Raw genomic sequence first — 71,570 nt, 5'->3', positions numbered from 1 at the left:
GCAGCCACTGGGGAAAACAGCACGGAGGTGCCTCAAGAATTAAAAATAGAACTACCCTGCGATCCATTAATCGCACCACTGGGTATTTACCCAAAAAACACTAACTCAAAGGGATACGTGCACCCCGATGTGTATGGCAGCATTATCTACAATAGCCAAACGATGGAAAGAGCCAAGTATCCGTCAACAGATGAATGGATAAAGAAAAGCGGTAGGTATAATATACGCAACGGAACATTATTCGGCCATGAAAAAGCATGAAATCTTGCCGTTTGGAGCTAGAGAGTATGAGGCCAAACGAAATAAGTCAGTCGAAGCAAAACAAATACTATATGATTTCTCTCATATGTGGAATTTAAGAAACAAAACAAATGAGCTAAGTTAAAAAAAAAAATTTTAAAAAGGAGGCAAACCAAGAAACAGACTCTTAACTTTACAGAGCAACCTGATGTTACCAGAGGGGAAGTGGGGGGGGGGGGGGAATGGATTAAATTGGTGATGGGGATTAAGGCGGGCACGTATGACGATGAAAGTAATTAATTAATCGATTAATTAATTTTAAAAAAGAATACATAATAAGACGGAAAACTGGTCAATCCGGAGTGTCGGGTGTGGACCCAAATCTGAGCGTGCAGCATGCAGAGGACGTGGCTGGGGTTCGCTGAGACTCAGTTGTCCTTCCGGCACCCCCACAGGACAACCACACGTCCCCATGCCCTGAGTGGCCCCGAGACCTGCTTTGGCCAAGAAATGAGAATAGAGGTGGGGAGAGACCCTTCCAGGAGGGAGCATGTAAGGGTGAGAGCTCAGTGCTCCTACTTGTTTTTCCCCATCACCGTGACCGAGAAGAACATGGGGACATTCTGACACCCTAGGACAGTGGCGCCCCGTCAGCCTGGTCCCCGGGTGTTTGTGGTGAGCAGAATCCTCTCCGCTGACCACAGTTGGACGTGTGACAGGAGCGAGAATTGACCTTTATCGTTTTAGGAGAGGGAGGAAGTCACCCACCAGACACCAGCTCATCCTGACAGCCTGTGTTGTAAGCCCTCAAATTTCATGTGTTACCTTGACAGCCCTGAACCTCACAGGACCTCAAAGGCCTGGTGGAGAGTTCCCCTGCTTCTGCCAGATATGCCTCCCAACCCAGCTACCAACCCAACCCAAGGGACAAGGTGCCTTGTCCAGCTGGACCTCGGCCGAGGGGCTCCAGCCACCCTCCAGTGAGGAATTGTCCCCCACAAGCCAATTACACCCTCCCTCGAGAATCAGAGGCATCACCCTCTTGTTACTGCAAAGCCTGCCTCCACAGGCCCTGCTGGTCCCCTGGCTCGGAGTGCAGGCCTCCTGTGGCCCTGACTGGCAGGAGACAGGCTCCGCCCCCAGGCTGTGAGCAAGTGTGACCAATACAACAGTCAGTCGCGTCTGGCCGGTGACAGGTGTTGTTTCATTCTGTCTAGGACCGGAGACCGGTCCCTCGTCAGTGACATGAACGGTAAGTGATCATAACGCAGTCCCACCAGTGGGAACTCAATTAGAAAAATACGCACTTGTCTATAACTCGAAAATGAATAAAGAAAGGCATTAGCTACTATCTTTGCTGGCGAGAGGTCAGCGCTTTATATACATTTTGCATTTTCCCAGTGTTTTACAGTAAGTATTCATTACTTGTATTAAAAGAAAACTCATTGTCATTAAGGAGAGCAGGGCCACCGAGGCCAGGCTGCGGGCGCCTCTCCCTCACCCCTGGCTCCTGCGCCCCGAGCCTCGGTCCTGCCCAGTTAGCCCTTCATCATGGATCATTTCGTTCTCTAATCGTCCGCCCTGCATAATTTAGCACGGCGTCCACTGTCTCGTCCCCAGACGTTTCATCTCGTGTCCCTTGGCCTGGCTTTCTCATCTCTCGGTGCGGCGGTGGCAGGAAGGGAGCCCGTTAGGGGCCGCTCGGCGCCGCACTCCCTCGGGGCCCGGGGTGAGAAGAGCCCATTCCGCGTGCCAGGCGCTGTGTGGAGCGCTTTGCCTGCATTAACCCACTTGATTACTCCAACAGGCCTGCGGTGGAGACGCAGTGGCTATCCCCGCTTTTACAGATGCAGGTACTGTAGCTCAGAGAGGTTCAGAAACTCGTCCAAGGGCACACAGCTCAGAAGTGGTGGAGCTGGGCCTTGAGCCCGGGCGGCCTGCTCCCCAGTCCCTGCTCTCCCTGCTCTATGCCCGGGCCTGTGCCGGGGGCTCCGTGCCCAAAGACAGCACGGGGGCATTTCCCTGCCAGCTGAATAGGGACGGTGATGACAGTCGTGGTGACCACGCCCTTTAACGCGCATCGGGGGCTCACCCGGCAGCGGACATTTACCGCACGTGAGGGCGTGGGGTCCGCACACCATCCTGCCACCAGGGACGGTCGCGGTCCGCGCGTGACAGAGGAGGATCCGGGACACTGACCCCCTGGGTGCCCAGAGTGTCCCCCCGAGCGCTGCCCGCAGGTGTCGCGCGAGCCCAGGAATCTGTCTCCAGTTGCTTTGTCAAATCCTTACAAGAATCAGACGTGTCGTCGGTATAACGGTGCACACTTTACAGAGGGGAAAACTAAGGAGGCTCAGAGAGGTTAAGTAACTTGCCCTCCATCTCACGGGGAGGCAGTGGCAGAGCCCAGACTGGAAACTACAGTCATCCAGAGCCGGTGGCCTAACCACTGGGCCACATCACCTCCCTCCACCAGGCCCGGGGCTCAAGCCCATTCACCCAGACTGAGCCTCCACTGTTGGGGTCTAGAATCTGAAGTCACAACACCCTCAGGTGAGGCCCCAGCAGAGATGCTGTCCTGAGAGCAGGGAGGGGAGAGAGCAGGAGGCTCCGTAGGGAAGGGAGGGGGAGCCTGGAACCCAAACAGCCAACGAACCCCCGCCTGGTGGTGGGGGCAGCGTCACTCTGTGACTGCGGAGGCCTGTCAGGCGGATGGGATGGTAGCTGCCTGGGCTCAGGAAACTCACTGTCAGTCCTAAATCCTGCGCTAGTTTATGGCCCGGCGTAATTGTTCTAATTGCCATTATCATGGCCAATAACATTTTGTGACAGCCATAAACTCAGAACGTCTGAAGTGGGCCCTGGAGAAGGGAACGGCTGAAGATGGCTTGGATGTGGATCAAAGGGAAGCAGGAGGGCTCAGGGTGGGGGCCGGCTGTGCATGCCGGGGACAGAGTGGCTTTTCACAGATTCACGGAGGGTTGCACTCAAAGAAGATTAGAATCAGAGCCTGTTAAGCAAAATTGGATAATGGAATGTTAAAATCATTGGAGATTACCAACACAGAGCTCGACATCATTGTCACAAGCATAAAGGAAGGGTTACAGAACAAGACAGTCAGATGTAAGAGGGGGACGCTCCCGGACCCCCGGGCCCAGGGGGCAGCGTGGGAGCATCTCTGGCACAGAGGCGGCAGTGGTGACAGACGGAGCCCAAGGGAGAGGCCCGGTCTTAGTCTTACTGTGCTGCTCATCAGCTCTGGCATCGCTCATGTCAACTCAAAAGTCGGGAGACTGGAGGCTTCCATCATGGAGGTGAGTCCTAAATGGTGTGGTGGGTGAGTGGTGGAGAGCACAAAGTGTACTATAACTGAGAGGTGTGGGTACCGATGTAGATGGATAGATGAGAGAGGGTGGGAGTGAGAGATGATGGGGAGATAGAAGATAGATAGATAGATAGATAATAAATGATAGATAGATGGATCGATAGATGGATAGATAATAGAGAGAGATGATAGATAATGGATGGATGGATAGATAGATAGATAGATAGATAGATAATAAATAATAGGTAGAAAGATAATAGGTAGACAGATAGACAGATAGATAGATAGATGATAGACGGGTAGATAAATGATAGATAATAGATGGATAGATAGATAGATAGATAGATAGATAGATAGACAGATAGATAATAGATAATAGGTAGATAGAAAGAGAGAGAGATAAATAGATAATAGATAGATGATAGATAATAGATGATAGACAACAGATGATAGATAGATAGATAATAGATAGATAATAAGTAGATAGATAGATAGATAATAGGTAGACAGATAGATGATAGGTAGATAGATGATAGACGATAGATGAATAGATAGATAGATAGATAGATAGATAGATGATACTAGATAGATAATAAATAATAAGTAGAGAGAGAGATATAGATAGATGATAGATAGGTAATAGGTAGATAGATAGATAGATAGATAGATAGATAATAGGTAGATAGATAACAGATAGATAATAGATAGATGGATAGATAATAGACAAACAGATAGACAGACAGATAGATGATAGATAGATAATAGAGAGATGATAGATGATAGATGATAGATAAATGCATGGATGGATAGGTAAATGGATAGATAGATAATAGATAGATAGATAGATAGATAGATAATAGATGATAGATAGATAATAGATAATAGGTAGATAGAAAGAGAGATAAATAGATAGATAATAGATGATAGATAATAGATAATAGATAGATAGATAGATAGATAGATAGATAATAGGTACATAATAAGTAGGTAGGTAGATAGATAGATCGATAGATAGATAATAGGTAGACAGATAGATGATAGGTAGATAGATGATAGATAATAGATGGATAGATGAATAGATAGATAGATAGATAGATAGATAGATGATACTAGATAGATAATAGATAATAGGTAGAAAGAGAGAGAGAGAGATGATAGATAGATAATAGGTAGATAGATAGATAACAGATAGATAATAGATAGATGGATAGATAATAGACAGATAGATGATAGATAGATAATAGAGAGATGATAGGTAGATGATAGATAAATGGATGGATGGATAGGTAGATGGATAGATAATAGATAGATACATAATAGATAATAGGTAGATAGGTAGATAAAAGAGAGAGAGATAAATAGATAATAGATAGATGATAGATAATAGATGATAGATAATAGGTGATAGATAGATAATAGGTAGACAGATGATAGGTAGATAGATGATAGATAATGGATAGATGAATAGATAGATAGATAGATAGATGATACTAGATAGATAATAGATAATAGGGAGAGAGAGAGAGATGATAGATAGATAACAGGTAGATAGATAATAGGTAGATAGATAGATAACAGATAGATAATAGATAGATGGATAGATAATAGACAGACAGATAGATGATAGATAGATAATAGAGAGATGATAGATAGATGATAGATAAATGGATGGATGGATAGGTAGATGGATAGATAGATAATAGATAGATAGATAGATAGATGATAGATAGATAATAGATAGATGACAGTCTGCCTGTGGGAACCTCCTGGCAGCCCCAGGCCAGGTCTGGTGCCGCTGCGCCCTCGGCCCCCAGGACTGCGCTTGGCTCAGAGTCCAGGCACAGTAAACACTGTTGAATATGCATGAACAGGTGCTTAAAGAACGAAGCTCCGGACAGAGACAGGGCAGCTGAAATCCTCACCCTGGGACCTCTGGGCCCCCGTCTCACCCGCTGTGACAGGGGTGGGGCCGGGGTGGCTGCCGGCCTCGGGGAGGACTGAATCCAGTGCGGAGTGGCTGGTGCGGAGTGGCTCTGAAGCGAACCCTCTGTTTCATGTCCGCTGGTCCCCGCTGCCCTGCGCCCGGGGAAGGGGTGCCCACGGGGAGTGGAGGAGATGGCGGGGCGGGTGAGTCGAGGCAGGTCTGGGACCTGAAACGGAGCGACCGCAGAGCCGAGAGGACTTGGGGCTCCTCCAGCGGGCTGTAGGGAGCCCCCGGGGCGTCTCTGAGCAGGACGGGCCTGGAGACCTGAACCTGCTCCCCGGATGTGCAGGAGCCCCAGACCCTAGGGCCGCGCGATGGAGACGCAGCTGGCTGACCTAGCCAGACCCCAGCCGCTCCAGGAAGGGCGCTTGCGGGTGATTCTGGAGGAGACCGCCTGGGGCCAACGTGCGAGAACTCTCTCCAGTGACCCAGAGCTGCGGCCCGCCTTGCCCCTCATTCCCACCTCCTTTGACCCCCCACACCCCAAAACAGTGCTCTCTGCCCAGACGCGGGAGCCACCCCTCACTCTTCCCCAGCACAGCTCACCTTTCCGGTCATTCCCTGTCCGCCCCTCTGTCCACACAGCTAGTCTCAGGCCCTCCCTCCGGAGCAGCCAGACCCCCCGGGGCAACCTGGGCACAGGCCCTGGGCAGCCAGAGACCCGGACGCTCATAGAGCTGGGGGTGGGCGCACCGGGCAGGCATCGGGAGGCCCCAGGGCCCCACTGAAGGGCCCAAAGCCCCGGCTTCCGATCCTGATCTTGACCCCACTGGATGTGGGGCCTTCACGGAGTCCCTGTCCCTCCCTGAGCTGTACTTTTCTCATCGGTAAATAGAGCCACTGATCCCGCCCTGCACTCCGCGGGGGTCGAGGTGGATGCTAGGAAAGCCAGCCCTGCGCTGTGCCTCCCAAAGGACAGTGTCCCAAAGCACCGCGTGCCGGCCTTCCACTGGACACACGCTCTGACTCCTCTGTGTCTCCATCCCTGTGGCCACCTCTCACACCCCCCAGGCCTCCTGGCCGCGCCACGCGCTGCCTGGTCAAGCCGACACGCTTTCACCGAGGGCCCGGTGCGTGTGTGTCAGGGGCTGCGTATGGCCCACTCGCGGCTGTCACTTGCGGACTGCGGAGACCCGGGGCAAGTCCCGCCTCGCTCTGCTGCCTCCTCTGTGTCCTCCTCTGTAAGAGGGGGGTGAGGATAACAGGACCCACCCCTCTGTGGGGCTGAGATGGTAAAAGGAGCCCCCCACCCCCACCCCGTGTCCTCAAGCAAGCGGGTGCCTTCAATGGCTGCCGCTAAGACTGTGGACACGTCACGAAGACATTGTGGTTGCAAATGACGGGAGCTCAGAGGTAAGCAGAAGCCCGAATTTGGAGGTTCGACTACCTGGGCAATGCAGGGGCGGCAGGGGCTGTCCGACCTCCCTCCCGCCTCCCGCCCTGCCCAGCCCTGGTTCAAGATCCTGTCTGTGAATCCATTTCCTTCTAAACAGCGGTGGGGCTGGGAGGGCGGGAAGGGAGGAGGCTGAGGGGCGCCTCTTAGTTTTTGCCCCCAGAAGGCAGAGAAAGCAGCTTTCTGTCGGTGCCAGAGCATACAATCCCAGGAAGAATTCCAGCCGGGCTTGGACACCCAAGGTGCCCCCTCCAATCACCGAGCACCGCCCCCCGCCCCGGGGGCCACTACAAGAGTGACTCAGGAGGAGAAGCTGGCATCGGGGGACAGTTCACACAAAGAAGGGGAGTCAGGGCGGGAGGGATGAGACGCCCACCCCGTGCGGCCCGTCCAGCTCATGGTCCAGTAGGGGAGTCTGTACTGCCGTGGGGAAGAATGATGAACACCCAAGCTCCCCATTGTACAGGGGGGGAAACTGAGGCTGGGGAGCCGAAGAAGGAAGGGTCAGCACCAGGACTGAACCTGGACGTGTCCGGGGTCCACCCTGCGCTGCCTCTGCGTCTCTCAGCTCCTGGGACATCCCCCCATCGTCGCGCTGACCGCCTCTGAGGGGGGCCCTGGAGACAGGACCCTCCCTGTGTTTGTGTTCCCCTCGCCCTCAGCCCGGTACCTTGCATGGGACCAAGAGCCATAAGCGTTTGCTGAACCCAAGAGTGGGGACAGGGATGCCCTCCCTGGGCACGCTCGGTCCCCCACCCCACATGCCTTTGCACACATTGTCCCAGGATGCTTGGTTCTGCCTCACCTTTTTCACTTTTGGACTGAGGTCACCTGCTTCCTGGACTCCCAGTCCCACTCTCTTCCCACACTCACTCGAGGCCTCCTCACAGTGCTCATCACCACCTGGCATTGTCCTCTGTGTCCCCCCCAGAGAGCAGCAGCTGAGTCCCCCTAGTCTAGACCAGAGCCTGGGGCACGTCAGACACTCGGCACGCTGTTGGCTGGGAGAGGGAATGAGGGAATGGGCCTCAGTTTCCCCAGCTGGAAAAGGGGGAAGTCACCGTCTGCGGTCTTCAGGGTCTCTCCCAGGCCGATCCCCCACGGGCTCCGTGTCTCTGGGAAGCCGGGAGGACCGGAAGGCTGGAGAGGTGGCGACGGGCGCAGGCCCGAGTGCGTGCAGGGCTGGGCTGCACGTTTGTCCCACACCGGGCGCCCCGGCTCACGTCGTGGGGCTGGCCGGGAGCCTCCCGTGCAGTCATTAAATCGTGATGCGCCTGTAGGTGTAGAATTGTCAGAAGCGGCTTTGCATATGTTGGTAAATCTATAAACATGGAATATAATCATCCATCGTTAACATACGCTTATGTTCTGCATAAGCGCATATTGTTTCCCCACGAAACACAGCCAATACCGTCGAAGATGATATATAGGAAAGAGGGAAAGACCCTGGCTGTTGGCGTCATTGACCATCTCACCAAACTCCTTCCAGACATCTTTGTGTGCCCCATCATTGCACGTCTCAGTTGCGTGGACCATTTGTTGTTGGGTTTTCCGTCACTGGGTACCCAGGCCTTCCTCACTCGTGGAAGCCCTTGCTCTGTGCCCGGCTCACGTCTCTCACAACCCTCCACACACAGAGTCACGGCTATTTGCCTACACCTCTGTCTCCCATATCGGACCTGGATTGCCGAAGGTGAATGTTGTGTCTTAATGTATTTGTGCCCCAGAGCTGTGCCTGGATCACAGCCCACAGTGAGCCCCAACGGCCAGGAGCTGAGGACCAGGAGTGAGGAAAGGAGTACATTAATGACTAAATGCAACTAAGGGATGCAAAAGTGCATTGCAAACACAAAACAAGGTTCTGGCAGTTACGTGGCGATGGGGGACGGAAGAGGGGCCGGGTGGGGAGCAGGGGGTCAGCAGAAAAGCGACATTGGGGGTGAGGCACCGCCATCCCCCCAGAAGCTCCCCGTCTCTCCGTCCTGCCACACGGCACACGACACCGGGTCTGTAAATCCCCCTGCCTACCCGGTGCCCTGTCTTCCATCCCCCGGGCTGCTGGAGCCTCTGACAGCGAGCGCCCCTCCCCAGACAGACCCTGCGAGGCCCGCTTTGTGCTCTGTCATTTTCCCCCTAAAAACTGTCCCGAGGAACCAAGCGGTCGTCGTCACCCCAGCTGCGCCCCTTGGCTGCGTTATCCCGTGAGAGCTGGCGGACGGGGCACCCGACGAGGAGGCGGTGGGGGAAAATGAGAACAAACCATTCACAGCAAACCGGCTTGAAAATTTCAGCTCCAAGGTCTGCAGGCAGACGGGATTAAAGAATCAAATCGAAATGAATTTTGCCATCAGAGTAAGAGATCCGCCTCCCCCCCCCCCCCACGTGCTTTCCTTTGACAGTTGGCTTGAAGAGATTTGACAGAACTCGTTTTTCCAGCACCCAAGATCAAAGGGTGGGGTAAGACCCATTCTATCGCGAGAACTCTGTTAACCGCGCGACATAATTGTGGGTTATTCAGGGAGGATGTTTTTTCTTTCTTTTTTTTTTTTTTTTTTTTTTTTGGCCCAAACTGATGAATCTTTTGTGGTGGTCGTTTGTTCCTACCGATGCCTTGATGCCTCGTATTTCTGGGGCCTGTGCCAGAGGAGTCTGCAGGATGGAATGGACGCAGGCTGGGGCCCCAGCCCCGCACGGCCCTGGCGCCCCTGCTCCCCTCGGAGATGCAGTCAGCACGAGGTGAATAGGGACGATATCTATCCTCCTTCGAACATACCCTTTAAAAGGTTGCAAACCAGGAGATTCAGCTTTAGCCTATTACCTCCACCTCCTAACCTTGTCGGTGGGCTTGTTGGTGACTTCCACCTCAGCCGCAGGTGCCACAAGTCACACGTGCGAGCCCAGACGTCTCCTCCCCGCCTGCCTCACCCCCCAGACCCCTGGGAGAGGGTCTGGGGCCCACTGCGGATCCACAGTGCGCAGAGATGCCCCTGGGGTAGTCCTCAGTGACAGGCCGTCCCCAGACCCAAACGCTGTCATTTCTCTGTTGTCTTCAGAAGTGACAAGAATGACACATAGTGGCTCCATCTCTAAAAACAGCATGTCAGCAAATGTCAGATGCCCTGTCTCCCCACCGAGGGCGTGCATGTGCACACACACGTGCGTGTGCATGCATATGACTGTGCAGGGGAAGGGCTGAACGCTCACAAGGTCTCCAAGGTGACCTTCTGATGCTGTCTCTAAGGGAGGGTCCTCACGGCCCCAGGGACGGGGGACAGATGGACAGACGATGGGAGCTTCTCTAACAGCCTCCAACTTGTGTCCTGGTTCCTGTCCCCTCGGCCTCGCCTGCGGGACACACGTGCTTTTTCCCGAGAAACTTGGTGAGTCGCACCTCACGCAGCTGTTGATAAAAGGGTACGTGTGCACAACGTAAACATTTCCGTTCTGTCCCAGTGTTTGTGACTCGGTTTTGGCGTCTCTGGTTTTTTTTCCGTTTCCTGGGAGCCCCAAGGAAGCTGGGCTGCTCGGGGCTCCGGGAGGCTGGCGCTGGGTGGACGTGGGCCCAGGTGGTGGCATGTCACATAGCGGGTGTGCACCTGCCCGCGGCCGCGGGGCCCCGATAAGCGTGTCTGTGGACACGCCAGATGCACGCGCGCGGGGTCTGGTCCTGTCACCTTCCTGTCTCCTGGAAGGAAGAGAGGGAGGGAGTGAGGAAAGAAGAGAGGGAGGGACAGAGGGAAGAAGCAAGGACGTGGTGGGTTCGTTTCGTGATGTGCCAGAGCCTTTGAAAGAGGTTGATCTTCAATTTCCCAGGCATCTTGAGAGGCGAGTGGTATTATCCTCATTTTACAGATGAGGAAACTGGGCCGCGGAGAGGTCCAACAATTCACCCAGGGTCACCACGTCGGTAAAGGACTGAGCACAGCCCGGGACCCGCCTGAGTGTGGAGCCCGGCTGCTTTTTCCGTAGACAGTAGAGTCAACGCTTAAACACGGGGACCCTGGAGTTGGCCAGAGCTGGGCCGGGTCCCGATGCTTCTGATGACTGGCTCTAGGATCATGGGCTCAGCCTGTGTCCCCACCCACACATTGTCCCCACAATCCTACAGTGCTCCCCCACCAGGTGTTTGTTCCCCCATCACCCTCCTTGCTGTGTGGCCCTGAGGGGTCAGTAGCGATAAGCGGGTCTATCCACTTACCGGTGCATAATCCACGCGGTCTATCCATGCTGGGCTCTCACGGTGGCAGGTGCCAGACACGGGCTGCTGCCGGGGACGTGTCGAGCCTGGAGCTCTGGCGAGTAGAGAAGGGCCCAGGAGCGGGGGTGGCCACGGGCCCTGCACACCCACAGGGGGCCACCAGGGAGGAGGTCGGAGGGATGACAGGCTGGGGCCACCTGGAGCCCAGGGGCCTCGCCCTGTCCAGGAAGCAAGGCCTGCTACGTGCACCTGAGGTCTGTCCCCCTCCTTCCAGGAGCAGGAGGCATCGATGTGAGCACCACGAGGGCGTGGGGTCTGCTTTGCTCATGACTGTTTCCCCAGTGCCTGGAACAGTGCCTGGCACATTGCAGAGCCTGTTGAATGAATGAATGAATGAATGAATGAGTATCTTCCCCACTAGCCGTATATCCCCACCCAGAGCCTCGCACATGACGGGCCCAGAGGAGGTGCTTGCTGAAGGCTGAATCAGGGTCACGTGAAGGGCCCTGGGGGTGGTCTTCAGTCTTGAGGAGGATGGCTGGAGGCGGAAATTAGAGCCGTGATCAGGGCGGGCCCTAGAGCCCCCCACGATGCAGCAGGCTGGTCCAGGGAGGCAGCTTCTCTGTGCCGTTCACAGGCATGGCCTCTGCCTCATCCTCCCCCCGCCCCAGACAGAATGGGAAACTGAGGCTCAGAGGGGTGCCTAGGCCCGTATGCGGCCAAGCTGGGGTTCCAAACCCCCACCGGTTTGCCTCAAAGCCCCTGTTTACTGCGGCTTCATTCTCTGCCAGGCCCCGTGTCTGTGCCCAGAGCCTCCCTCCAACCACCCCGGGTGTCCCCGCTGGCAAGAGGCAGGTCCCGGGCCTGGTGCCGGACCCACAGCCTCGAGGTCTCAGTCCACTGTCGGCATCGCCCTGTAATGTTAGCTCTTGCCACAACCCCGCACCAAGTCCCCTGAAGGGAAAGAAACAGGAAACACCCGCTGCCTGGTCTCCAGAGGCTCTGAAGCCCTCCTGGTGTCAGCAACACGGGCACAGTTACTGAGAACAACGCGGTGGGGGGGACACCCACAGTGGTGATGACCAGCCACGTGTCCATCTCTGTATCCACGGAGCCAAGACGCCATGGGACGTCCAGCCCAGGACAACCCAGCAGGCGCGGCCATCCCTACAGTGCCTGAGCGGCCTCGGAAAACCGGGGCCCGGCTGGAGAAGCTAATCCCCCCTACGGTGGCCCTGCTCTGGGGACCCTGCAGCTGGAGCTGCATTTCCTGACAGCTGAATGTCTGTCCGAGGGGCCTCCAGGCAAACGGCCGCTTGAGGAAAGAGCCTTCACTTTGGAGGGAAAGGGGCAGTGATTCGACCCTAAGTGTCATGTGGTCCTGGGGGAGGGGAGAAGACGACTCTGGAGGAACGCATCTATGAAGCTACGACTGTGTACCTGCTCCCTGAATCTTTCCCTCCCTGAATCCTCAGATGCAGGCTGGGACAGGCTGCTATTGACCCATTTTACACATGAGGAGACTGAGGCAGAGAGCCGCAAGTGAGCTGTTCCAGGTCCCATCACGGGGACTTGAAGGGCCACGTGACTCCTGCCGGTGCCACCAATGGCCTCCCGGGCCCTCTCCTGCCAGGTCCCCTGAGCGACAGGGAGTCTGGTGTCGGCACCCTCGAGTTCCGTCCCTGGGAGACCGTGCAGATGTCCCCAGGCCTGCGCGGGATTGTCCGCTCACTCCACGGGGGTCAATTTACTGACACCTGCTCTGGGCAGGCCCCAGCAGCCAGCGGAACTCAGGGCGATGGCTCCAGCCCTCGGCAATCTCGCAGTCCGGGCGGGAGGCAGACACGCGAACGGCGCACCCGATCCGAACGCGGTTCTGCTCCAGGCTGCAGGTAAGGATGGGGCCGTGAGCCCAGAGGGAGACACGTGATTGAGCCGGGGAGATCCTGGGAGCTTCCCGGAGGAGGTGTTATCCCACCCACCTGAGTCCCGAAAGGAGTTGCGAACAGGAATTTTCCAGGCGGAGAGGAAGGGAGCGGCCTCTCTAGGCAGAGGGAACCGACGTTGCAAAGTCGTGGAGGACAGACAGAGGGAGGGGCTCCGGGGAAATGGATGAAACTCAGTCTGAGGAGGGGGAGGAGAGCTGGACAGGGGCAGGTCAGGGAGGATGCCCGGCGAGGGCACAGGCTCACTGCGTCCCACGGGGACCCAGGGATCAGGGTCATGTCCGGGCATGGGGAACACAGAGCCAGATCTGATGGAGCCAAAACGAGGCAATCATTTTGTCTGTGGGAGGTCTGAGTGTCAGAAGCGGGTTAAATCCTGGCTCTAGCGCTCACTGGCCGTGTGGCGTCAGGCGAGTTGCTCGACCTCTCTGAGCCTCTGTTTTTCTCATCTGTAAAATAAGGGTTAAGATATTATTAATCTCATCTGACTGTTGTGAGGGTCAAATGAGGTGATGCGTGTGAAATGTTGGCACGTGGCAGATACTCAGGGAACAGTACCTGTCGGGAGAGGCCAAGGGGGCTGGTTCCCTGCGGTCTGTCTCTCGCTGTCTCCTCCTCCCATCAGTGGGGAGTGGCTGCATAAGTGTGAAAGAAGCCTTTCTAGAAGGGGGCATCCTGAAGCACGAACCTCGGGGGAGGTACTCTGGGTCTGCCTAAGCTTGTCTACCGGGTGGTTTCCAGAGGCTTCTAGACGGTCTCATTTGCATAAATCTAAGCATGGAGGCAATAGGACTTAACGTCAGGCCCCCACCCAGAGAGGCAAATCAAGGTGTGATGCGTTCAGCCAGGGTTGAGATGAAACGCGACCCTCAGGATGGGGGCAGGGATCGGGGCCACAGGTAGGGGTCCAGGGGCTTAGCCCAGGCTGAGGGGGGCTCTTAATTTAGAGCAGACATTCTGTTCCTGGCTTCACCTCCCATCACCTGTTGTGTGACCTTGGCAAGGTCACCTCACCTCCCTGAACCTCGGGGTCCTCACCTGAGAAACAGGGAATAGAAAATGTCCTCTCGGGGGGTGGGGCGTTCGAAGGAATAGGACCCGACCGAGCCCCGTGCTGAGCCACCCGTGACTCCTCGGGGGTCAGCCCCACCCCTCGAATTTCTGACTAGGGGCAGGGAAGGGCCCTCATCCCACAGACGAAGACAGAGGGGCCTCCCCAAAGGTCCCACAGACCGAGGCCAGAGCCGGTGAAGAAGGCAGGGCTGGAGATACAGAGCCACACACAGAGGTGTCCCCAGACCTGCCCACCCGCGTGCATGTCCCCGCCTAATGTCTGGCTATCGGCCTTCCGTGCGTTAAGCAACATGCGGCAAAGGAAGCGCTCAGCTCAGAGCCTGGCACGAGGTATTCCCAGCAGCCTGTGTTCTTTTGGAAACCACTGCCTTTGGGAGAGAGTCAGAAGGACCTGAGTTCCCGTCCAGATTGACTGCCTGTCCCACGTCCTTGGCCTTGGGGTCCTCACAGCCTCACCAGGGGGGATAGACCCAGGGGAAGGATTGGAGGCTCAGGGGACAAATCAGACCCGAAAGGGCCAAGTCCAGGCGCTGCCCTGCCCTGGGACAACTGCAAGTTCCCTCCCCCTCCCCCTCTTGTCCTCCCCACTCCCTCTTCTGTCTCCGCTTTTTTTTTTTTTTTTTTTTGCCTCCTTGGGGTGGAATGAAGGGCAGGGCGGGGAGGCGTGCAGAGTTCAGGTCCCGGTCACGGCCCCAGCCCGGCACTTTGTGCCTCAGTTCCTGCAAAGCGTGGCCCAGGCTCTGGGGACCCCGCTAGTGATGGGGAGCTCACCACCCCCTGCACGGGATGCAGAATCCCAGGGCTCACGGGAGAGGACGAGGCAGGGCAGCCCCGGGCCGCCTCCCGACGGGTGCCCTCAGCTCTGCAGGAGCCGTTTTCCCGGTACCTCCCGCTGCCACGGGAGACCGGGAATCTGTGTGTTAGAGACACAGCCGTAGAAGATGAATAAAAGTGATCAAGAAAAAGGCAATCTAAAATCTCCTGGGAAAGGACGGGACCCATTTGTCAACTTCTTTTTTGAGCCATTTGAAAAACCGACGCTGTAGGCACAGTGGCTCTTTGACGGTGGATTCAGGGAGCGGCAGAGCCATTAGCCACGGCCTGCAGGGCAAAGCCTGAAGAGTGGGGACCTCGACCCCGGCTGCGACGTCCAGGGGGCAGCAGGCGATGATGCAGCGGAAGGCTCTACTCCGGGAGCTGCCTCCAGCTCTGCCCAAGCTCGCTGTGTGGCCGTGGGAAATCTCACTCCCTCTCTGGGCCTCTCTCTTCCTTGCCCCTTAGGGGTGCGTCCCTTTGGGACCGGGCAGGGGTGGAGAAGACACTGGACAAAAAAGCAGGAAGAAACCTCTTATACCTGGGAGGTCAGAAGGGAAAGACCACAGAGGCGTGACCTGGGTGACCATGACCTTCCCCCCAAACCTGGCTCCCGGGTTATGACCACAATGGAGGCTTCACCTCTATCAGGAACCCTGGGGTCACCCTCAACCCCAGTCACCCCCTCCAGGTTATTCTGTCCCTTCAAGTCTCCACGCAGCCTCAGAAACCACCATTTGGGCCCTGAATTCACCACCCTCCCTCCTACCACAGGGCCTTTGCACATGCCGTCCCTGCAGCCATCCCTGCAGCCTGGAGCACCCCTCCTCCTCATCTCCTCAGAGATTCGCCTCCCTACCCCTCAGGTCTCAGTGCAAGGGTCCCCTCCTCAGGGAAGCCCTTCTCACCTTCCTGACAAGGTCAAGACTTGGGAACCTTGTCCCCAGTGCACTGCTCACAAGGCAGCTTGCCAGTTGTTGGGTGAGTGTCTGTGCCCCCCACTGGCTGTGAGCTCCGGGCCAGAGAGGGTCATCTGCGGGCCTCCCAGCCGTGGCCCCCAGAACAGCACTCGGTCCCCAGCCCACCACACTCTGCGTGCTCTGTGGCCTTTGCCCTGTGTCCCCTCTCCTGGAGGGTCCCTCCCCTCCCCTGGCCCTGACACTCAAGTCCCCTTCCAGGCTCAGCTCACATGTCATCTCCTCAAGGAGGCCCTCTCTGGTTCCTTTGGTGCCAGCTCTGCTTGTCCCTCCTCCATCCCCGGAAAACCCAGCTTCTGTCCCCTAACAGCGCTCGTTTCAGTGTCACTTCTGGAGCCTGAGCCACTGGGGGTGACTGGAGGTTTTCTTCCTCTCTCCCTGACGCCTGGCACTCGGCCTGGCACACAGCAGTTCCCAAAGAGAGTTGGATGGATGAGGCAGGGAGGGAGGCCGGGAGGGCAGGAGAGCATGGGCCACGACCAGTACTGGCCCCCGTTTATTCGGGACCCGCTGCGCGCCAAGCACCGCGCTGATGGCTTACAGTGTCATATCATTTCACCCCCCACCCCACCCCCCTCATACTGGGTGCAGACGTGTTCCCATATTCCAGATGGGGACATGAGGCTCGGGAGGTCGGGACGCTCACCCAAGGCCCTGCGGGGAGAAAACTGAGGCAGGAGAACCCTTCCCGCCGCCTCCGTTCCATGCCTCTCGCTCTGCTCCTGGGCTAAGCCCACGCTTCATGGCCACGTCGGTGTCCCTGCCTATCCCGCCACTCACTGGGGACCCACGATGGTTGCTTTGGCTGAGAGTCAGGATCACAAACATCCAGGCTCAGTTCTAGAGCCACAAAGAACCTGCCTTTTCCCAGTGCTTGCACAGGGACAAGTCTGTCTGCCCCCAGGGCAGGCCCCTCCTAGGCTCATGGGACACCCACAGGTCCCTCTCTGCCCCAGCGGTGTCATCGATTGATCGCGGGGACTTGGGCTGTAAAGCTGGGACCATCTGTGCCTCTTCAGTGAGCAGGGACCATGGGGTCATTCAAATCCTGGAGATTCTAAAAACGGGAGGAAAAATCTCAGACAAAAAGCAGAGGGAGTGAAGAGGAAATAGAATGTGCCAGAGAATTAATCCGTGGCTCAGACATGAAAGAAACACGTTCGATTATTTTTTTATTGCATTTCATTTGAATGTACACGTCGTACTTAGCTGCCTGCAAGCCTCAGATTACCCAGAGAGAAAGCACAATGAAAGATGAGACTAAAACCACAGATTAAAAAAAGTCCCGGAATTGAACCACTCAGAGAGCGAAATAAAAGCCACACTTGAGACAAACGCAGCCACTTGGCAGCGAGGACCTCTCGGCACCGACACTGGGTCCCCGCGGCCCTGTGGCCTGGTACCAGCTGCCCACCAGCCTGGCAGTCCTGATCACCGGCATCGGAGAAAGTTCCAGACCAGAGTCAGGAGGCCCGGGCTGTCATCCTGAACCTGCTCGGACCTGCTGTGTGACTTTGGGCAGGTCACTGCCCCTCTCTGAGCCTCACTTCCCAGGGGAGAAATGAAATGTCTGGACCAGATGCCCTTAAAGAATACGGGGAGTGCAGAGCAAGAAGGGATCGCACAAGAGCCAGCGCAGGAGGAGGGAAACCCTGCAGACACCCCTGGGGGCCGTGATCCCCTCAGCAGAGCCTTTTGGTGACTCCGTGCCAAAAGGCACCTGATGAATCACTGTGGCCATGCGGGGGACAGTGAGAGAGGGAGGAAGGGGCATCTGGGGCTTCCCACTTCCCTTCCAGAACATTCTGTCGCCCCCTGCCCTCCGGCCCCTGTGCTCTCTGTCCCTCCCCCATCAAAACTGCCCCCAGGAAAGACCCCGAAACCCCCCTCTCGCTGCAGAGTGATGGGCTGAGGAGGGGGAGGAACAGGTGCCCGGTGCCCGCAGCAGCATCTTCTGCTTCCCGAGAAATGAGCGCAAAGAGTCTCACGCAGCAAAGAGAGAGAGAGAAGGGGCCCTGCCGCCTCCTGGCCGCTGATTCTGCCCACACGCAAGGCCAGGAACCCCGGAGGATGCAAAGGACAGGCGTTAGCCTCACGTCCAGCTGGGGGGCGGGGAGGGGGGTGACAGCAAGAGGGTGCCAGCGCCCCAGTAATAGCACACAGGGCGGGGCAGCTCAGACACACTCCTTAAAGCCACTGAGCTGCCCAGCGCAGGGGTGAGGCTCCCAGGCGGGCTCAGGAGACCCAGCCCTGGGCCAGGGAAGGGCGGGCCCTGGGCCAGGGTCTCCAGGTGCTGACTAAAGCCACACACACACACACACACACACACACACACACACACACACGCTGCTCCTGAGAGGACCAGCGGGGGGCCCCAGCGGGGGCTGACCTTCCAGGAACCCCAAGGCCCTGGGGGCAGGACACCCGACCACTGGCTGAAGCCTGATTTCACCTTCGCTGCAGGAGCCACGGCTGTGCCCAGCCTGGGTTCCATCTCCTTCCCCACGCATAGTGGCTCTGACCCTGGACAAGGAAACTGTACCTCAGTTTCCCCATCGGTGAAGCAGGAATAATAACAGCACGTCCCTTACAGAGTGGGTAGAAGATCTGAGTCAACACTGCCAGGACCTAGCACAGGGGAGGCTCACAGTGGTGCCAGCAGCCTGCATGGGTCACCACCCGCACTCCCACCAGAGGCCAGGGCTCCTTTCGTCTCCCTGGGGTGCGACTCCGGCAAGTGGAGGCTGCCTCCGGACCCGCTCCACGCCCTGTAGCACAGCGCTGCGTCCCCGACTGGTGGCCCAGGGGGCCGGGGCTCCTAATATTTACAACACAGTTACAAAAACAATGCAGAATTTGAAGTGGGGAAAAAAAAAAAACCACTACATTTCAGAGAACCACAATTTCATCCCAAGGGAAAAGAAGACAGCGCTAAAACATTTTTTCGGAGACTGCATCATGTTTCGTTTGCATTCTCCAATTCTAACAGCGGTCTGTTGACTGCGGAGATCTGCCCTTCCGCACAGGACGGCGCGAACCCGAAAAGACGGTGGCCCTGAAGGTCAAGTCCGGGCTGTGCGCCCCCCGGAGAGGGCTACCTGAAGAGAGAGGGACTCACACGCGCTCCAGCGGGACCCGCTTCTGCTCCGGGGTCTCCGCTCCGCGCCTGGGCGAGCGCTGACTGAGCGGCCTCGCAGGCCAGTGCCTGAGTGTTTGGGCTTTGGGGGAACCCGCCAGGACTGAGTTCCAGTCACAGCTGCGTCACTTAGCAGCTGGGTGAGCGTGGGCACGAGACACGACCACTCGGAGCCTCAGTTTACTCATCTGTAAAATGGCCACCGTAACAGTGGCCCACACCGCAGTCCCCGCGGGAGGATTAAATGAGGTCATGCCTGCAAGGCCCTGAGCGGGAGCCTGGTACATATTGGACGCTCCAAACACGTTACCTGTCAATTCTGCGCTTCTTTCAACTTGTTTCCTTTTTTAATTATTATTTTTATGTTTCTAAAAAGTGGAATGTGTTGGGGCGCCTGGGTGGCTTGGTCGGTTAGGCGTCCGACTTCGGCTCAGGTCATGATCTCACGTCCATGAGTTCGAGCCCCGCGGCGTCGGGCTCTGTGCTGACAGCTCGGAGCCTGGAGCCTGTTTCGGATTCTGTGTCTCCCTCTTTCTGACTCTCTCTGTCTCAAAAATAAATAAACGTTAAAAAAAATTTTTTTAAAAGTGGAATGTGTCTCATAACAGAAGAGTATATTTAAAGTGTTCATGCCTCTTTGTTTATAATAAGAAAAAATTATTATGAAATTGATGGTGGGCCTCGAAACCCACAGCGTCTGAGACCCGGGGAGCTGTGATATTAATAAAGAAGTGCATTCCTGTGTGGGGCCCACGGGTGGACCAACTTGCAAGAACAGGCTGTCTGTGTTGCACCTGCCCTCCCCAGGCAAAGCCGGGTCTGGGCCAGAGACTAACAGAGGCCCGAGAGTCTTCTTTGTTTGGTCTTCGAACAGGAAAGAGCTGTCTGCCTTGCCCCTCTGTGGCGGCGGGAAAACCCACGTGCCAGACTTCCGTGTCCAGCCAGGGTCTGGACTTAACCTTCCTCCCTGAAGCGACTGACCGACCAACCAACCAACCGAACAAACAAAAATATGAAACAAGAGTTTTCAAGAGCTTCAGGCAATGAGGAATCGCGATCCCTGAGAGACAGGAAATGAGTGAGGTGAACCCATGGTTGCTCCAGCTTACGGGAGAGTTTCCAGCACAGGGAGGGTGACCTCGGGCGGAGCTGTGGACACCCTGAATTGAGGAGATGGGCCCTGAGTCCCGGGAGAACAAGGCAACAGCCTACTGTGGAGGGGAGAGCTGCACAAGGAGCCCTGGAATATGCAAAGGGTCCTCCTCGAGTATTCAGCCGAATATAATCAGCACACATGTGTAAAGAGAGCACTTGAGTCCTGGGAAAGGATCGTCTGAGAAGACTGGAGGGAAAGTTGTCCGGTGCTCACACTGGCCTGGGAAGGTGGCTGCTCCCACCATCTAGACTGGGAAATAGATTGACTCACAGAGCACTGGCTAGTGAACTCAGAAGATTCTTACCTCAGTGGGGGGGGGAGGGGGGGGAATTAGCCCTAAGCTAAACACGGCTCTGGTCCCACCAAAGGATGCTTAAAAGCAAGACCCAAAAGGATCAAACTCTTTCTAAGCAACTTAAGTAGGTCCCAGAACAAAGCTCAAGAATATGTATGAGGATATAAAAATATCCACCATCCTACAAGGCAAAATGAAGAATGTCTGGCATCCAATTAAAAATTACTAGGCATACAAAGTAGGAGTTTATGACCCATAAAGAGGAGAAAATTGAGTAATTAAAACCTAAACTGACAGAAATGTTAGAATTTGGAGGGTTGCCTAGATGGCTCAGTCGGTTGAACATCCAACTTCAGCTCAGGTCGTGATCTCGCGGTCTGTGAGTTCGAGCCCTGCATCGGGCTCTGTGCTGGCAGCTCAGAGCCTGGAGCCTGCTTCGGATTCTGTGTCTCCCTCTCTCTCTGCCCCTCCCCTGCTCATGCTCTGTCTCTCTCTCTCTGTCAAAAATAAATAAACATTAAAAAAATTTTAAAAAAAGAATTTGCAGACAAGTACGTTAAAACATTTATTATCACTATATTCTATATGTTCAAAAAGTTGTTTAAGACATGGAGAAATATCTTTTAAAAGAGCCACATCAAACTTTTAGAGATGAGGACTACAATGAGATGAAAAGTTTACCAGATGGGATTAGTAGATTAGAAATTACCAAAGAAAAGATGGGTGAACTTGAAGGCATAGCAATGGGAACTATCCAAAATGAAACACAAAGAGAAAAAAAAATTACAAAAGTAAAAAGAACATCCATGAGCTGTGAGACAACTACAGGGAAACGAATACAGTTGCAATCTGAGTCCCCAGAGGAGAGAGGAGAAAGGGCATGAGGGCAGAAAAATACTTGACGAAATTTGATAAAGAAATTTGATAAAGAAATTTGATAAATTCTTCAATACTTGAAGAAATTTGATAAAAAATCTAAATTTGATAAAGTCTTTAAACCCAGAGATAAAGAATCTCAACAGGTGCCAAACACAAGAAACAAGAAGAAAAGCACACCAGAATCAAATTTCTTAAAGCCCATGATAAAGAGAAGTTCTTAAAAGTCAACAGAGAATAAAGAAACGTTTAAGTTCAAAGAAACAAAGAGAACAATGACACTGAATTTCTCTTCAGAAACAATGAGAGCAAGACAGTGAGGAACAGCCTTTAGGGACCGAAAGGAAGAAAACTGATCTGTGAACCTATAATTCTTTAAGCAGTGAAAATGTCTTTCAAAATGAAAGTAAAATAAAAACTTTTGCAGACATATAAAGATCTTCAACACAAGAAACATTAAAGATAGACCTGCAGGCAGAAGGAAGATGATATCAGATGAACATTCATATCTACACAAAGGAATAAAGAGCATCAGAAATGTAAGATTTTTTTATTATTTAAGTTTCTTTAAAAGATAATTGAAACACACATACACATGCACACACAAATGGTAAATCCATAATTCTACAGCCAATGAAAATGTATGAAAGCACAATACCATCTTATAATAGCCCTAAGAAAATTGCAATACCTAAGTACAAATATAATAAAATGTACAGCATCTGTATGCCAAAACCTACAAAATGCTGTTGAAAGAAATTTTAAAAAGACCTAAGTAAATGGAAAGATATACCATGTTCATGGATTGAAAGACTCAATAGGGTAAAGAGGTCAATATACCCCAAAGTGATCTATTAATTTAATGTAATGCCAATCAAAATCCAAACAGAATTTTCTTGTATACATAGAGAAATTGACTCTAAAATTTCTATGAAAAGGCAAATGAACAGGAATAAACAACTTTGAACATGAAGAAGAATGTTGGAGGAAACACATACCTTGATTTTAAGACTATAAAGCTACAATAACCAAGACAATGTGGCTCAGACATGTGAACTAATGGGACAAAATAGCCCAGAAATAAGCTTACACAAATACAACCATTTCATATTTGACAAAAATGCAAAAGTAATTCAATGGTGGAAGGTGTCTTTTCAACAAATGGTGCTGTGACAATTGGTCATCCCTATACTCCCCCAAATACATAAGTAAAAATGTAAGTAAATAAATAAATAACATAAACCCCAAAACAGAAAAATCTTGATCTAAACCTCACACTTTACACAAGATGAACTAAAAAGTAATGTAGATCATTTAGATAAAGATAGAAAACAAGGGACGCCTGGGTGGCTCAGTCGGTTAAGCATCCGGCTTCGGCTCAGGTCATGACCTCGTGGTTTGTGAGTTTGAGCCCCGAGTCAGGTTCTGTGCTGACAGCTTGGAGCCTGGAGCCTGCTTCGCACTCTGTGTCTCCTTCTCTCTCTACCACTCCCCCACTCGTGCTCTCTCACTCTTTCTCTCTCTCTCTCTCTCTCTCTCAAAAATAAAAAAGGTTAAAAAAATTAAAAACAAAATGTAAAACTAAAATTTTTTGGGTAAAACATTCACAACCTGGGTTTAGATGAAGAGTTCTTACAACTGACACCAAAAGCAAAATCTTTAAAAGGCAATAACTTAGGGGCGCCTGGGTGGCGCAGTCGGTTAAGCGTCCGACTTCAGCCAGGTCACGATCTCGCGGTCCGTGAGTTCGAGCCCCGCGTCGGGCTCTGGGCTGATGGCTCAGAGCCTGGAGCCTGTTTCTGATTCTGTGTCTCCCTCTCTCTCTGCCCCTCCCCCGTTCATGCTCTGTCTCTCTCTGTCCCAAAAATAAATAAACATTGAAAAAAAATTTTTTTAAATAAAAATAAAAATAAAAGGCAATAACTTATACATTGGAATTCGTCAAAATTAAAACCGTTTACTCTTCAAAATACTTCATTAAGAGGATGACAAGACCAACTACAAAACAGGAGACAATCTTTGCAAACCGCATATCCAACGAAGGGTAGTGTCTAGAGTGCCTAAAGAATGTATGAAGATCTATAAACTCAACAGTAAAACAAACAACACAATTAAAAGTGGGCAAAGACATGAAGAGACATTGTTATCAAAGGGCAGAGACAGATGGCAAATCGGTGCACGGAAAGTTGCTCAACACGAGGAGCCATTAGAAGTCTGCAAATTACAACTACAATGCTACACCCCTGCCCACATGCCTATCAGAATGGCTAAAATAAAAAACCCAAGCTAGCAAGGAAGCAGATCAGCCAGAACTTTCTGGACACCGCTGGTGAAAATGCAAAACAGTAGAGCCACTCTGGAAAATGGTTTGACAGGTTCCTATGAAGTCCCCAAACATGTGGAAATTCGCTAACATACTCTTCAACAACCCCTGGGTCAAAGAAGGAACTGGTAGGGAAACTTGAAAGCATTTTGAGGTGAACAAAAATGAAAATACAACATATTAAAAATTGGGGGGAGGGGAGGCTAGGAAGAGGGAAACGGTAACACTCTTCATCTGTTTGAAAGAACAAAGATTTCAAATTAATGATTTCAGTTTCCATGTGAAGAAACTTTTAAGTTTTTTAAAACATTTTTTGAAAGTTTCTTTATTTTGAGAGACAGAGATAGTGCAAATGGGAGAGGGGCAGAGAGAGAAGGTAAGAGACTCCCAAGCAGGTTCTGGCACTATCAGTGTGAGCCTGACGTGGGGCTCGATCTCACCACCCTTGAGATCATGACCTGAGCTGAAATAAATAGATGCTTAAAAAAAACCTTTTTTTTATCTTTATTTATTTTTGTGGGAAAGACAGAGTGTGAGTAGGGGGCGGGGGGGCAGAGACAGGGGGAGACACAGGATCGAAAGCAGGCTCCAAGCTCTGAGCTGTCAGCACAGAGCCCGACGTGGGGCTCATGAACGCGAGATCATGACCCGAGCAGAAGTCAGACCCTCAACCGACTGAGCTATCCAGGCGCCCCAAGAAACTTTTTTTAAAAAGCCATTACACCCAAACTCAGCAGAAGAAAGGAAGTAATAAGGAACAGAGAAGAAATCTACAAAATTGAAATCAGAAAAACCGTATAGGAAATCAAAACCAAAACCTTCTTTTTTCAGTCAATGTAATTCACCATATTAAATAACCAAAAAAGAAAAACCATATGATCATCACAATAGGTGCCAAAAATACGTTTGACAAAATCCTACCTTAATTTATAATATGAATGATCAGCAAACTGGGAACAAAAGGGAACTTTCTCAGCCTGACCAAGGGCATTTATGAAACACCTACAGCTAACAGCATTCTTTTTTTCTTTTTTAAGGTTCTTTATTTTGAGAGAGAGAGAGAGCAAGAGAGCATGTGAGACAGCAGCAGGGCGGGGGGCAGAGAGAAAGAGAGAGAGAATCCCACGCTGACATCACGGAGCCCCACACGGGACTCCAACTCATGAACCACTAACAGCATTCTTGCATTCTTAATAGCAAAATACTATCAAGATCAAGAACAAGACCAAAATACCTGTGCTCACCTCTTCTACACACGTTTTTATGGGTGGTTCTAGCTGGTACGATATTTCAAGAGAAGAAATAAAGGCAGAAGACTGGAAAGGAAAAAGTAAACCTGTCTTTATTCGTAGATGTCGTGATTGCCTATGTAGAAAATATAATGCGATTTACAATAAAAGCTGCTGGGACAAGTAAGTGAATTTCGCGAGGTTGTAAAATAAAAACATCAATATATGAAAATCAATTGTATTTCTATATACTAGCAATGAAAACCAGAAATAAGAATTTTAAAGCCCCATTTACAATAGCATCAAAAACGTGAAATACTTGTCAGAATAAATCTGACAAGAGACGCGCTGAACCCAAACTCTGAAAATTTCCAAACACGGCTGACAGAAATTGAGGAGGACCTAGGTAAACGGGGAGTAGCCCCATACTCTTGGTTGGAAGATGTCAGTTCTCCCCAGACTGATCAGTAGATTCAGTGCAATCGTTGGTGAAATCCCAACAGCCTTTTTAGTAGAAATTGGAAAATTGATCCTAAAAATCACATAAACGTGCAAAGACCTACAATGGCCAAAAAGAAGAAAAAAAAGTCGAGGACTAACACTGCCCATCTTGAAGATTTATTGTAAGGCTTCAGAAAATAAGGGCATGTGGTGTTGGTGGAGAGACAAAGTTTTCAGTCTAGACATCAGCCCATACATATATAGACAACTGACTTTTGACACAGGGCAAAGGCAATTCGGTGTAAAAAGGATGGTCTTTTCAACAATGATGCTAAAACGCATAGCTGTCCATAAGGAAAACAACAATGAACTCCTTCATTCACACCTTGTCCCATCTACAAAAACTAACTCAATATTCATGATAAACCTAAATCCAAAATCTATAGCTATAAAAACTTCTAGAAAAAGCACAGGAGAAAATATTTATGACCTGGAGTTTGGTGAAAAATCTCTCTCTTTTTTTTTTTTTTTTTTTTTAAATCTTTTCATTGGTATATTTGGACCATTCATATTAAGGTGATTATTGGTTTTGGTGGGTTAATATTGACCATGTTTGCACCTGTTTTTTACTTATTGGATTTGTTATTTGATCCCACTACTGTCACCTCTTTTCAAGCATGCTTTAACTTGGGTTTTAATTGAGCATACTATATGCTACCATTTTATACCCTCTATTTGTGTATCAATTACTTAAACATTTGCCCTAGGGTTCCCAATATGCATTTCTAACTAATTTAAATCTGCCTTCAAATAACAGTGTATACTTCATGCGTAGGGTAGGTGCCTTACAACAAAATAACTTCCAATTCCCCTTTCTCTTCTCTTGGGACACTCCTACTTGCACGGAAAGAAGAAATTGACAAGTCAGCCTCCATCGAAATGTACAACTTCTACTCTTCAAAAAAAAAAAATAATAATAATAATAAAGAGTGTAAAGATAGGTCAGAAACTAGGAGAACATAGTTGCAAACCATGCATTTAATAAAGGACTCGTAGACAAGATATACAAAAATTCACCTAATGAGGATGATTAAAAGTAAAACGACTAAGCGCATCGGGACTGGTAAGGATGTGGAGCTAGAACTTACATACTGATGTGCATACTGTGTGGAAGGCAATGTATTTGTCTCTTAAAACCTGAAACGTACACCTACCACATTATGCAACCATTCCGCTCTTTGGTATCTGTTGGGAAGAAGAGAAAATCTATTCTCCATACACAGGCTCGTGCGTGAATGTTCATAACAATTGTATTTGGTAACAGCCCAAACCTGAGACGACTCAAATATCCCTCGACAGGCGAATGAATAGATCAATTATTGTATATCCATACAGTGACATACTACTCAGCCTTAAAATGAACCTACCACGGGGCGCCTGGGGGGCTCAGTTGGTTGAGCGGCTAACTCTTGATTTCGGCTCGGGTCTGAGATCAGCCTTGCGATGGGCTCCAAGCTGGGCACGGAGCCTGCTTGGAATTCTCTCTCTCTCTCTCTCTCTCTCTCTCTCTCTCTCTCTCTCCCCTCCCCCAATCCCACTCCGTCCCTCTCAGTAAATAAATAAATAAGTAAACAAATAAAACAAGCTACCGAAACACACAACGTAGATGAATCTCAATAGAACTAAGCTGAGTACGCATCCTGTATGATTCCACTGACATAAAATGGTGGAAAATGAAATTTAATCTATAGTCACAGCCAGCAGATCAGCAGAGGGGCCATGGGGAGGGTGGGATGGTGGGATGACCAAGGCGCATGAGGAAAAGTGTTCCTTATCTTGACCGTGGGGATGGCACGTGTACAAACTTACCACAGGGCACATGTTTTCAGTTTTATTTAACGTTTTATTTTATTTCTGACAGAGAGAGAGAGAGAGTGTGTGTGTGTGAGTGGGGGAGGGCCAGAGAGAGCCAGAGACACAGGATCGGAAGCAGGCTCCAGGCTCTGAGCTGTCAGCACAGCGCCCGACGCGGGACTTGAACCCATGAACCGTGAGATCGTGACCGGAGCCGAAGTCGGACACTCAACCGACTGAGTCCTCCCGGGTCCCCCGCCGCCGCGACATGGCGTATTTTTAAAAGGGAATTTATTTTATGTCTGTTATGCCTCAACAAAGCTGTTAAGATAGACCAATAAAAATGGAAAGAGGGGAGGTAACACGAGCCACAAGCTAGTTTCCGTGACCCCATTCCGCCGTCCTCGGCCCAGCTGCACCGCCCGGGGCCGGGGATCCCGCTGGCAGACAAGCACCCCCAGCCTCCCAGCTCGCATTCCGGGAAAAGTGCTCCACATTCCGCTGGCGTGACTGTGGAGAGGGACAGAGAAAATGAGCAAAGCCCTCAGAGGACACGGAGCCAGGCGGAGACGGTCCGTCCCCACTGGGGGCGCGGGTGGGTGATAAGTGTTCTCCTCCTGCTCACTCGCGCCCTATGATTTAATAGAGATTTGACATTTCTCCAGCTGGGTGAAGGCCAAGGATCTGGCTGCGTAAAATCGGGCGGATAAAAGCCCGAGAAAGAGCGCAGAGCCCTCGGCTTCCTGTCACTTTGCCACCTGCTCTGCCACAGCCCAGCTGGCACGAAAACGGAGGGTGAGAGTGAGAAGAAAAGGGAAAAACAGATCGAGAAATTCCGGAAACCGCGCCTTCTTTGAGAGTCACCTGCCTCTGCTGCGGTCCCTGGGGCAGGAGGGGGGGGGGGTCAGGGAGGCTGCATCTGGCTGCTCAGAGGAGACCCCTGCCCCCCCCCCCCCGCCCCCGCCACTGGCAGTGGCTTCCGAGCACCTGCTGTGTGCCCGGGCCAGCACAGGTCCCAGGGACACGGCAGTGACAGGCCAGGTGGGGCCCCCGGACACGCATCACGACAATGATAACAGTAAATCCCAATCCTTCGTCCTCTCCAGGTGCCGGCTCTCTAAGAGATCTGCTCCAGTGGTTGTCCCCAGGGGATGTTTGACAATGTCCAGGGACATTTTTGGTTATCACACATGGTGGGGGAGGGGGGATGTGCTGGTGGCATCTAGTGGGTAGAGACCAGCCACGCTGAACACACCCTACGATGCATAGGACAGCTCCGATGACAAGGGCTTATCTGGCCCAAACTGCAACGATGACAAAGTTGAGGACCCCCCGCTCACAACTGCCCTGGAGACTAGGATTACTATCATCCCCATTTCACAGAAGAGGAAACTGAGACCCAGGGAGGCTAAGCAAGCGGCCCACCATGACACGCATCTGGAGAGGCAGAATTAGAACTCAAACCAGGTGTGGATGTGCCCAGAGTCTACACCCTGACCCACCGCGTGGAGCAGCACCCCTAGCTTACCCTACAGAATACCCAGAACCCTCCAGGAGCCCAGGTCCCAAGTTCAAGTCCCTCCGAGCCCGTTGGAGCACTGGGTGAGTCACTGAACCTCCCCAAACCCAGAACTTTATTTTGAAAGTTGGGTTCCTACTTCTGGACTGGGGAGCCTGGGGTGAATGAAAACACCCCCCATGTACGAAAATGTTGGGGAAATAGAAGGGATCTCATACTCATTCATTTATTTACCAAGTATTTGCTGGGCACTTACTGCTTTCTCGGCACTGCCCTAGGCACCGGGGATGAGCCGTGAAGGACCCACGGAGGACCCCGTGCCTGGGCACTTGTCTGAGCATGGGCGGGGCGTCAGACGGGCGGGGCCCAGAGTCCGGGTTTCGCTCTTGGCCAGCCACGTGGTCCCGGCACCGGGCCTCCGAGGTCCCCTTCCCGGCTCCGTCAGGCCTGAGAGCACCTGCCACCCCTCATTTCTGCAATCAGTTCCCAGCTTCGATTTCAGACAGCCCAGTGGGCCCTACTGACCAGAGAGCCCCAACTCCCTTCCCATCCGTGCTGGGGACAGCAGGAAACATGAGTCCGTCCCTGCCCACGCCAATTCCAGAGGTTCCAGAGAGCCTCGTTGATTACAGCTAGGAGTGCGGTTGGAGAAAAAAGGAGAAAAGAGAGAGAGGGTGGAAATTCCCTCGGAGGGGCTGAAGCAGATAGTCGGGAGAAGACAGGATCGCTGTCCTCTGGATGCAGAGAGCAGAACTCTCGAGTTTAGTGGGCATTTTTTTCAAGATTTCCCGCAGTGCCTCAACTTGAGAAATTTTTAAACTATAATTAAAAGAGATCTTATGTGCGTAAATCTGGCCTTTTCTGATGCTCAGGTTTCAACCCCCACCTCACGCACCTGTCTCCTCTCCCCCAGCTTGGAGGCCCTGACCCTCCTGCCAGGTCCAGACGGGCCTGGGCAGACAGCGGATGGTGCCCCTTGGTCTCCGTCCTCTGACACCCGAGGGCCTGAGCACCAAGCTGGGAGGGAAGAGAGCTCCGTGCAGCAGAGTGTCCAGACCGGTTCCCAGTTCAGAGCTGCCCGAGGGCCCCTCGAGCTCCGTGGGCCTCAGCGTCCTAGTCTATAAAATGGGGCCGATGACTTCGAAGGGTTGCAGCAGACGACGTGATCTGCTGGGAGGAAACGCGTCGCCTGGCACAGAGCAGTCCCTCGCTCGTGCCCACCGCTCCACCCCGCGAAGACGGAGCAAGGCGCAAAATCGTCTGGCATATTTTTAGCTGCAAGCGGTGAAGCCGACCACCTAGATCAACTGAAGCAGAAAGGGAATTATTTGGGTCCGAGGTGACTGAGCCCAGCTCAGACTCAGCACCTGCCTGGGCCAACAAGAGAGGACAGGAGAGTGGAACCTCCCGGTGCCCCTCACTGTGGGACCGGAAGCACAGCGTTCCGCTGGGCGGGGGGCGCTGAGCACAAATAGGAACACGGGTTTCCCCGGGCCGGTGTCTCTGGACACCAGGAGGGACAGGAGGCACAGAAGTGAGCAGTGGGGCGAGTGAGCTCCCGTGGCCCCCCTCCCAGGGGCTCTGAAGAGGGCCCACTGCCGACCCCGAGGGGCATAATGTGCTAACGGGGATTTCGGGCACGACGGGGAGGCGTTCTGGTGCCTGGAGCCTTCACCGTGTTTGCAGGTGCGCTCAGCCTGCCGGGAGAGCAGATTCTGCAGCTCAGAGTGTTAGAGCCGGAAGGGGCTCCGGGGGCAGAGGCCACCCTCAGGCTGGGCCTCTCCCTGAGCTCAGGGACCAACGCCGTGGCTAGAGCGACGGGTCCCAGGCCTCCGTCCCTGCTCTGAAACCCTGAGCATGGCCACCTCTGCACCTGGTCCTAGCTTGGTCCCTAATGGGGCCCTTGCCTGGGACCGGGCCCTGCTCTGCTCCCACAGCCCCTCCGTCTGCCGGATCAGGACCCCACTGCCCCTCCACCACGATTAGGGTATTGCCACCCGAGCTGGCCCAGCATCCGCAGTACTTTGTCACTACAGTAACAGCGTCAACACCACCGACAACAGCAATAATGACAGTGGAAACATTCAGTGAGTACTGACCATGTGCCAGCCCTATAATAAATCATTTTCACGCGTTATCTGTTTTTTACTTTTCTTTTTTTTTTTTTTTTAACACTTACTTATTTTTCAGAGAGAGAGAAAGCACACAAGCAGGGAAGGGGCAGAGAGAGAGGGGGAGACACGGAATCCGAAGCAGGCTCCAGGCTCTGAGCCGTCAGCACAGAGCCCGACGCGGGGCTCCAACTCACGGACCGAGAGATCAGGACCTGAGCCGAAGTCAGATGCTTCACCGACTGGGCCACCCAGGCACCCCCATGCATTATCTTATTTAACAGTCCTTTTGAAAAGTCCTAAGAAGAAGAGATTCTGGGTTAATTTACTAAAAATAAAAAAAAAATCTATTTATTAAATAGTCAATTCATCAAATGAACAATTTACCAGAAATCTATTTGCCCAGTGATCTGTGAGGTGCCCAGTGACGGGCAGATACATGAGCCCTGGTCTGGGCTTAGAAGCCAGGCCGCTGTTTTCACCAGGGAGGCAGAGACAGAGGCAGGGCTGTGGCTAGAAAGGCCCGGGATAGAAGTCTAAAAAACCCACATGTGCGGTATTGAAAGGCAAAGAAGCCCGCCTCTTTGCTGAATCGCTTTTCTGTGAGTGGGCCTCCTGAGATGAAGAAACGGAGAAGTCAGGTAACCGGCCCCAGGTCGCCCAGGCTGGAATTTAGCTCCCCTGCCGCAGGGGACCCCCCAGGAAGTATGGCCCGGTTCTGCTCAGATACCCAGACCTCAGGGCCTCCCGTGAGGCATCCTCCCCTCCCAGGCCTCTGCGGGCCTCATCTTTCCCATCTGTGAAAAATGAGTCGGACTGGATTATCTCTAAGACGCTCCGGGGCTGACTTTTTAATGAATCCGAGGCTCAGAGGCAGCTAGCCACCCGCCCAGAGCCACACAGCTGGTCAACTGGAGAGCAGCACTCCCCCCAGATTTCCCGCCTATCTCCCTCCCGCTGCGTCAGTCACCCACCCTCCTGGGACCCTGCTTGGGCATCAATCCCCTGGAATTTGTGTCATTGCACGAGGCAAAAAAATAAAAAATAAAAATACCACATCAAGAGGGGTGTAAAAAATCACACCGGTGAAGAATTCGTTCCAGATGTGACTTGACTCATTGCACCGTCTACACGCTCCGCTTTGAGAATCACCTCCACACGGGAAGGGGGCGGTGCCCCCTTGGATCTGTCATCCAGCGGGAGGGCCCTAGGTCACCACACCCCAGCCCTGCCCTCAGGTCTGGAACCCCCTTGGAGATCGGCGTCAGGAAGGGGCTCGTGATGGGGATGGGGTTGGGGGTGACATGAACAGGTGCCAGTGTGCGTGACCATGACCGAGGAAGAACTGGTGGGGGGCCGTGGCCGCAGCTCGTGTTTCAGGGCCGTGCCAAGCTGAGTTCTCAAAGAAGGACGTGGGAGTGAGTGGATTGTTTGGAAGTGACCCCAGGAAGCCCCAGCAAGGCAGGAAGGGAAGTTAAGAGATGGTGCTGGGACCAGAAGATGCTGGAGCAGAGAATGCCCACCCTGCCCCTGCCACCCGCCTCTCCCAGTGCTGCCATAGGACCAGCCCAAAGCCAGACCTCTGAGCAGCTGAGGCCAGCCTCGTTCAGCCCTCTGTCTAGTCAGTATCTTGTCCAAACTGGCACAGGATCATGGGCTAACCCGGCTGAGATCCCCAGTGTCCAGCTAACACACTTCACTGCCTCCTGGCTGCCTGCGGCTCCGGGCCCAGCGTCTCACACTGCGTGTTGCCGCAGCCTCACGAGAAACCCATTTGGCGGAGCTGGCAACTGAGGCAGAGAGAGAAGTACCCAGCGTGGTCCCCGTAACAACAGCGGGGCCTGTCACGCAGCGAGTACTCAGTAAATGCTAAGCCTGGAGACCAGCGTTTGTCGACGTGGGGTTTCCCGACCAGCAACATCAGCACCACCCAGAGACTTGTTAGAGATGCAAATTCTCGGCCTCCCCGCCCCCCTACCCACCACCCCCCCCACCCCCCCACCCCCCCGCTGGCTGGCTGGCAGGCGTGACCTTGGAGGGCCCGGACTCTGAAACCCGAGTGCCCAGGTTCAAACACTGGCTCTGACGCTCACCACTTCCATGGCTTCCGGCAAAGCATTCATCCCCGGTGCCTCAGTTTCCCCGTATGTCAAATAGGAACGCTAACGCAATAGACCTCCCCGGGTTGTTAGGAGGATTACTAACCTCCCCGTGTTGTTAGGAGTTACTACACGTGGGCCATTTAGAGCAGCGCTGAGCTGGCAAGACCAAGGGCTGCGTTTCCATCCACAGACCGGTGACATGGGGACTTTCAGGGGCCTCGGCCACCTAGCCAGGAGTGCTCTTTCTTCCCCCCTCACACCGATGCCCTGCCATCCCGATACCGGTGCCCGCCCCCATCTGGCCGCCCACCACAGAGCCAAGGTCTACAGTCAGGAAGAAAGCCTCGCTTGGTGGCCACCAGGAGCTCTCAGCACCCACCGTTGGCACCCGGGTGGCTGGGCTTGGGAGCTGTTGGGACACAGAAACCCGGCCGTCCGTGCCTACCTGGATCCATACCTGGGACTCAGAGAGCTCGGTGGCGTGTTTTACTTTCTTGGAGCAAACCAAATTTTCCACCACAACAAAAAGTGTAAGCTGTGTCCAGAGAGCAGAGCCCGACGTGGGGGGTCGAACCCACGAACCGTGAGATCATAACCTGAGCGGAAGTCGGACGCTCAACCGACCGAGCCACCCAGGCTCCCCTCACAGCCCCCGTGGTTCCTCCCCCAGCTGGGTGGCTGTTTCTTTCTCTGGTTTCCTTTTCCAGTCCCCCTGCCTCCCTCCCAGCCCCCGATCAATCTCTCCCTCCTCCTCCCTTGCTGGTTCTAATCTCTGTGAGCAGGAAAGCACAAATTCAGAATGGTGTTGTCTTTTATTCATTAGGATTTATTTCCTTTAGCGAAGCACTCTGGGATGGAGGTTTTCAAGAGACAAGAAAGGCACTAGGGGTGATTAATATTCCCCCGCTCTCTAGATAACAGGAATGATTCCAGGGTATGGATTTCTTTTTAAGGAACTTTAGCATGGGCTGTGCTGGGAGGCCAGCCCACGGATTAACAGATACCCCACCGGGCAAAGCAAGAATTCAGAGGAAAAGAGGGTCGCCAAGCTGAGAGACCAGAGGGCGAGCCTCGAGGAAGGATTAGGGAGACCCCAGGACAGGGGCTGGAGCCAGTGTGGCCCCCCCTACTACCAGGACGACTGGATGCTCTAGACCTGGAGGGAGGGAAGGAGGTAGGTGGGAAAGGGGTGTCACGGAGGGATACAGGGAGGGAGGGAAGGATCTGCCCAACAGCGGGACAGGTTTGCTTGTTGGGGGGTGAGCTCCCCATTCCCACAAGAATCCCAGTTATCACTCACAGGACAGGGAAGAGAGGGCATCCTGAATTACCAGCGTGGCACTGGATTAAGGTCGCTTCCGGTGCTAAGGTTCTGGTTCCAGGATGTCTATTTCAGCTTCACATGTCTCTGAATCATTCTGTATTCCTCAGGGCCAGGCACGCTGTGAGTGTGGTTACAAGTCTTTCTGAGCAATTCCTTAATTCTAAGATTCTTTGGGCCCGTGATTCTCTGAATGCATCTGTGATCCTATAATTCTAGGACTCTGTGAAAAGGATAAGACGTTCAGATTCTGCGATTCAGAGACTCCATTAAGGTAGCTTTGAGTCTATGAAAGACGCTCTAATTCCCAGCTCCGGTGCATCGCAGATGCCGTGAAAGGACGGGCAGATCGGAAGATCAAGGAAGCTCCCGTGCCCCTCTGCCCCCCTGCGTCAGCATCTGCAGTGACAGGACGCTGGGCCCCTGACTCCAAGCTCCTCTCAGAGCTCAGTGTGGGTCCCGGGGGGGTCCCTGACTCCATGCACCCTATCTCCTCTGTCATCACCTGGCTCACCCCAGTCTCTCCCATCGAGGATCCAGGGTCCTAGGCGTGAGCCCAACGTCCCAGGAGAACCTCCCTTCCCAGTCTCCTCGACCCAACCTGAGCCTGGTTAACCTGCCAGCAGAAATGGACACGTCCAGGAAGGCCTTGGTACTTGACCCCAGTCTGTGTCAAACTGCTTTTGGGTTCTTCCACTCATAACTCCCTGGGAACACCCCCAAAACAGGGCTGGGACCCCTCCTGGCTACTCTCCTCCAGTCTCTCCGGGCCCCTGCCTGGCTAGGAGCTCCTTGGCAGTGTTCTCTGCTGTAATTGTAGAGGTTGATCAACCCCGGGCTCTCCTGAGCTCACCCCCACGGGTTGAGTGGGCTAAATGGGCCCAAAGCCCCAGGTGACAGAGCCCGGGGGGCCAGCACTTTGGCAGACATGCTCCCAGCCCCCCACATTTTCCCCCGGGATATTAATTACAAAGAGGATGTTGGGCACAGCCTTGGATGCTAGTGGACTTCCCTGGTGTAGCTCACTCAAGAAAAGACAAAGCAGTTCCGTTTCAGTTCTGTTTACGTTTCAGTCCTGTTTGTTTTTTTCTGATGCACTCGCCCTGCCCCGCCGTGGAGGTCTCTCCCCGTTCACCGTTCATCCGGGGCGCCCTCCGGGGGCTCCGAGCAGCGGCCGTCCTGCGGGTTCAGCTGGGTTTCCCGGGAAAGGAACAGGATCCGGGGGAGGGAAGAAATGGAGGCCAGGCAGGTGGGGCTGGAATCCTGGAGGAGGCCGGATCATGGTTGGTTCTCCAGGACGGCCCAGCCAGGGTCCCCCCGCGACGCACCAGACCTCAGCAGGAAGGCTAGGGTTCGCGGGCACCTGCGGCAGAGGGAACCCGGAGCCCGGAGCCCGGCAGACTTGGCCTCGGGGACTTGGCCTCGGGGATTGGGACAAGCCATTCCCTGAGACCCAGGAGCCTCCCTGGAAATACACAGGGAGGTGGTCACCAGACCCAGAGGGAGCTGTGAGCTGGCCAAGGGACCACACACTGTGGGGCGGGGGAGGGCTAAGCACCACTGGACGGCTCGCCACACCCACACCAGCCGATGCAGGTGCAGCAGAGGCCAGAAAAAGCAAAAGGAACCCAGGCTGACCTGGGAGAAGCCCCTTCCCCGGCAGCGTCCCTCGGGCGCCCTCTACCGACAAAGCATGATGTGGTGGTCTCTCCCCCTTCACTCAAGGGGGAGTTTGGGGCTGAGAGGGGATAAACTGAGGCCCGCGAACGACCCCCGCAGCTCACACCTGGCCCGTCACCTGTTTGGGTACGCTTTGTGAGTCAAGAATGGTTCTGACATTTTTAAATGCTGGAAAAATAATCAAGAGAAGAATATTTTATGACATGAAATTATATGAAATTCAAACCTCAGGGTCATAAGTAAGTTTTGAATTGTGTCAGTTAAAAAATTGTGGGGGTTTGGGGCACCAGGGTGGCTCAGTCGGTTAAGCATCCGACTCTTGATTTCAGCTCAGGTCATGATCTCACGGTTCGTGAGTTAGAGCCCCACATTGGGCTCTGAGCTGATGGGGTGCCTGCTTGGGGTTCTCTCTTTCTCTCTGCTCCTCCCCCCATTCATGTGCGCGTGCTCTCTCTCTCTCTCTCTCTCTCAAAATAAATAAATAAACTTTTTTTTAAATTGTGGGGGCGCCTGGGTGGCTCAGTCGGATGAGCGTCCAACTTTGGCTCAGGTCATGATCTCATGGTTCACGAGTTCAAGCCCCGCATCGGGCTCTGTGCTGACAGCTCAGAGCCTAGAGCCTGCTTTGGATTCTGTGTCTCCCTCTCTCTCTCTCTGCCCCTCCCCTGTTCACTCTCTCTCTCTCTCTCTCAAAAATAAATGAAAACATTTAAAAAATTTGTGGGGGCTTGGGGGCGCCTGGGTGGCTCAGTCGGTTAAACATCTCACTTCGGCTCAGATCATGATCTCACAGTCCCTGAGTTCGAGCCCCACGTCGGGCTCTGTGTTGACAGCTTGGAGCCTGGAGCCTGCTTCAGATGCTGCATCTCCCTCTCTCTCTGCCCCTCTGCCACTTGTGCTCTGTCTCTCTCTCTCTCTCTCTCTCTCTCTCTCAAAAATAAATAAAATGTCAAAAAAAAATTTTTTTTAATTTGCAGGGGTTTGTTTTCTGTCTGGTTACACAAAGACCTACATCGTATCCTTGATTTGTCTCTTGGACCATCAGTCCTAAAATACTTAATGTCTTGTCCTATATGGGAACTTTGACAACTCCTGGCGGTTGAACTGGTAACTGTCTAGGGCTCCCTTGGTCACCCTGAATTGTCCCCCATGCCACCTCCCACAGCTGTCAGATCTGGGCCGCCAGTCCCAGGCCTGGCAAAGCCACTGGACATCACAGCCTGGAGATGGAAAAAGGCCCACTCGGGGACCCCCCACAGACACCTTGGGGTAAGGGATCCAGGAGGGAGACCAGGCTGGAAGAGGGGTATAGTCCTCCTCCGAGGGAGAGAGGTCACTGCCCTCCTTGGGAGGCTTTGGGAGGAGGGGTTAAAGGGATCGAGTGACAGGGACAGAAGCAACTCCCTGATGAGGTCTGAGCCCTACGCCTGGTGCCAGGGTCTAGAAGCCCCTTGTTTTTGGGCCACAGAGACCGACCCCTCCATGCCAGCCCCCTCCATGCCATTCCAGGCCACCTTTTTCAAAACATACCACCCCCAAGCCCAAGACGGCTTCACACTCATCTTGTTTTATCTCTGGGACCCATTTCACAGACGGAGAAACCAAGACCCAGAAAGAGCTACCAGATGGCAGCGAAGAGGGAGAAGAACGAGCAGAAACATTTGAGACAGGAGGCCTGGCTTCCAGTTCCAGCTTCAACTCGAGTGCCGAGGGCACAACCTGCTGTCTCTGAGCCTCCTGGAGGCCTACGACAGGTTCATCCCCTGCCCTTCTGCACCCAGCCCGGTGCCTGCACACACCTGTCTACCTCCGGTCCTTTGTCTGTGAAATGATCTCTGTGAAGCTTAAGTTAGAAAATCCACGTAAAGCCCCTGGCACGGGGTAGGTGCCCAGGAAACAGTAGCTCCAGAGAGAACCAAGGTTGCTCTGACCCAAATCCCAGGTATTACCTCCTGGAACAGAGCAGCCCCTCCCCAGGCCAACACACCTGCCGACAACCAACCAACTGGGCAGAACGTCTGGCCCCAGGCATTCTCCCACATTCATTGTATTCATATCTGGAAGCTTCTTCCCCCACCCCCCACCACCACCATCCGCCTGATTATCAAAGAGCTTTGATCCAGGAGATAACAGTGTAATTAAACAAGACAAATGCAGAGCAATCCTCTTAGAAGGAACTCACTAGCCTACCCCCCTCCCCTTGTAAGATAGTAATGAACTATCTTTGCAGAGATTACACCCCTACCTGGGGCCCAGTTCGCCATGGGGCAAAAAGATTCCATTGTCATCCGAGACCTAAAGAGGGAAGGAAACATACTAATTGGCTTAGCTCTGTTTCCACAAAAATGGAAGAAATCTATATCATCTGCACAGTGGTGGGACATTTGCCAATAGACTGTGGCCGCCCTGGGAGACGCTGGCTTTCTGCCTTTCTCCGGCTTGTTTATAGGCTTCTGTGAATCAAACTGATTGGTGAGACGGATGTGGAAGCTGAGTGGGGAGGGTTGAGGGGAGCACATGGCCGGAGTCGGGGTGCGAGAGGGACCCTGCCACCTGCGAGGGACAGAGGGCAGCTCTGCCCGCCTGGCCTCATTGTCCTTGGGAACCACCGCTCGGCCTTCTCCCGTCTCCCGAAGGAATCACTCCCGCAGCCCAGATTCCAGGGTGTGGGTGCGGCGCCCAGGCCCCCAGCTCTAGCGATGGCTTCTGGGATGGGTGGGTCGGAGATGGGGAGGCGGCTGAAGCCGGTGGGGATTCTTGGGCAGGTGATTTAAGGAGGGAGTAGCTCCGGGAGAACCTGAAAAGAAAAAGATGGGCGTTTGTTTCCAATTTCGGGTTAACACACATGAAGCTGCCCCCAGACGCTTTCGTAACAGGCTTTTTGTGGATGTATGTTTTCACTCCTCCCGGGAAATCGCCGAGGTGGAACCAGTAAGTCACAGATGAGATGTAGACCTAACATGAGAAGAGCCTTCCGAACTGTCTTCCAAAGCCGGGCGGCGGCCTGTGTTCCCACCGGCCCTGCCAGAGCCCCGGCGTCCCCACAGCTTCGCCTACACTTAGTAGGGTCGGCCCTACTAATTTTAGCCGTTTTAGTGGGAGTAGAGTATCTGTTGTGGTTTCTTTTGTGTTTCTCTGATGAGTAATGTGGTCCCCCTTTTCACAAGCGTCTTGGCCATCCTAAACGCACCGTGACGTGCCCTTTGGTGTATTTGGACCATTTTTATCACCATCTTTTTTTTTTTTTTTTTTTTACGTAAGCTCTACGCCCAACACGGGGCTTGAACTCACGACCCCGACATCAAGAGACGCACGTTCTACTGAGTGAGCCAGCCAGGCGCCCCTTTGTTACGTGCTGAACAGGAAAGGCTGATACTCTTTTTTGGTTGAATCTCTTTGTACGTATTCCTGGGTTTTGTGATGACAGCAAATAGTATTTTTGTTTTATTGCCGGTTTTTTGGTTGCTAGTACAGAGAAACACAAGTGAGGGCTACGTAGCACACTTGCACGCCCCTCAATCGGCAAATGAGCCTTTAGGAAACAAGCATCGATGTGAGCTCCCCGGGTCCACTTAGGCTTGGTGGTGCAAGGGAGGGGAGAAAGGGAGGGGGAGGTAGGCTAAGGGAGGATAATGCGAATAGCTGACATCATATTGCGCTTGGTATAGGTAAGGGGCTGTGTTCACTCATTTGATCTTTAGAAACACCTCTGTGAGGCAGGTGTTATCATTACTGGTTCCACCATGCATGAGGAAACTGAGGCACGGAGAGCTTACGTGACTTAGTAAAGATCCACCCAGCCAGGGACGCCTGGGGTGGCTCAGTCGGTTAAGCGGCCGACTTCGGCTCAGGTCATGATCTCACAGTCCGTGAGTTCGAGCCCCGCCTCAGGCTCTGTGCCGACAGCTCGAGCCTGGAGCCTGCTTGGGATTCTGTGTCTCCCTCTCTCTCTGCCCCTCCCCCGTTCATGCTCTGCCTCTCTCTCTCTCAAAAATAAACATTAAAAAAAAAAAAAAAAAAAAAAAAGATCTACCCAGCCAATGAATGCAGAGATGTATTCAAACCCTACCGGCCTGGCCCTGAAGCCCCCACGCTGTCCTATCTCCAATACCTCCTTGAAGACGATCTTGATGGGTAATTGATGGGTAACTGACATAGTCGTGTTAAAGGCTGAGCAGAGACCACAGCACACAGTCAGTGTTCAATAAATGCTGGCCGAGGTGTCCTGCAACACCCTGCATTCTGGGGAAGCGGTCGTGACTGAGCCAGACACAGAGCCCCAAGGGGCTTCCGGTCCCCTGGCGGGGGCTGGAGGAGAGAACTGTGGCTTATAGCACAGAGAAGAGCCAGACTGGAGAAGCTTGGGGTGGGGGGAGGTGGACAGCGGGAGCCCAGGGAGGGAAGGTGGAGACAGAGGAGAGAACGGCCTGTGCAAAGGCCTGGTGGTGAGGAGGGCGTGGCGCCCCCCTCCCCCGGCCCCCCGTGCCCGTGGGGGACCCCCCCGGAGGAGCGGTGGGAGCCTTTGCAGCAAGAGCCGGGCAGGGATACAGGGCTCGTTCGGGGGAGTGCCAGGACCGGATTGAGGGGGTGAGCTTGGTTGGCATCACTGGGGTGGCCAGTGTGCAGCATCTGGGATGGGGCTGGTCTCACCCCGCTACGTCCCATGAGCGCAGGGTGTGGGAGGGGAGGCTTCACAGGGAGAGTTGCGGGGACAGGCGAGAGCCCTCTTCTGTCCCTTAGTGAGCCACCCACACTGGCGACAATTCTGTAGACAGACCCCAGGGCTAGCAGGCTGTGGGGTGCCAGCACCCCCTCCCTCCCCCATTCATCTCCTCTCCCATCCCATCCCCTCTCCCTCTGAGGCTGTTCCGGTCCATTAAATGATGAAGCAGCCTCATTTTGGAAGCTTCCAGCTCATTACCTGGGAGGAGGGAAGGAGTCTGGGGGGACCCAGGAGAGAGCCCTCGCCCTGCGAGGGCTGGGGAGGGGACTCCCGCCTGTGCCTTCAGAAGACCCAGTGGAGCTGTGTTAGGAGGAAAGGTGAGCCCCGTGAGGCTTCCTGCCTTGGGTCTCTTTGGCGCTTCAAGGTAGGACCATGAGATTCTGGCTCTGGGGGGGAGGACTCTGAGGACCCCAGGGCTGTGGGAACAGAAGAGGGTGGCTTGGGGTCAAGAAGGGCTTCCCCGCTGGTGCCACATGTCCCACTTCATCCGGGGCTCCTTTTCCCAGCCGGGCCCACCAGGGCCTCCCCGAGGGTGGACACAGAAGGGGCCTTGGCGGGGCCCGGAGGAGGCCGGTGGAGGGGTCCGCTGTGCTTGGGTCGTGGGGTGATGGCAGCCGGCTGCTGGCTCCGGGTTCTGTATCCCTTGCTCCCCCTTTCCCACAGCGCGAGAGAAGGGTCAAGACAGGAAACCTGAGGCAGGGCAGGGGTGCAGAGAACTACTCCTGGTCCCCGGCCAAGAATATGCAGGATGGGGGCGCCTGGGTGGCGCAGTCGGTTAAGCGTCCGACTTCAGCCAGGTCACGATCTCGCGGTCCGTGAGTTCGAGCCCCGCGTCGGGCTCTGGGCTGATGGCTCAGAGCCTGGAGCCTGTTTCCGATTCTGTGTCTCCCTCTCACTCTGCCCCTCCCCCGTTCATGCTCTGTCTCTCTCTGTCCCAAAAATAAATAAACGTTGAAAAAAAAAAAAATTAAAAAAAAAAAAAAAAAATATGCAGGATGCGCTTGACCCCGCCCCGTCGCTGAGATATGGCACAGGCACATAATTCATCCTCCCAGGAGGACCAGGTGCCCTCTCCATCCCCCACCCCCTGGGGCCCCCAGAGGGGACGTGGCTGACCCTGGGCATCCGAGTGGCAGGGGGAGAACTTTCCATCCTCATCCCCTTGCCGGGACCATCACTGTCATCATCCGCAGGAGGCAAGTGAGGCTAGGACCCTGGCCCACACTTGCGGTGGCCATGGAGACCTGGGGGGCACCGAGGCAGAGTGGCCGGAGATAAGCAAGGCAGCTTCCTGGTGGGTGGTGGGTGTGGCGGGGGAGCGGGGGGGGCAGGGGGGTCCGCTGGCTGCCAGCCCCTTCCCCGAGGGTCAGTTCCAGCCTGGGCATCAGGCCTGTGGACAAAGACTGCAGTGGGAAGCCAGAGACTCTGCAAAGAGCCCCAAGGGGGCATGATCCTGCCCAAGGTCACCCAGGGAGCCAGAGGCAGAGTCCCCTCCGCCCTCTGCCCACCTGGGCTCCTCACAGCTGCTGCCGGGCTGGTGCTGGAACTCAGGGCTGCCGGAAGCTGATAAGCAGGATCCAGAGGGAGGAGACACCCAACTTTCCAGGGCTCCCTTCCTGAGCCTGGCCTGAGGTCGGGCACCTGCAGGAGAGAGCCTGGGGGTGTGGCCACTGGGAAGGCGCGTGCGGTGGGGAAAGGGGTGGCCTGTCCAGGGCATTAAGCTTGACTTTTCCCTGCCCTGCTTCCGCACATTTCCCTGACAAACATTTAAAACCATCATTGGTTGAGTGATTACTATGTGCCGGGAGGTCTATACACACACCATCGAATTATCGAGCACCTACTGCGTGCCGGAATCCATCAGAGAACGGGTCCTTCTTGGATCTGGAAACAGATTCTAGGCTCCTTTTCCCAGATGAGGAAACTGTAATTCAAGGACCTGCCCATGTCACTCGCCTGAGATGTGACAGGGCCTGGTTTGAACAGAGGCCCAGCTACAAAGTCCCTGCTCCTGAGGGCCGGGGATGGGAAGGGCCTCCCCAAGGAACAAGTCCTCGGCCTGGGAGTTGCCTCCTGCAGAGAAGGGAGGTGGAGCAGGAGACAGGACTGGCAAAGCTGAAGGGTGGGGGGCATGCAAAGTGCTGGTGCTCAGTTCTGTACACAGGATCCTGACAGCCACCGAGAGAAGCAGCACCGTGATCACTCCCGTGTTACTGACGCGGGGACCGAGGCTCAGAGAGGTCAAGGGACTTGTCAGAGGTCCCAGGAAGAGCCAGCGCTGGGGTTACCACCCAGGCCCCATCGGCCTCCTGATGCTACTGTTTTCTGCCTCTGTCTTCTCCTACTCTGCCAGCCTTCCGGAACATTCCCTGCACCTGTGCTCGTTCTCCCTCCTTACAGAGCAGGCTCAGGAGGCCCCAGAGGATGGTGGGCTCTCACCTCCTCCTCCCTGAACCCTCCACCTGCATGGACGTCCTCCAGTGTCACCAAGCCCCCCTTCCCCGGCAAGTCAGGGGGAGCCTCCAGCCGGGCTTTTACGGGAATCGCTGACAAGACACGTCTCCCTCCCCCTCTACTTGTGCAGTTAATGTTCGAACAGAAACGCAGAACTTTTCCAAGTGTCCGTATTACGTCCCATCTGCCGCACGAATCTCGCCCTGAGTTCAGCTGGAGGCCGGCAGTGTCCCGTGTCCCTCCGGCTTCTGTCCTCTGTGGATCTGCTCGGTTGGTGGCTGTAGTTCTTCCCAGTGAACCAAGCGGCCTGGGCGGGGGACAGAGCCCTGTGGTACACCACGGAGACTGCCTTCTAGCGTGACCGGCTGTCCTCTGGCCATGGCCCTCTGTCTGCCCTCCCTGTGGTTTGCTGGCATCTGCCTGTCCCTCCCTCTCTCTCCTTGTCATTGTCCCTTTACTGCCTCTCCTTCTCCCCCTTCTCCTTCTCTTACCCTCCTAACTCCCTGGCCCCCTCCTCACCTCCCTCTCCTTCCCTCCTTCTTCCTCCACCTTCTCTCTTTTATGGGCATTGGTCAAGGTCACAGCCGCGGAGGCTTCTCCTCACCTGCCCCCAAAGGAGTCCTATCTGGGCACCCCTTAGTTAAGTCAAGTTGACACATAAAAATCATCACATAATAGAACCGTAGCTTGATTCAGTTGTAGAAGGAAATCCTTGACCTTCTGAGAAACATGAAAGACCAAGATCCCTGCTACCATGGCGTCCTGCCCACCCCCAGATCCAGGACCAGGGGAGGCAGGAGGATTTGATGACAACAGGGAAGAGAAGACCCCTCCTCCACCCAGCTCTCTGGGAAAGTTATTCCAGCTGCCAGCCCAGACCATTCTGGGTAATGGATGGCGTCTCTTGAATGCTCTCTGAGAGATGGACCCCTCCCGAATCTGCTGCAGTGTCATTAAGAGGGAAAACGTTTGCTCTGTGGAGCTCCTGATGGCCTTTAGAAACTGCAAGTTACACACCAACCAGGAAGGGCTGCTCAGGGCTTAACCCTCCCCTTCCCAGCCCAGGCCTCACCGATGGGGCCACAGATCGCTGGCCTGGACTCTCAGGAACCTCTCCCAGCTCTTCTCCGCCTGGAAGTGCGTGGGTGGGTGTGGGGGCAGGGCGGGGGCGGGGCGGGCAGAGGGAGAAGAGGAACCTATGAGGCTCTGGGCTCAGGTGTTTGTAGCCTGAGGCCGGTTGGAGAGCAGAGCACTAGGGGACCCACCTTGGGGGCTGGGCAACTTGGGGCCACTCCCTTAACCTCTCTGTGCTGGCTTCCTACAGGGTGGAGGGGCTGGGGGGGCCTCCCAGGTCTAAGGTTCCAGGGTCCTTGTTCCACAGCAGACAGGGCTTGGTGGTCTTCCCCGAGAGGCCTGATGCATCCATGTCCCCCAGGTCCGTGAACTGAAGCCTGTCACCTCTGGCCCCAGTGGGGAGGCCAGCCCTGGGGACAGAGGAGAGCAGGTGACCTGGGTGAGCTGACAGAGAGGAGAGAGCCCCTGTTACCCAGCATCCCCTGGAAGCCCAGCACTGTGCAAGGACACCCCCAACACACACACACACACACACACACACACACACACACACTACACTGCCCGGGGCCAGCCTCACAAGACAGAGTGGTCTCAGCTTGACCCCTGCCTCCCACCTCCCTGTCTGTGCACATGCAGTCTCCCCTCCTAGCCTGCCTTCCCCTCCTCCATCCATATCCTACCCGGCCCAAGGCCTGCCTCCTCCAGGAAGTCTTCCTTGATGTCTCACAGCCAAACCTCTCATGGCTCCACCCAGCTGGCCCTCTGGTTGTTGCATTGCCCGACTCACGTTTAGATTTTGTGCCATAAGACCCAGACCCAAACGTGAGCTCATTTCACTATCTCACCAGGTTCATGGAGATTTACCGGGTGCTGGCTTGCCAGGCACGTGGGTGCCACAGAGGGGATGAGAATAAACATCTACCGAGCACCTGCGGATGCCCCTGTGCTCGGTCAGCCCACGTGGGGTCCGGGCAGGCTCCTCGCCCTGTTGGGAGGGTGAGGACCCGAGATCCAGAGGCAGGAAGCAGGTGCTCGGGTCCCACAGTGAGTCGGTGGCTGGGATTCGAACCCAGGCCAGACTCCAAGTCCCACCCCCACCCCCGTTACCTGCCCAGAATTCTTCAACTCCCTGGGCTGGGCCAGGATTGATCCTGGGGCTGTCGGGTCCTATCAGGGGGGTCTCTGGTGGCCACAGTTATGCAGGAAAGGGAGCAGCAAGGCATGGCTCTTAGTGACATGTGGGGCCCTTAGGTGACCCTTCAGTGACACACAGAGCCTTTCGATCACCCCTCAGTGACAGGCAGGGCCCTCAGTGACAGGCAGGGCCTTAGGTCACCCCTCAGGGATAAGAGGGACTCCGTCACCCTCAGTGACACGCTCACCACCTCTGTTTGCTCCCAGCCTGGCCTCTGGGCTGTGCTCCTACCTGGGACTCAAGGCCCCTCGGGGAGCCCACGTTCCCCCAGACTGTCCCCAGGGCCCAGCTCTTGCTGACGAGCCACAGGCATCAGGGAATCCACGTTGGCCTCTGGCTCCAGCCGCCCTTTCCTCTTCCTTCCCTCGCCAGCTGAAATCTCAGAGTAACACTCAGGGAACAGATGGTGCGCCCTGGGCCTGGCGCCGGGTGACAAATCCCGCCCCTCGGAGCTGGGAGCGGAGTGTCCCAGGTGAGACGTGGGTGCGGGTGGCTGCCCGTGGGACTGGACTCCCGGCCCTCCGGCCACAGGCCTGATGCGAGGCGTCTCCTCGGACTCTCCTGGGCTGCCCCCAACACGTACGTTCTCGGTCAGCCTCGATTTGAAAAATGGGAAACAGAAAGTGCCAGAGGTCACACGGCCAATCAGTAGTGAGCCAGGGCGGAGCCAGGGCTCCCGTGTGCCCGGGCGTCCCTGTCAGATCGTGTCTGGGCGCCCGCGTCCGTGTGTCTGTGCGCGTACACGTGCGTGTTAGGTGAGTACACGGCTGTCCTCAGCTGTCGTGACAGTCACTGTGCAGGGGCCAGCCCGGCCCGCTGTCTGAGCCGGTGCCCCTTCTCAGGGAGCCCTCTGGTCCCCGGCTGGCGGCAGGTGGGGAGAGCCGGAGGGGGCAGAGGGCAGAGAGCCCACTCTATTCAGTTCTTAGATCATGGACCGAAAATGACGCTTAAACTCTTTGCAGGGAAGTAATTTTTCCTCATCACCCACCTGCCGCACAGTGTCCACAACTGGCTTACGTCTAATTAGATTAATTGCGTGGAGAGTGATTTCTTTTCTCTGAGAATATGAACCACAGAGAAGCGGCCTTTGAGACCCGGGGACCGCCCGGCCCCCCAACGAGCCCTCCCCGCTCTGTCCTCCCTCTGACTTCCCCGCTCTGCTTCTCTCCTGTCACTTGTTCTGTCACCGAGTCCCTCTCAGTGTCTCCGTCTGCCCCTGTCCCCACCTGGTCTGGGCTTCTGTGGCCCCAGGTGTGAGTCCTGACTGTGTGGGGGGGTCCCTTTCCCCACGCCCCTTCTCTCTGCCGGGGGCTCAGCTGGGGGCTCCCCCACGTTCCCAACAGTGATGCTCACTCCGCATGAATAGGAGAGAAGATGCACAGTGGGACTTGATCGAGGTCACCGTCTCTGGCAGCCGGGGGCTGAGGGGCGGGGGTCACTGGACCCACAGTGGGCCTGAGCGCCCACAGAGGTGCTGGGCAGGCTGGGCCGCACCCGCTGCTGGGCTCAGGGAGGTTCCGGCTGTGAGAAAGGGGTCCGGGTGGTTGTGAGGGGAGGGGTGGGGCTGGCAGTGCTGGGGCGCAGGGTGACCAAAGGGTCTGGCTGCCTTGTCCTCCTGTGGCCCAGGCTGGGCACCTCCTCCCTCAGGGGCCCTGAGCTCAGCCCCTCCTTCCCTTCCGTTGCCCCCACCACAAAGCTGGGCGTCCGCAGTATGCCTCCCTGCAGCCCCTAATCTGGGGGTCCCCAGCCCTGCCTCCTTGCTGTCTCTCCCCAGCTCTGCCCCCTGTCCCCACCCGGTCCAGAGCATCATCTTCTCTCCCCAGACGCCACACAGCCACCTGGGGTCCTGACCCGGCTTCCAGTGCACCGTCCCCAGCTCATATGAACATGCCAGGCCCCCTCTCAAACACCTGCCATGGCTCCCCTGCTCTGAGGACGAAAGTCCCAACAATTCCCGTGGACTACAGGGCCTCCTGAGCCTCCCCAGCCCCATCCCTCCCCACCCCTGCTCACACTCTGAACCCCCAGCCCCAGCTGCGCACAGGTGCTGGCCCTCCTTCCCGGAAACCCTCTCCAGGCCTCCCCCGCCCGACACCAGCTTCCTTCACAGCCTCGCTCAGTGCTCGATACTAATGACTCGTGTGTATTGAGCAGTTACTACGCTCCAGGCTGTGGGCGTTGTATGATCCTCTCATCTAATGCTCCAACGACCTTGGGGGATAATTATTATCCCCATTTTACAGAAGAGGAAACTGAGGTTCAGAGATATGAAGTTCTTGGCCGAGAGTGGTGGAGCTGGGATTTAAACCCAGGTCATTTGCATGGTGTCATCTCTTTCCGTCTCACCACCCCCTCCCAGGTTAGGGGCCCCTCCCGCACACTCCCATGTGTCCCCAGACAAGCATTTGCCTGACTGTTTCATGGTCTCCCTATCAGGTCTGGGTTGTGAGCTCCCCACAGCCACCCTGGGTCACACCTGCCTCTAATCCCCAGGCCCTGTATAAGGGCCAGGCCTGTGGAAGATGCCGGGCCAGGGTCTGCTGAGTAAGGAACTCCAGGGCCAATCCTCTGACTTCTGGGCCCCTCCTGCTCAGAACCCTCAGTGTGCCTGCTGCCAATATCCTGACCCGCAAGGCCTTTAAACCAAATAGAGTTTTACAGTTCACTTGAGGTCATTGCAGCTGCCCTTTCTGGAAACCTCCTTGGCAAATTGCCTGCAGAGAGGCAGGTGACCTCCTGGCAGCTCTTTCTCCCCAGACCTCACCAGACCTAACGCCCCGAACCCCCAGGAGGGGGCAGAGGGCCACAGGAGGACTGCCTGGGAAGCGTGGTCCCATCAGGCCCAGGACTCCATCAGAGCAGGAGGTTGTGACCCTTGTGGCCTCATGGGATTTGGGAGACAGAGAGGAGCCCCAGGATGAGTGTGAAGTCCCACTCACCTCTGGCGCCCCACCTTCCACTGGCATCCCCAGACCCAGGCTCCTTACAGTCCCACTCCCACACCCAGCCTTTCTCCCCAAATCCCCTTCCTCCACCGTCACCTGTCTAATTCCAACTCACCCTTGAGCCCTCTGCTCTGTAGCACCTCCTCCAGGAAGCCTTTCCTGACTAGCAGGTGAGGCTAGGAGGCCCTCCTCAGGATCTTCACAACCTCTAGGCTTATCCCACTCTCAACTCCGGGTCTACCTGCTGTCCTGTTCCCCACTCCCCTACTCCTCTAGCCCAGGGGCTCCTCAAGGGCAGGGGTAGCCTGAGGCAGCCCAGAGCCCGGACTGGAGTCTCCCACAGGAGGCCCCTGGGTGCGGGATCACGGCTGCACCATCCCCAGCAGTGTGGCAGTGGGGTGGGATCCAGGGAGGTGTAGGACCCCAAAGCTGGCCTGCGGAGCCATGAGCTGGCCTCCCAGATGAACTCTTACTCATCTCTCTTTCTAACTGTATGTCCTAAATCACTAGCTTTTACACCACCAACAAGATGGTGGAGTTGGGGACAATTCCGGGAAACCTAAACTCTGGCCATGGAATTCAGAGATTCAGGAGGGACTGGCGCCTGGCCCTCTGCCCCAACTCATCCAAGGCATCTTAATGGATGAAGGTCGCCATCAGAGCCCGTCGGACACTGCCCTCATAGCCTCAGCAAGCTGTCCCTCCCCCTCCCCACTGCTGAGGCCACTTGACCGCACTGGCAGGCTCACTGCCTGAGCCCTGGATCAGCCCTGACCTGTAGCAGCAGACTGGATGGCTCCGGCCCAACCCCTTAGACTCCTCATCAATGCCTGCACCTTAAGCTTTATCCTCTGTGCCAGAGCATCTTGTATTTGCTGTCATATTTGGAGCGTGATGGGTTCTGGGAGGGAAATAGGGTGGGACATATAATGAAAGCGATGTCCTCTCTATTTGGTCAGCCACTGTCATTTCTCATCTGAACCTTCCAACGGCCTCCTCTACGGTCTCCTGGTCTCCAGCCTTGTCTCCATGTCAAGCCCCACTCAAAATTTGTCAATGACCCCACACGGCCTTCAGGAGAAAAATCAAAATCCTTCAACAAAGCTCCTAAGGCCCTGACCTTGCCCCTGCCCCCTTCCAGACTCACTCAGTGATAGCACTGGTGTTTAAGTCTACACTCCTGTCTTACAGGTTAGACAGAGAAGCATGTGAGTAGTCCCAGAGGTGAGTGATGTGTCCTGTGTCCAGAGAGCCGCAGGCACACAGGTGATGTGAGAGGCAATGGATGACACTGGAGTGGATTCTGCAGGACCTTGTACACTGTGCCAAGACTTCGAGGCCTTACCTAATATGCCCCTTGCCTGTCTTATCTTTCCACATTGACTGTAGCTCCTTGAAGGCAGGAACTGTGCTATCTCTTCTTTTAAATTCGGGGATGAGATTGGGTTAGGAGAAAAGGCCAATAGAGACGTAGCCTCACTACAGTACTGCTGGTCCAGGGCTCAGCTGAGGCAGCTCAGGGGAAAAGGGGTAACCTGATGTCAGGTTGGACCATGGGGTGTTACTAGGAGGAGGCGGAACCAAGAGGGTCAGGCTCCAGGAAGGCAAACGTGGAGATGAGCCAGAGAGGTACAGGGCCGCATTTCAGCACCACGGAGAACTCCGAGGCCTTTGGTCTTCAGGTGGAGTTCTCTGAGGGCTCAAGGCAATTTGCTCTTGCAAAGTATATGTTGTGATTAGAAATGGGGCCACAGATTCTGGAGTCAGACTACCCCCCTTCGCTAGTTGTGTAAACTTGGCCTTACCTCTTCACCTCTCTCTGTGCTTTGGCTGCTATCGGGCAAATGACGATAATAAGATCACTTACTGTATAGGGTTAACAGAAATGATGAGAACAAAAGAACTCAACACAGAGACCAGTACATGGTATGTGCTTTAAAACTTTGCTATTATAGGGGCGCCTGGGTGGCGCAGTCGGTTAAGCGTCCGACTTCAGCCAGGTCACGATCTCGCGGCCCGTGAGTTCGAGCCCCGCGTCAGGCTCTGGGCTGATGGCTCAGAGCCTGGAGCCTGCTTCCGATTCTGTGTCTCCCTCTCTCTCTGCCCCTCCCCCGTTCATGCTCTGTCTCTCTCTGTCCCAAAAATAAATAAAAACGTTGAAAAATAAATAAAAAAAAATAATAAATAAAAAAAAAATAAATAAAACTTTGCTATTATTATTGTTATTATAACCCCCAAGAGCTTTTCTATGTACAGTAACGGGGAGGGGAAGGCATTCATGTCCCCAGGGCTCTGACAACATTGTTGGGGGATTGGGTATTTTTGAGGAGAGACACGGGGGTAGGTCTTACTCAGCTCAGGCTGCTTTGACAATACCATTGACTGTATGGCTTAAACAAGAACCATTTATTTCTCCCAATGCTGGAGGCTGGGAAATCCAAGATCAAGGCATTAGCACATCTGGTGTCTGGTGAGAGCCCACTTCCTGGCTTGTGGCTGGCTGACTTCTCACTGGATCCTCGTGTGGCAAAGAGCAGAGAAAGGAGGCAAGCTCTCTCCTGTATCATTTGGTAAGGATTGTAATCCCATCATGAGGCTCTACCCTCGATGATCCAATCACTTCACCATGCCTCACCTCCGAATACCATCGAATGAGGGTTAGGGTTTCAATATATGAATTTGAAAGGTACAGGGGGACAGAAACATTCAGTCCACAGCAAGATATTTGATGGAACAAGAAATGCCAAGCCAGGATCCTGATATAAACTGGTTTCAATGAGCTATGTTACTCTAGACAAATATAGAACTGGAGACACCACTCCCCTATGAAAACGAGACTTCTTGTAAATACATGTGGTTAGAGGGGTGCCTGGGCGGCTCAGTCAGTTGGGCATCTGACTTCGACTCAGGTCATGATCTCACGGTTCATGAATTCAAGCCCTGTGTCCAGCTCTGAGCTGTCGGCACAGCCCACGATACTGGGCTAAACGAGAAGGGAGGCCTGTGGGAAGGCCAGGAGAGGCAGCTGTTGAAAGGAATTAGATGGGGGTGCCTGGGTGGTGCAGTCGGTTAAGCGTCCAACTTCAGCCAGGTCACGATCTCGCGGTCCATGAGTTCGAGCCCCGCGTCTGGCTCTGGGCTGATGGCTCAGAGCCTGGAGCCTGTTTCTGATTCTGTGTCTCCCTCTCTCTCTGCCCCTCCCCCGTTCATGCTCTGTCTCTCTCTGTCCCAAAAATAAATAAACGTTGAGAAAAAAAAAAAAAAATGAAAGGAATTAGATGTCTTTGCTTTGGGCATGCCTAGTCTCTCAATCCAACATTGAACCTCCCAGCTTTTTCCAGTTTATGCTCAAGCTCCTTGGACCTTCTGAACTCATATATGAAGACAGTCATCACCTCCTACTTGCTCACCATGTTTCTGCCACGTTGACATTCTTTCATAGACCATGATTCTCCTGGGGGACCCTGTCACATGCTGCTCCCTTTGACAAGAATGTGCACCATCACATACGATTCTCTCCGTTGCAAAGGACAGAAACCTGACTCGATCTGATTTAAATAAATAAAAAGTGAAATATAAGCAGGAAGTGGGGGGGGGGGAGTTTAACTGGTTCTGTCACTTGAAGAGTCTGATTCAGGTACAGCGGGATCCAGGGAGTCAAATGATATTGTCAGGACCTTCTCTTTCCCTCTCTTCACTGGGTTTCCTGTTGCTGCATTGGCTTCACTTTCAGCAGGGTTCTACCCTCCAGGTGGGAGATGGCCACAGGTAGCTCCAAACTTATATCATGCAAGTTTTTTTTCTTTTTCATTTTTTTTAACGTTTATTTTTGAAGGAGGGAGAGACAGAGCGTGAGCAGGGGAGGGGCAGAGAGAGAGAGGGAGACACAGAATCCGAAGCAGGCTCCAGGCTCTGAGCCATCAGCACAGAGCCCGATGCGGGGCTCCAACCCAAGAACCGTGAGATCATGACCTGGGCCGAAGTTGGACGCTTAACTGACGGAGCCACCCAGGCACCCCTCATGCAGGTTTATCACACTTCTCTGTTGATAGTTTAAGCAAAAGTTTCTGGTATTTTCTCTTGCTGGCCTGGCTTGAATCATTTGCCCACCTCTGAACCAGGAGTGACCAGGAGTAGAATTCACTAGTTAGCCAGGCCTGCATGGAGGGCTAACCGTGGAACAAGAGCTTGGGGTCAGCCCCACTTATGTGGACTGAAAGCAAAGGGGGGCATTGTTGCCCTCCCCCCAAAATTAGGGGTGTGTTAAGTGAAGAAGAGACAAAAGATGCTGACAAGGGAGAGTAAAAAATAAAAAAATAAGAAACTAGGTGCCCCCAGCTTTTATTCTCCATTCCTATGACTGATTTCTGCTCATTGCCTCAGGTCTCAGCTTACATGACACTTATTCATGGAGGACCTCTCTGACTTACGATCAAAACCAGGACCCTTCAATCTTTTTCTTTTCCGTTTTAGGTCTTACTACAGTAATAGCTAACGTACACTGAGCACTTGCTATGTATCAGCTACTGGTTCTGGGTCTTTTGCATTTATTAACACATTTAATTTCAGGAGAATCCTAATAGGTAGTTACTTTATGAGCTCAGTTTTCTAGATGAGGAATTGAGGGCCAGTAAGGTCAGGCAATTTGCCCGAGGTGTCGCAGCCAGGATGCGGCCGGGCCAGGATTGGAACCCGGGAGGCGCTTTTCAGAGCCCACCCTCTAAAGAGGCTACCCAACCTTCTTACCATAAGCATGCAACTATCACACAACAATCCCGCAGCTTACTTGTACTCACATTGGTGTGATTATTTGCCCAATGTCTTTGTCATCATAATCACAGAAGCACCAAGCCAAGCCCGGCCAGCACCTCCTCTACCAGACTGTGAACACCACGGAAGCAGGTACCTTGTCCGTTTCAACCATTGCGAGGTCCCCAGTGCCCATGACAACACACAGAATAGGACCCGGTGTCCTCACTTGTCCAATGGGAAGAATGAGGCTGCCCCACTCAGTCTTCCATGGGTGGGTGATTTGGAGAGCCGAATACAAAACATGGTCCCATATCCCCCTCCGCCCTGCCCTGTTTCCTTGCCCATCCCCTCCTACCTCCCTTCCTCCCTCTCTCTCTGTCCCTCCCTGACATCACTGCTCTCACTGTCTCCTGTTCTGCAGCCTGTGTCCCATACTATCTCCTCTCTCCCCACCCCCACTCCCAGCTAATTAAATGATACCGTGGAACATGTTTCATTTGCATTTGGCTCAGAGGCCTTGGTGCCGCTGGCTGCATGTTCATTAAACGGCGCTGTGTAGAGGGATGTAATGAACCAGTTTTATTACAATCGTCATCTGCCCATCCTAGGAGGCGATTGTGTATTCGTCGGGAAGAAAGAGAGCAACGAACCTCAGCTACTAGCGCCTGGGGTTTAGGGGTGAGTAGTCGGGAGTGGAGCCCGGTTCCGACTCGGGGAGGGCGGTAGGGGAAGGGAAGGTGAGGCGGGTGCTGGCATTGCCCCCTTTATCACAAGCATCCCCCTCAGTGGGAGTGTCAGAAATCCCACTGGCTTTGACCAGGGTCCAAAACTCCTAGGGGTGGTCATCGCAAGGGGTGCCCACATTCATCCCTGTACCAGGAACCATCTGCAGACCAGCTCTGGCCTGGCACCCGAGGACCGCTATTTTATTACTTGGGATCGTGATGACAAAGAAATCGTTTGAAAAGCATCATGGGAAAGCATTCCAATGAGCGCCGGTCCATCGTGTCTCTCCTCACCGCGTCACAGATGAGCGGTGTTATAGCAACAACAGCAGCATTAACCAGGCGGAGCCGGGCACCGGACCGGCTGTTTCACCTGGATTATTTCACTTACCCCTCGCAGCAACCGGATGAATCAGTTATCATTATCTCCGTTTTATATGGGAGAAAACTGAGGCCCAGAAAGCTGGCATTTCCAAGGCCACGCAGACGGGACTCAGCGGATTCAGAGCTTGAACCCGGGTCTGCCCACACCAAACCCTCCCTCCTGCTCTCTGCCACCTGCAGTTTAGAAGGACAGCCCGTGTAATAGAGGAGGTCTGCGTTTTATTTCGGTGATGCCACAAAGTGATCCGAACGCTCGAATATCAGAGCGGTGATTGGCGGTGTCGGCCAAAGGCTGATCTTCCTCTCCAGGTTAACTTGGGTCGGGCTTTGAGAGCATCTGGGTTGAGGCAACGAGCGTGTGCCTGTGCATGAGGGTCGTGTGAGGCCAGGAGGCCACACACGTACGTGGGGGAGGGAGGAGCCAGTCTTGGGATCTGATCATCTCAGGCAAAGAGCAGCTGGGCTGGAATCGACTTCAGCCGTGGCTCTGCCTAAAACTTGCCGAGGGACATTCAGGGATGTTAATGCACAGCAAATAGTTACTGAGCCCCTGCTACATGCCAGGCACTGCTCTGGGTTTGGGGATACAGCAGTGCCTAAAACCGACAAACGATCTCTCCCTCAGGTAAGTGACAGTCAGGGTGGACACAGGACGTGCTACGCCTCCTTGGGCTCAGTTTACCCATCTGTACACAGGGCAGGCTGGGGTCTCTGCAGCACAGTCACAAGCTCAGATACCGCCAGGGACCGAGTAAGTGACACGCGTGACAGTGGGAATGATGAAGAGCCGGGTCCGTGACCAGGGGCTGCTGCACCAGTGACTGTCACTGGATGAAACGCAGGCCCAGGATGTTGGCTTCTCTGATGTTACTTTTATGTGAAATCGTTAGATTCTTTACTTTTATAAGACAGACAAGAAAATAAAACCTACCTTGTAGGCAAAAGTCCCACCTGTCTGTGGGTGGGTGGATCTGGCCTGCAATGATCATCCATCAGTGACAAACGTGGAGGGTCCTGCAGCAAATTTGGAGGACAGTAGAGAGTGACAGTCATAAGCCTACCCCACTTTAAGCGGCTCCAAATGGGGCTGATAGAGTCCAAGTTCCAGAAAAGATGGGGCAGGGGCAGCTTGGGGCAGGGAGGGGTGACACAGCCCAGGAGCCCCTTGCCCTGTGCCCAGGCTGCTGTGGGGGGTGGGGGGGGGGCGGAGAGGCAGGGAGAGGCCTCCTTGTACCTTGTCAATAGGAATGAACCAGAGGTGGCCCTCCACCCCTAAGTCAGGGGCCAGGAGAGGTGTGTGTGTGTGTGTGTGTGTGTGTGTGTGTGAGAGAGAGATGGTGGTGTTGGGTCAGAAGTTGGAGCAGGAGGAGGGCAGGGCGGACCCAGAGGAAACCATGAGCTCTGTTAGCAGACCCCAGGGTCACAAAGGCTGCATGCAGAGGTCTGGAGGGGCCAGGAACAAACAACCGTAACGAAGCTGACCATCGGGGCCTCCTGGGCGCCGCCCCATTCTTGCCCGTTACGTGTGTTATCTCAGGGACCCCCCCCCACGACCACCCTGTGAGGGAGCTACAGTTATCACCCCACTTCACAGATAGCAGATCAAGGCACAGAAAGCTTAGGTTTCTTCTTCAAGTCGTGACACGGGTGCCACCCGGTCAGCGACAGAATCCAGCAGTCGGCTCCCGCGTCCACAGCTCGCACCTGACTTTCCTTCAAGCTTCGAAACCGTGGTTCCACATAGTCACAGCTGTCCTCCGCGGAGGACCCACTACGTGTCGGGCACCGTGAGGAGGCTTTAGTCTCCAGGCTGAGCCCTCGCCACAACCCCTAATAAGGGAGGGACCACCGCTCCCACTCGACAGGTGAGAAGCCAGAGGCTCGGGGGACCCAGGGATTTGCTGCTGGGGTTGGTGCAGAGCCAGCCCTGGGTTTCAGATGCTCATGGGTTCTGGCAGGTTCTGGCAGGTTCTGGACTGCAGAGCCCTGTTTCTCCAGAACGGTCTTGCGGGGGCTGTTCCTCCGCTGCTGGTCAGGCTATGGAGGAAGCCGTGGAGCTCACTGGGGTGCTCGGGCCCAGTCTCGACTCTTCCCACTCCCTCCCTGCAAGGTTCCGAGCCCAGCCCTGCCCCCCCTCCCCCCCCACCGCCCGATCCTGGGACAGCTGCCCAGCCAGAGCCCCCACCGGTCCCTCCCGCCTTCCCAGAAATCAGACACATTAAAGAATTCTGATGCCCCCTGAGATCAAGCAGAACGTTGGCCTCCAGAGACCCCTTTCCTGCCAGCTGCAGCGGAGGCTAAACCCGCAAGAGGCATGAGACCCACAACCCCTGGGAGCAGAAGTGCCGGTGAAGGGCAGAGGACTTGGAGGAAACCCAGGAGGGAGACCTAGAGGAGGTGAAACAGTCAGGGGAGACTCAACGGGGCCGGAGGGAAGAACTCACACTGGTTACCGTAACTGAACGAAGGGTCCCTTTTCCGGGACTTCCCATCTAAGCCTCCTCACTTTGTAGAACAGATGTCACAGTTCCCAGTTTGCAGATGAGGAAATCGAGGCCCACAGAGGTTAAATGATCTGCCAGAGGTCACCCAGTGTGTCCACAGTGGGGCAGGGATTCAAACCCGGTGACCCCTAAGTCCCTCTGCTTCCCCCAACCACGATCTAGGTCTGCTCTTCACTGCGTGGGGCTCCCCTTGGCTCCCCTACCTCTGTTGCTGCCCCAAAGCCACCGGGGCCGCCCCTGGGAGAGGGAAGCCTCAGTAAATCCCAGCCTTCAGTGAGGAGGGGCCGAGAAGATCCTTCATGAGAAGCAAACACTTCCTGGCACAGTAAATCACCCGGCCCTGCAGCCACCCTCCCTCCCCAGGAAGTTTGTAAATCAAACCTTAGACCTGGATCTGCAGCCTGTGCTGCGGGGAAGTGAGGCAGGAAGCTGGGGGAGAATCGCAGGGAGAAGAGCAGAGCCCCTAGTCAGGCCCTGGGGGGCTTGTGGGATGGAGGGGGGCACAGGGCGGCCAGTGAGGGACTACTGCCCCCACGTGTCCCCCAGGGGGATGGACCGGACCTTCCTGGGACCCCTGTCAGCCCCGACATTCTGCGGGTCCCTGACCCCATGTCGGGAGCCGCTGGAGCAAAGGGTCTGGGCTCAGGGATGAGGCTGGGCAGGGGGCTTGGGGTCGGCAGCATCTCTGAACTAAGCCCTGGGTGGAGGTGATTGGTGGGGAAGAGGGGGCTGGGGGCCACAGGGGACACGCCCGGGGTGGGGGTGTCCGGCCGGGGTCCTGGGCCAGGGCAGCAGGGACGAAGCCAGAGGGATAGGACGCCACCCTGGGCTGGGAGGCAGAGCCTGGGTCGGTTCTGGTTCTGCAGCTCACCGGCTGTGTGACCTTGGGGAAGTCACAGGGCCTCTCTGGTCTCTCTCAGCTGCCTCATCTGCACAGTGGAGATGATTATTCCTGCTCTGGATGGGGCGCTGCTGGGAGGACTAAAGGGGGTCCAGGAGGGAAAAGCCAGTGGGGAAGCTCCCTGGCCCTGCCCCACCTGCCTCGGTGCCCAGCCTCCTCCTGGTGATTGGCCAGGCCCTGGCGTCCCCGCCCCTCAGAGCCCAGCTGATTGGAGGAGGCAGAGCCTCTATGCCGATGAGGCAGCTCTCTCCCTGCCCCCCTTCTCCCCCAAGGCCACCTCTACTGGGCCTCAAGGGTACTGGCTCGTTTCCCCAGGAAAGGCTGCAGCCTGAAAAACATGGGCTTTATTGTCTAAAGGCAGGACCTCTCTGGCTGTGTGTCCCCAGGACCCATGCTGCTCCCCCAGCCCCACCACCACCCCTCCCTTCCTAATCCCTGTCCCCTCACCAGTCAGGTGACTTCAGGCAAGACCTTCAAGTCTCTGAGCGTCGGTCCCCTCCTCTGTCGAAGGGGAGACGAATGCCCACTTCATGGATTTGTCCCGTGCGTTTACACATCCCTGTGTCCTTAAACAAACTTTTTCTGGGAGCATGCTGGGTGCCAGGCCCTGATCTGGGAGCTGAGGACAAGGAAGAGGCAGTGGGGACAAGGCCCTGCTCCTTCAGAGCTCCCTCGGATGGGTCATCAAGTTGCGCTGCACTGAGGACCCGGCTGGAAAGTTGTCAGTGAAGCTGCTCAGAGCCACGACAACGCAGCGTGGACAAGTGACTCCCTCGGGGGCACATGGAAGCACCTGGCCGGGATGGACCCCCGACTGCAGGTGACTCCATCCCGCAATGGTCCTGCCATGCAGCCCTGTTGATTTCCGTGCCCCACAGCCTGGTGAGCTCTCGTTCTCTGGGAACATCCAGCTCCCGTGACAAGCATCTCCTGGTCACAGGAGGTCCAGCCCTGCTGGCTCTTCTTGTCTCCGTGGGGCCAGCCAAGGTGGCCCAACCAGATAAGGGTTGCCTCTCAGGTCCCCCGTGTTCCCTTGGCTCCTTACCAGGAGCTTCCCGTCTGCCCCCACCCTCTCCCATCCTCGGAACGTGTCAGACACTCTGCTCCTGTAGCCAGCAGTGAGTGCCTCCCTCTTGCCATTCTGATAACCAAATTTTTAATTATTATAATGATCACCTGAGGAATCGGGTTCCTGCATAGACTATTGGAATGAGAGTCAGCTCTGCCTTGTCTGTCCTTGCAGCTTGAATCTGACAGTAAGTTGCATCACACACTTGCAAGCACGAGTTATAAGGAGACACTTGAGGGGCAAAAGGAGGCTGGTGGGTGAGGGATGAATTTGGATGTGACTGCATGTGTGGGATAAGGGCCCTGTGCGCGCGTGTGTGTGTGTGTGTGTGTGTGTGTGCGCACGCACCTGTGCATGTACGTATATGAGCAGGTGTGCCTGCGGGCGTGCATGTGTACATGTGTGTGCCTGTGTCTATGAATGTATGAATGCACCTGAGTGTGTGCATATAAGCATGTGCTTCCGAGTGTGCACAGTGAGGGAGAGGGGTAGGGTGACCAGATGCAAGCAGGACGTGGGAGATGGGGTCTGGTGACTGATAGTGGTGTAAGGCCATGTGGGGAGTAGGTAATGGGTACAGGTGCAGGTCTGTCCCTGGAGGTGTATCCGTAGGGGCCCTGGAGGCCAGCAGGTCCCCCACTTCCGGGTTGTCAGTTTCCCCTCTCCCAGCCTCATTATGCTCCCCTGCGAAAGGGGCACAATGATGGTTCCTCCTGCCCGGGACCATTAGCTGTCAGAATTAAGTGCAATGGGCCATGAGTTCAGCACACACAGCTCAGGAGGGTTAGTTGTTAGTATTCACCCAGGGTAGCAGCATGGGGGACAGTGTGGTGACCAATCAGGGGATAGAGCATGACCGTGGGTGATGAGGACTCAGGTCCTGAGGCCCAGGTGGCAGGGCCCAGCCCTCAGGCCTCTGGTACCTGGCTTGGCTGGGGACCTGCTGTTTTCTGCAGACACCTGCCCATCCTCCAAAGGATGGACAGGAGGTCTCCATCTGGCCCCAGTGGTGCCATCGTGAGATCAACTTGTGGAGTGAGAATTCACTGTGGACGTCCACAAGGCTGCCTGGCTCCAGGAACCTGAACCAATCCTGAGCTGAGCCACCCTCCTATGTGATGGATAGGCAGTACTGGATGGGGCCGCAGGGAAACCCTGAGGGCCCTTATGAGCTGGGTGCAGAGAAACTTCCAGAGCAGGTCTGAGGTCGAAGGTACGAGGAGGAAAAGCACTCTGAGACCTATCAAGCTCCCATTCTGCACCCCACTCAGATCTAGCCAGGCGCCAGTCAGCTTCTCTCTAGTCTCCAGTGTCCCATAATGGGAGCTTAAGACCCCACAGGACTACCAGCATCCTCCTCAGATCATACTGAGGCCCTGGGGTGAGCCTTCATGCCCCTCTTCTTCTCTAAGGGGTTGGGGATACGGAGAGATTGCAAGCATGGGAGGCAGCCCCTCCCTCCCACTTTGTGAGTCTAGGGATTCAATTTGCATTTTAGGTCAACCACTTGCAGGATGAGATTCTGGATTTGTTTCTTAGCAATCTCTGCCCTGTGGCCATAGGAGACAGTCTCTTTTAGGGCAACATAGAAGATCTCATGTCATTTATAAGGCACTTGAGCTGGGAATTAGAATCCCTGAGCTCATTCTTCTCTTTTCCCAACTTTGTCCAGTGACATTAGGTGCAACCATCCAATTTCATTATATTTCTTATTTTAATAAGACTGTTCAAATGTATCTTATACCTGGGCACTCAGACCCTTGCTTTTTGTAAGTGCTTGCCTGGGATTATCCAATGGTGATATTTTGCACATTTCTGTTGCCAGATCACACCATAGGGTATCAGTGCTCTCTTTAGGACTACAGAGTCATTAGCATCTTCAATTAGATTAGAGAGCCCATTCCAGAAACCCCAAAAATTAACTCAGAAAATAATTCATCTTTAAGATTCTGTTCCTCTAGAACCACTCTCAATACCAACACATGGGTAGGCAGTGTTCTCTAGAGAAACAGAACCAGTGGGATGTGTTTATGTAGCAAGAAAGAGAATTGTTACAAGGAATTATGGAGACTGGCAAGTCAAATCTGCAGTGAGGGCCAATAGGCAGAGACCCAGGATATCCCATGGTGTAGGTGGAGTCTGAAAGCATATCTGCATAGATGTAAGAATATAAACCTATAGGAACAAACAGACAAAAAAAATTTTTTAAGTTTCAGAGTTTTTTTCTGGTTTTATTTGTTTGTTTTTTGCTTTTTGTTTTTTTTTTTGGCAAACCCCAGGCACTCAGAGGAAAAAAAACCAAGGATATTCCTGAGAAAGCATCAAAGAGGGGAATGGATGCTTCCTACTGCAAAAACCCACCCAGACCAATTTCCTCCAAGGACCATAAGCCTGATTCTGCAGAGCAAAGAGAAACAAAACAGTTCTCACTGTAACTTCAGAAAGGAAGTAGGATAAAAATAAGTCCTAGCCATGGAGAGGGGCAGAAATGCATATTTAAAACAGGCCCAGGGTTACGGTTGGAAGCAGAAACACTTGTGAAGTCCACACCTGGAGACACAAGGGCATAGTACTTGCCTAAGACTGAAAATGAATCACATCATCATAAATATACCCTCTCACACTCCTCCCACACTGGCTAGCAAGCACTGAGTAAAAATAACAATGGAATGTCTGGGGGAGCTTTAAAAGATCATCTGTATGGTGTGGCACAAAGGAAAGACCCAAAGTCAGGGACATGGGGAGCAGACACTGGAAACTAACCTCTGAGAAACCACCCAAAACCCTAAACACAAGGTATCACTAAATGAACTTGAAGCCTAGGGCATACTGAGGATAACCATAGCAATCACATACCTCAAACTAAGCCCAACTCCTGACTAGATTAACACCGACTCCCACACAAAAGTCTAGCAGAAGAAAAGGTATGCATATCTCCAAACATGAAAAAGCATTTACCTCAGAATTTATCATCCTAAAAAAGATCTCCAGCATTCAATAAAAAGTTATGAGACAGATGAAAAGGCAAGGAAAAAAGAAAACTACCAAAAAAAGATACAAAACAATCATCAAAACCAAACTTAGATATGACACAGATGTTGGAACTATCAGAGAATTTTAAATTACTATGATTAATATATTAAAGATTCTAATGAAAAAGTCTGATGATATGTACGATCAAATGATTAGCTTCAGCAGAGAAGGAAACTCTAAGAAAGTATCAAATGGAAATGCTAAAAAGGCAAAAACACAGTAACAAAGATGAGGCATACCTCCCATGCGCTCATCAGTAGACCTGAAATAGCTGAGAAAAGAATCAGAGACTCATAAGTAAATCGATGAATTATCCAACTGAAGCAAAAGAGATAACAAGGAAGGAAGGAAGGAAGGGAGGAAGGGGAGGCAAAAAACAGAACAAAGCATCCAAGAACTCTGGGGCAATATCAAATAGTATAATATGCAAGTAATTGTAATCCCAGAAGGACAATAGAGAGAAAAGATCAGAGAAATATTTGAAGAAATAATACCCAAGAATTTTCCAAAATGAATGACATATACCAAACTACAGGTCCAAGGAGCTCAGAGAACATCAAGCAGAATCAATTCCAAAAATTAAAAATTCCAAACAGAATCAATTCCAAACCCCAAAATCATAGGCAAATGAATTCGAACTAATTGCTAAAAACCCAAAATGAAGAGAAAATCCTAAAGAGAGCCAAAGAAATAGGACCTATACACACAGAGGAAAAGAGATAAGAATGACAGCAGACTTCTTGTCAGAAAACATGCAAACAAGAAGAAAATGGAAAGGTAACTTAAAAGTGCTGGAAAAATATAAAAAGGTCAACCCCAAATTTTATACTCAGTGAAAATATCTTTAGAAGTTATGGAGAAATAAATCTTTTCTAAGACAAACAAAAACTTAAGAAATTTATTTCTGGTAGACCTACTCTGATTAAGAAGTATTTAGGTAAGTTCTTCAGGTGAAAGGAATTTATCAGTATAAACTAAGAACTACACAAATAAAGAGTATTATAAATGAAATTAACCAAGACATAAATTTTCTTTGTTATTTCAATTGTCCTGAAACATAAATAACTGTCTAAATAAAAATAAAAACAACATATCACATGGTTATAGCATATGTGAAATTGAAATATATGATAAAAATAGTACAAAGGATAAGAGGTAGGAATTGGGAATATACTGTTTTCCTGTCATTGCACTATTTATAAAGTGGTATATTATTGTAAGGTATTCTCAAACTAATTGAAACGTATGTTATAAACACTATGGCAGCCACTAAATTTTTTTTAAATAAGGTAATAGAAGAGATAAAGTGAAATTATCAAAAATGTTCACTTAGGAGAAGGCAGAAGAGGAAAAAAGAAACAAATAGCAGATGGAACAAATTAGGAAGTAGCTAACAAGATGATAGATTTCAAACCAGCCACATCAATAATCACCATAAAAGTTAAGGAACTAAGCGCACAAGTTAAAATGTAGAGATTTTCCGGTTGAATTTAAAAAGCAAGACTGAACCATATGTTGTCCACAATAAACTCTCTCTAAACATAAAGACATCAGGTGCTCCACAGTGAAAGGATGTAGCAAGATATATCTTGCAAACACTAACTAAAAGAAAGCTGGTGTGGCTATATTAATATCAGAAAAAATAGACTTCAGAACAAGAAATATCATCAGATATAAAGAGGAACATTACATAATGATATGTGGGACAATTCTCCAAGAAGACCCACCAATCCTAAATGTAGGGACCTAACAACAGAGCTTCAAAATATTTAAGGAAAAATCAGAACCGAAAGGAGAAATAGACAAGTTCACAGTTATAGTTGGAAATGTCAGCACTTCTCTGTCTATAACTGATAGATTGAAAACGCAGAAAATCTGCAAGGATGTGGATAACCTAAAGAACGTTATCAACCAAACTTACCTTGCTGACATATCTAGACCCCTCCTCCCAGCGATAGCAGGATACATTCTCTAGTGCACATGGAAACTTTGTCGGTATAAATCATATTCTAGACCATAAAACACACTGAAAAGAATAGCAATAATAAAAACTATATTCTCAAATGATAGTAGCATTAAACTAGAAATCAATCATGGAGATATAACTGGGAAATCACCAAATATCTGGAAATTAAAAAAATATATAGGTCAGAAAGGAAATCTTTTTTTTTTTTTAATTTTTTTTAAGGTTTTATTTATTTTTGAGACAGAAAGAGACAGAGCATGAACGGGGGAGGGTCAGAGAGAGGGAGACACAGAATCTGAAACAGGCTCCAGGCTCTGAGCCATCAGCCCAGAGCCTGACGCGGGGCTCGAACTCACGGACCGTGAGATCATGACCTGAGCCGAAGTCGGCCGCTTAACCGACTGAGCCACCCAGGCGCCCCCAGAAAGGAAATCTTAAGGGAAGTAGAAAAAAATATTTTTTGAATAAAGGGAAAATTAAAATAAGGCAGATCAAAATTTGGGGGGCAGAGCAGTATGCAGAGAGAAATTTACAGCACTAAACACATGTATTCATCTGCTCGGGCGGTCATGACAAAATACCACGACTGGGTGGCACAAACAACAGAAATCTATTTTCTTACAGTTCCGGAGGCTGGAAACCCAAGATCGAGATGTTGGCAGAGTTAGTTTCTTGTGAGGCTTTTATTCCTGACTTGTAGATGGCCACCTTCTTGCTGTGTCCTTATGTGGCCTCTTCTCTATGCACACACACTCTTGGTGTCTCTCCCTCTCCTTATAAGGATACCAGTCCTGTTGGAGAAGGACCCCATCCTTATGACTTCATTCTATCTTAATTACCTTCCTAAAGACCCTGTCTCCGAATATAGTCGCTTTGGGGGTTAGAGCTACCCCATATGGACTTGGGAGGGCATATAATTCAGTATACAACATTTTAGTACAAACGTAGAGAAAAATCAGCAAATTAAACTCAAACAAGCAGGAGGAAGGAAATGATAGAGGTAAATGATAGAGACCCCTTGACTGGATATCAGAATCAAAAACATTGGAAAGAAAATCATAGACTGGTTGCCATATGAACATAGATGCAAAAATCCTAAACAAATTTCTAAACAACGTTTGCAATTATATCTCATTGATCATATAAAAAAGGATAACACGTCAGGACCAAATAGGGTTAATCTGAGGATTGAAAGGTTGGTTTTAAATTTTTTTTTTTTACAACGTTTATTTATTTTTGGGACAGAGAGAGACAGAGCATGAACGGGGGAGGGGCAGAGAGAGAGGGAGACACAGAATCGGAAACAGGCTCCAGGCTCTGAGCCATCAGCCCAGAGCCTGACGCGGGGCTCGAACTCACGGACCGCGAGATCGTGACCTGGCTGAAGTCGGACGCTTAACCGACTGCGCCACCCAGGCGCCCCAAAAGGTTGGTTTTAAAAAACAGAGGGGGAACCTGGGTCAGTTGAATTTTCAACTCTTGATTTCAGCTCAGGTCATGATCTCATGGTGATTGGGTCCCAAGTCTGGCTCTGCACCGAGCACAGAGCCTGTAAGATTCTCTCTCCCTCTGCCTCTCTCCCCCACTCATGCTCTCTCTCTCTCTCTTTCAAATTAAAAAAAAATTGAAAATAAAGGAAACTGGGTAGGAAGTATATGGGAACTCTCCGTACTATTTTCACAAATTCTCTGTAATTCTAAAACTATTCTAAAATGAAGAGTTTATTCTTTAAAATGAGCTGCAACTTTAAAAACTGAATGAATTACTGATGCACACTACAATATGGATAAATCACATCATAATTATGCAGATTGAAAGAAACCAGACCAAAAAGAGGACATTCTGTATGGTTCTATTTACATATAATTCTATATAATCTACAGTAACAACAAGCAGATGAGTGGTTGCCTGGGGGTCCGTGTGTGGGGAGGTTGGCATGAGGGAGGGTTACAAAGAGGTAGAAGGAAAGGAAGAGGGGGAGATGATGGTTAAATTCATGATCTTGATTGTGGTGATTAATTTATAGGTGTTTTAAATCTGTCAAAACCTATCCAACTGTATGCTTTTGTGGTCTGTTGTAAGTCAATTACACCTCAATAAAAATATGTTTTTTAAAAACTTATCTAGGGTGCCTGGGTGGCTCAATCAGTTGAGCATCTGACTTTGGCTCAGGTCATGATCTTGTGGTTCCCAAGTTCTAGCCTCATGTTGGGCTCTGTGATGACAGTTCGGAGCCTGGAGGCTGCTTTGGATTCTGTGTCTCCCTCTCTCTCTGCCCCTCCACCGCTTGTGCTCTGTCTCTCTCTCTCTCTCTCTCTCAAAAAATAAATAAGCATTTAAAAAAAAAATTTTTTAGGAGCACCTGGGTGGCTCAATCAGTTAAGACTCTGACTTCGGCTCAGGTCATGATCTCACGGTCTGTGAGTTGGAGCCCCGCGTCGAGCTCTGTGCTGACAGCTCGGAGCCTGGAGCCTGCTTCGGATTCTGTGTCTCCCTCTCTCTCTGCCCCTCCCCTGGCTCATACTCTGTCTCTCTCCCTCTCTCTCAAAAATAAATAAACATTAAAAACTTTTTAATAAAGATAAAATAAAAACTTATCAATTTGTACACTTTAAATATGAGTGGTTTATTGTAAGTCAATCATACTTCAGTAAAGCAGATAAAAATCAGTAAATAAAACCTACTTTGCAGTTTGTGTTTTTCCTCAGTAAGACCCACTCTGCCCCATCAGGTAATCTGGAGCAGGTGTGGCATTACTGTCACCACCCTGAGGATGTTAAGCTTGGGTTTTTATGGAGATCGGTACCTTCAGCAATTTTCCAGTAACGCAGGTGTTTCCTATGAGATGCATATATTTGCAAGGTTGCTGTTGGGCCCATTGAAGCTAAACTCTCCCTTCACCTGTACCAAGGGCTCTGGGTGCTCTCAAGTTATGGTTGCCTTGGTGACCATGGACCCTGCCCTCTGCGGAACCCCTGCGAATGTTCATCACATTTCATCCACACAGCAACCCTGCAACACTACTCCCATTTTACAGACAATGAAACGGAGGACCAAAGAGGCGAAGGAACACATCTGAGGTTCACAGCTGGGTCAAGGTAGAGGCAGGACCCCAACCTTGATTTCATCAAGGAGCAGCTTGCTGGAGTTTACACATCCCGTGATCTCTACCTCTATTTTAAGGTACCTCTACCTCTATCTCCGTCTCTATTTTAAGAGTGAGCCCTGGCTTCCGCCTGAGACGTGCCCCACTCACAGCCCACTCCCCAGTGATTGAAGTCAGGGGTGCCCTGCTTCAAAGCCTAGGCTCCTCTCCAAATTGTCTTGGGTGTGGACTCCACAGGTGGAAAGCCAAGGATCTGGTTCATGGAGGCTGGCTCTGGTGGCCATTATCCCTGGATAATTTGAGAGTGGAGCTTGGGGAGGAGGGATGGCCCCATTGCTTCCAAGTGCCTTGAAGACCCAATCTCAGAACCAATGATTCGAGGGTGAGGGTTGGAGGCCATCTCTGAGGACAAGTGGTTGCCAACGACCTAGAGCACGCTCCACTCAAGACCTCTCTGAGCTATTCTCTTTGGCCTCCCCAAGGCAGCCACCCCTGTTGTCTCTCCTTAGCAACACCTCTGGAAGGGTCCTGGCCCTTCTACAGAACTCTGTCCCCATCCCTTCTCCACAGTGAGCAGGGAAATGCGGGGACACAGATCACCAGGCTCCCAGTCCTCAAGGTCTAGGACCCGTGTCCTACCGGAGTGGGGGGTAGGGGAAGGGTGGGGAGGAGGCAGGGCAGGGTTTGCACCTTCGATTCACTGTAGGACACAGGTTACAAATGAGGCAAATTGCAGCTCATCAGACACTGAACACCCTTCATTTTGTTCAGCTGCGGTTTCTGCGCTGGTTGCACCTGGACGGTTATTTCAACGCCTCATCTTGTTCCCCTTGAACTGAGAGAAAGGCGAGATCTACAACCCGCTCTGATTGGATCCTAGCATCAGTGCAAACTCTGGCGTGAGCGTCACTGGTGGGAGCTGGATGTTCCTGGAAGTCACGTAAACTAGAGCAGCGAAAAAGCACAATCATTCCTATTTATGGAGCTCCACGTTACCCTGTACACCCACACGGGCTACCTCATTTAACCCTAACCCCCACAGTCCCACTTCTGGGACTTGCGTCCTGCTCCACTGCCTCCTGCCTAGGAAACCCTGGGTGAGCCCCTCCCCTTCCCCGAGCCTCAGTGTCCTCGTCTGTGAAATGGGAATCACGCATGACAGCACTTCCCTCCGAGTCACGGTGGGGATTCGGGGAGACAATCCTCAGAGTGCCGGGCACAGAGCCCTTCAACCGAGGTAGCAGGTATGATCCGAGCTGGGGAGTCCGAGGGGACATTTTAGCCCGTGAAGTTCCGGATCCACGGGGGGGTTGTTATTCCCACAACTATCGTTCGCTCTGGGTGTCCTTTCCAGAATCCCACGTGGAGGTCCGTGGCTGTCCCTCTCCTGATCTCCCACCATCTTGTGTCTCTCTGTCCGGCATTTGACAAGGGCAGGTCTGGCCTCAACTCCGTCTGCAGAAATGGGCTCCCTGTGCTCATGAAATCTGAGGATCATGGAAAATGATTTTTCTTTTCCACTTCATGATGGGAGCACAGACCTGTCGGCCTCCTGCTTGGTACCTCTACGAACAATTCAGGCCGGGCACACCCTCCCCCACTCCCTCCCCACCAGCGAGGGCCTCGTGGCTGCCAATTTGGGACAACGGAGCCAAGCCTTTAAGACACAATATATAGAAAGCGATTCCCACTATACAACTCGTTAGCTTTTCTTCCTCCTTCTCTTTAGACGACAAAGTCTCTCCTTCACTCTTCTGTCTTGGGAAAGACCCAGAAAGAACGATGAATCTATAAAATTCACGAGCTCCCTGAAATCGGGACCCTTGAAATCGTACTCATTTGCAAAATGAAATACCACCGAGTGTATGTAAATTCAGGCAATCTCATGGTGCAGGTTAAACCGTTTTGCTGTAGGTCTGTCCGTCTGTACCTGCTCCTAACTGGTGCCCATGGCTTCCATTTCAAGCTCCAACGCTCAGGGTGCTGAGGCAGTTCTGGCCCGATCTGCCAGCCCTGCCTCTGCCCTTCAGGAAGCCCGGGAAGATGCCACCTGTGCCCCTTTACCTGTCTAGGTGGACTCAGGAGGAGGCAGGGGTTGGGGTGGGGCTCCATTTTGAACACCCCCGCCCCCCCCCCCCCCCCCCGAGCCCAGACCCCTTTTCTGGCTCACTATCTTCGAGTCTCCACGGTCCAGCTATGGTCCTATCTCTTGACCTTTGTATGTGGCCTTGGCATTGAGCCTGTGGGTCTCACTTTCTTAATGGCTTGCTCCAGCCTCTTGTGTCCTTTCCGTGGCAGAACCAGGAAGATGGCCTAGAAAGTGAAGGGGGGGAGGGGGGCAGGCGGCTACATTTCATACCGTCCTCGGAGCTGGGCAAGACAGATCCCTGCCCTCAGCCCTGCACTTGAAAAGGATGGCATTCTGGCCCACTCTGGCCCGGCCTCTTCCCATGAGATGTGGAATCCGCATGGCTATCTGAAACCTGGGTCTCTCTCTCTCTCCTGTTTTGGCTCACAGTTTGTGTACCTGGGACTCCAGAAGGCCCCGCTTTCTGAGCCAAGTGGGCCTCTTCCGTGGGTCTGTCCTCTTGAAGGTGGATGGTATCATGCAGTGAGCATCCCAGGCCTGAGGGATGCCAAGGGGTGGCTTACAGAGGTCACGTGGAAGCTCTTGGATGCACCCACGTGCACGTGGGAGGCTTCTGGCAGGGCCGGGTGGACGGGGGGTGGGAAGAGGAGGAACGACCAAGGGCCAGTCTTCCCTGTGCCTTGGAGAGCGGGGTCCCCCAAGCTGGCGCTCAGTTCCAAAAACTCAGGAGGACAGGCCTTGTGGAAAAAGCAGGAAAACCTCCCAGTGAGTTTCTTCAGCTTTCTCTTTGGTCGTGGGAAGAGAAAGAAATTCGGGGTGGAGGTGGGGGGGCGGAACTTGAGTGGGGGACCCAACCCCCACCACCGTGCCACTGGATTCTGGAAGAGTCACATGCCCCCGACGCTCTCAAGGGCTATGGTCTGTGCTAGGCTGCCTGGTGGGGTCCAGGCAGTACAAATGAGCGGCACAAAGGTGGATGCCTTCGAATATCCCAGGACTGGGGAGGCGGGTATTTATCACGCAGGCAAATGACAGCGGGAACCAATCAGTAGCCGCTTCCAGTCAGCTGGGCCAATCAGATGAACTCCTCTGTTGGGCCAATCACGTGTTGAGCGCCACCGTGAGCTCCCGTGAGGAGACGGGTGGGCTGGCATGGGTGGTGCCTCTAGGTTCCCAAAGACCAAGGACCTCCTGGGGTCTCCCCCCCTCCCCCAGCACGGGGCACGTCCTACCCTCCGCACTGAGGACAAAACAGCCCCTCCCCCACTGGGTGATCGCCTTTAAAGGCGTTGAGGGGCAGGGCTCTTGTCTGACACCCACCCAGCGCCCACGTTGTTAGCCTGGCATCTTCAGGCCCCTGGTGACGTCAAAATGTTGTGATCCTCCTGGGAGAAGGGATGAGTGGGTCCGAGTGGAATTAAATACTGGCCTGAGATGGGACGAGGGTTCCTGAACGTGTCCCCGCAATGACTGCAACCCCGCTGACCTCCCTCCTCACTCAAGGGGTCATGGGCATTTGGAGGAGAAGGCTCCTGTCATGCCCTCCAGGGAACGCTGCCTCCAGGTCTCTGTCTCGCTCCGGGGCCCTGCCTGAGGACCTTCAACTTGTTGGTTCATTCCCTCCCTCATTCAGTACCTTGGCGTGGGTTCGAGTTTGTGCCAGGCACGGAGAACAGGAGGCTCCCTGCCCTCACGGGGCTTCTATTCTCGGGAGGGGGCAGAGGTAACTAGACAATCAAACAGATGATTACATACATTGAAACTGGGGCACGCACAAATAAGGGAAAGAATGAGACAGTAGTCGAGAGAACCGATTCCCTGAGGCAGCATTCGAACTGGGACCAGACAAGTCCGAAGAAGCCGGTCAGGCGCAAAGGAAGGGGAAGGGCTTTCCTGACGGCAGCAACTGCCTGTGCAAGTGGCCCTGAGGCAGAAAGGAGCTTGGGACATCCCAGGAATAGGCTGCCGCCGCGCCCGGAGAGAGACGGAAAATCCACAAGGACCGGGTCACGTGGGACCATGCAGGCTGTCCCAAAGCCTGGTGGTCTATCCGAGGCCAGTAGGGGCCATGGGACAGGCGTAAGCCGGGTTGTCATGCCAAGGATTTGTGTTGTCAAAGGGGCTCCATCGGTACCGTGGAGAGTGAGGGGAGGGGCAGGAGAGGAGAAGCATTCCAGGAAGAAGGAGCTGGTGGTCAAGCCTGCAGGGGCAGGCCTGTTCCGGAACCGCCAGGAGAGGGAGAGGCAGGTGGGAGGGGCGGGCTCCTGTCTAGACTGGCCGGAGGCAGGAGGCAATAGCGTGGAGAGTCGGGGGGGGGGGGGGGGGGCTAGACTGGAGGTTCAGTGGCCTCCTGGGGCTGAAAATGCCAGGAAGATCCGTCTGGGGACATTCAATCACCCACCCATGCCTTCGTTCATTCATTTACAGGCTCACTGGGAGTCGAGCTAGCTTCTAGGCCACGTTCAGGGCAGTTGATTGGGAAGGAGCGGAAGTCCGAGACTCCACGGCTGGACCTGGGGAAATTGTCGCCTTGGCCCCGGGTTCAGATTCTTGCCTGCAGGGAGATGGGAGGACAGGAGGTGGGCCGAGTAGGACCTGAGCGCGAGCAGGCAGGGGGAGGCAGCTCTCTGGTCCTCCCAGAAGAGGAAGGGAGGGAG

Source organism: Leopardus geoffroyi, chromosome C1, assembly GCF_018350155.1.
Source record: "Leopardus geoffroyi isolate Oge1 chromosome C1, O.geoffroyi_Oge1_pat1.0, whole genome shotgun sequence".
Classification (NCBI taxonomy): domain Eukaryota; kingdom Metazoa; phylum Chordata; class Mammalia; order Carnivora; family Felidae; genus Leopardus; species Leopardus geoffroyi.
Note: the sequence above shows the minus strand (reverse complement) of the source record.